Source organism: Cornus florida, unplaced genomic scaffold, assembly GCF_030987335.1.
Source record: "Cornus florida cultivar Cherokee Brave unplaced genomic scaffold, ASM3098733v1 CherokeeBrave_3.0.0_Hap2_Chr02, whole genome shotgun sequence".
Classification (NCBI taxonomy): Eukaryota; Viridiplantae; Streptophyta; class Magnoliopsida; order Cornales; family Cornaceae; genus Cornus; species Cornus florida.
Genome location: NW_026775572.1, coordinates 81660983 through 81733071, shown reverse-complemented (window position 1 = coordinate 81733071; position 72089 = coordinate 81660983). Strand labels below are relative to the sequence as shown.

The 72089-nt window shown below is 36.2% G+C and overlaps 3 protein-coding genes and 1 pseudogene across 3 annotated transcripts; 3 read left to right on the top strand and 1 right to left on the bottom strand.

Annotated features, from left to right (window-relative positions):
- Positions 1-6104: 6104 nt before the first annotated feature.
- LOC132296462 (uncharacterized) lies at positions 6105-7574 on the bottom strand. Its single transcript, XM_059794663.1, has 2 exons — positions 7037-7574; positions 6105-6775 (listed from the first exon to the last, which is right to left on the bottom strand). Exons 1-2 carry the CDS (start codon positions 7572-7574, stop codon positions 6105-6107), a joined length of 1209 nt encoding a protein of 402 aa, XP_059650646.1.
- A 14072-nt stretch (positions 7575-21646) lies between these two features.
- On the top strand, positions 21647-28808 carry LOC132295381 (small ribosomal subunit protein mS77 (rPPR2)-like). The gene is made up of 2 exons (XM_059793638.1): positions 21647-22453; positions 27561-28808. The coding sequence occupies exons 1-2, from the start codon at positions 21647-21649 to the stop codon at positions 27948-27950; spliced, it is 1197 nt and encodes a 398-aa protein (XP_059649621.1). The 3' UTR covers positions 27951-28808.
- LOC132296461 (pentatricopeptide repeat-containing protein At1g19525-like) lies at positions 28098-28616 on the top strand. The gene has a single exon (XM_059794662.1). It carries the CDS (start codon positions 28098-28100, stop codon positions 28614-28616), a length of 519 nt encoding a protein of 172 aa, XP_059650645.1.
- Positions 28809-30287: 1479 nt separating the features above from the next.
- Positions 30288-57517, top strand: LOC132296460 (pentatricopeptide repeat-containing protein At1g01970-like; annotated as a pseudogene).
- The last annotated feature ends 14572 nt before the right edge of the window (positions 57518-72089 follow it).

The window sequence follows — 72089 nt, the reverse complement described above, 5'->3', positions numbered from 1 at the left end:
TGACTTATATTGAAATTTTCTTGTCTTTTTGCAGATCATGCCTCCGCGGTACAAGAGTACAGCCAGGAGATCTTCGGGGCCACAGCGACCCCGCAGACATATACGGCCTAGGATAGAGATAGTTGCAGAGCCATCTCATACTCAGGCGGAGCCCGCACAGGCTACTCCCCCTTAGTCCCCATCCCACGAGGCTGAGGAGGGAGCTGACCACGTGCCATCTACATCCCAGGCTCCTCCAGCCTTCACACCATCACCTTCTCCTGTGCGCCATCAGGCAGATGCAGCCGCTATGCCATCACCGCAGCCACCTCTACCGGCTCAGCGCCGTGACCAGTTGCTGCCGAGATATGTAGCTATGACCATGGCTCAGGAGTCATACTTCGATACTGAGTACTTCTCCGAGTCTATCCTAACCCGGTCTGGCTATCAGGATATCATGCAGCGGGGCCTCTCAGCCATCTTTGCCCCAATCACCGGCCTTGTATACCAGCGACTGGTGCGGTTATTCTTTCAGCATCTCCGGCCCTCGCCACGATCTACCGCAGAGATGATCACTACACTGGACGGCCACGAGATTGTCATCACAGTTGACACTCTAGCCCGTGCTTGCCAGTGCCCACACCGGTGTCCACCTGAGCTTGCAGAGACATACCCGAGGCTGCATAGGCCTTCATTTTCTGACATGGCTGTCTCCTTGACAGGCCATCATGCCGGTGGTCAGACATTCGCCACCAGGACCTTCTTGCCTGATGACCTCTGGTTCATTGACACAGTTCTTTTCCAGAACATTTACATGGCGGGCCACAAGATCCAGAGGCGTCATGACTACTTGACAGCTCTTTATGCTTTTTACACGGGCTGCTGGGTATCTATCCCAGTCCTCATCTGGAGCGTGATGAGGTTACTGTATGATTCTTTCATTTCCAGGAAGGACCCTAAGCGGTCCAAGGTCCTGCCCTTCGGACACCTCATCACGCAGATCCTTCTTGACCAGCGCTACAGAGTGCCCCCAGATGAGGAGCCCCTTGCACGGTCCAGCTTCTATAGAAGGAGCGACTGGAATAAGAGCTACAATGCTCTTATTCGGAGTCTTCAGGAGCCAGCTGTAGAGGCAGCAGCTGACCTAGAGGAGGAGGAGGCAGCCCAGGCACAGCCGGCACCTCCAGCAGCAGCAGATATCGCAGCGGACGACGCACCGATCGGTCCGGCTACCGATCGCATGGACATTGACCTGGAGCGACCTGCGGAGGAGTATGTCGATGCTGCAGATGATGCTGATGCCGCTGATACCAGTGATCGAGCCGCTGCTCAGGAGCGAGTTCGGGAGTCTTCTTCAGAGGCATCTCTGCCTGAGTCTCCAGTTCCCACTCCCGGATTCGGAGCACGCTTGCAGACACTGGAGGAGGATGTAGCAGCCATGCGAGCCGACATCACTGCCCACCGAGCTGAGTTCACCTATTTCAGGGCGGATGTCATGGCTTACTTTGCCGATCTCTCCAGCCGACTCCCTGCACCTGCACCTCCAGCCACTGCAGATCTTCACGATCAGGCCTCCTGAGACTCCACTTCCAGTTGTTCTATGCTTTCATTTCTTTTATTCTGGATCTGTATTATACTGTCACTGTTACTGTATTATACTTTGCGGCCGGTCTGTCGGCTTTATTATTTTATTAATGTACCTGCACTTTATGTTCTCTATATATTGCTTTTTGATTATGGATGTCTCTTAGTATCTCATATTTGTATGTTTGACTCCATCAGGTACACCATAGTGACTTCAGTGAGAGAGTGCTGCCTAATTTTTCAGGACCACTCTTACACCTCTCTCTCTATTCTCTATTTATCCCATCTTACACTTGCATGTCCACTGTGCACTGATTATCCTATCTTGTTATCTAATGAGTTTATCCGAGTGCAAACTTTTCAGGACCATAGTTTATCCCAAGTTTGGGGGGGGCCATGTCACCCACTTTGGATACTTCTATCCCGATCATTCATGTCTAAAGCACTGATATACTCTTTCCTTTGTTCTCTTCACACATTGAGGACAATGTGCAGTTTAAGTTTGGGGGTATTGGTGTATGTTTCAGTGTTACTTTAAAATTCAAATTTTGAGCATGTCTTGTGTATTTGAGGGATATTTCTATACTTGGTCCATTTCTAGCTATGATTTTGATCTTTTGAGGACTATATTGCTTAAAATTTAAAAATTGCTTGACTTGAGAGTCCAATACTCCTTGTATGCCTTGAGGATGCCATTTAGGAGTAAATTTTTCAAAAGATTGATATCTTGCTTGCATTTGTGGTCCACATCATCCTGATTTTGTGATTGTTTTGAGATTCATTCTAGGATTCTACACTAGCACCGGCGCACGCTAGCATTCAATTGTGGGGTACATGCTTTGTTGATTATTGAATTGGTTATATCCTAATTGGGCTAGTAGTGCATTGAAATCTTTCATTCTTGATAAAGGTGGATAACAACCCCTTTTCATTGAGTAGCCGGGATTCTTGCCTCATTAAGCAGTGAACTTCTCGCGCCGAAAGGTGGGGGGCCCAAACTCTAGGTTAATAATTGAATTGAAAAAAAAAAAAAAAAAAAAAAAAAAAAAAAAAAAAAAAAAAAAAAAAGAAGAAGAAGTTGCAAAAAGCAATAAAAGTGAGGACTTCTCCCAAAAGGTGAGAAGTGAGAAATGATTAGATGGTTGTTGTCTTGATTTGTAGCCTAGTTGATTTGAGTTTGTAAGTCCGTAGGGGTGTCTTAACACCTAATGCCCTAAAGCCATCTGGTTTGGGAGTCATTGACCTAAAGCTCGCTACATGAATCTTCTAGAAAGCTTAAGAGATCAACACATTGCACAATACTTCCATCTTTGATCCTCAATAAAAAATAAAAAATAAAAATAAAAATAAAATAGAGTGAAAAGAATAAGCGCACCTAGAACAATAAAGCTTTAATAAAAGGTCCACTCTCTTATCTTGATGATCGGTACTAGATTTGTGTGCTAGTTTGAGGGTAAGGATGTAATTACTTCTCTAGTTTGCTAAGATAGTAACACACTTGATGCCGGACCTCTCACATGGATTCTAGACTTGTTTTGATTTTCATGATCATTTTCTTGATATGTGGAGGACCATGCTTGCTTGCTTGATATTGAAATTTTGGGAGATTGCTTAGAAACGGTTTAAAAATTGCATACTTGAGGTAGTTTTCTCCCAATGCTTGTTTGCAATATTGGTGCCTCTTTTGAAAAAATGAGCTTAATGTTTGTGGGTACCATTTCTGGAAACCCTCACGAGACTTTACTCGTCCATTAGGGGTAACCTAGGGGTTTAAAAGGCTTGTTGCATATGCTAAATGCAATCGTGTTCCCTACGAAAGTGGCGCTATCATTTTACTTGCTTTCCAGTTTATACTTGTTTAGTTGTTCATTTCATTCCTTTACTTCTTAGTTCATTGCTAGGGACTAGCAATATTTAAGTTTGGGGGTGTGATGAGCACTGAAAAGTGCGCATTTAAACCCGTTAAGCTTAAGCATTCTAGTACCTTTATCTATCTTACTTTGCCGTTTTAGACTTATTACGTGTTATTTATATTTTCAGGCACTAATCCCAAAATTGAGCTAACTCAGCCAAATAAGAGCTTAATTAAAGCAATCCTGAGATAAACCAAAGGAGGGAGCAAAGTGGAGAAAGAAAAGAGCAAAAAGGAATCAAAGTTGTGCAGCTGAAAAGTTCGATCGATCCAACTTAGAGTTCGATCGATCGAACATCTATGATCGATCACAGTACTTCTCGATAGATCCAACCTTGGCCTTTGCTGAAATTCCAAGTTCGATCGATCCAACATCACCTTCGATCGATCGAACCCTGTTTTGTCCTATTCAAATGATTGATCTTATCCACAGCTGTACGCCTACCAACCACTTTTGTCCTTTTCCCTATAAATATCTTCGAAATATCTCAGCTTTGTCCTTATCCGGAGGAGTCAGACCACTTCGATCGATCCAAGATGCAGTTCGATCGATCGAACCCATCTTCGATCGATCCAAGTTAAGGTTCGATCGATCGAACTTCCTCCAGCGAGAAAAAGTTAAAGTCCAGCTCATTTATTCCGTCCTTCACCCAATCATTGGAGAATATGCCTTGCATGACCACAGCTCATCATAGGGTGTATTTGACCTACCTATATAAGGAATATGATACACTTTTTGGAGAGGAGCCTAGAGTCTCTTGTCACACATTGAAAATCATCTTGGAGGCTATTCTTGGAGAGGAAGAAGGGAGGAAGCTAGAGCAACCATTGGAGGAGATCTTCATCTACAAGGAGCAGCCATGGAGTTAGCCTTTGAGTGTTGGATCATCACTACCATGAGTGGCTAGACATCTTCTTGGGGCTAGAGTTAGCCCCAAACATGCTTTCTTTACCTAATCTTGTGTAATTTTGAGGGATTTGTGTTGTAATGCATATTTTGATTCTTGAACTTATGAAGATCTTGATTATTCATTGAGTTCTATGGATTAATGCTTCTAATTGATCATTTTCTCTATCTATATGTCTATGTATGCTAGAGTAGATGCTCACCTCTAGATTTAATGTTATTGATGCATGTCTATGTGTATTAATGCCTTTAATCTTGAGATTGCCAAAATATGAAGTTCTTAATGTAATGCTCTTATTATGTCTCTAGATGGTTCATACTTATTCCTTGATGGATTATGTTTCTCTTTTAAGTAGTGTAGTGTTAGTTGGGGAAACAATTCATGCTTGTTCTTTGATGTTCCATGCTTTTGAATGCAAGAAGCATATGCTCTAATTTTGTGGTGTAAAGGAATTTTGAGCTTAATGAAGGATTAATGATTAGTTATGATATGTTGTATCTTTCACATGTGTTTAGACAATTTATTCCTCTCCCAATAGATATTTTGTACCTCTCACATGATGATTAGATAATGCATGTTTAACTAAGTCATCCTTATGGATTGCTTGGACTATGAGCTTAATGAAAGGTTCAATGACTTGAATTGTTATTTTGTTATCTTCACATGATGTTTAGACAATATATTCCTCTACCAATAGATGTATTGTGGCCTCACACATGTTGATTGAGACAATTTGCACTTGTTGAGTCACCCTTACCAATTGAATGTCTTTTACACACACAACATTGTTGCAACACATTCATTTCCCTCATTAGTCACTTGATTATGGTTTGGAATAGTATTGTTTGGTGGTGATCTCTACACCCCAAGACCTTTCCTTCTTACTTACTCTTTATCTTATTGCATTGCTTTATTATAGTTTAGCTCATTTAGTATAATCAACCAACCAACCAATTGTGTGATCACTCGACCTACTAACCCTAATTACCATAGTTCACAATTCGATACACCATCAAATCCCTTGGGACGATCCCTACTCGCCCTATCTATATTTTATATAGAGAAAGGTAGTAGTGGCTTTTTATAAATGTAAAACTTGGCCACCTCCTAAATACACACAACTCTCAAGCTTTGTTGGTTGTGGCGACTCCATCAAGGAAACCGACAACAATAGCCATCATGCATCTCTGAAAAGTGGCTGGTGCATTATAGAGTCCAAAAGGCATACGGCGATAGGCAAAAGTACCATATGGACAGGTGAAAATTGTCTTCTCCTGATCGTCAGGATGAATGGCAACTTGATTGTATCCAGAATACCTGTCCAAGAAGCAATAAAATTTCTTCCCTGCCAGTTTCTCCAATATTTGATCAATAAAGGGGAGAGGAAAATGATCCTTCCGTGTCTTGGAATTCAATTTGCAGTAATCTATGCACACTTGCCAACCTGTAGTAGTGTGTTGGGGAAGTAAAGTGCCTTCAGAATTTTTCACCACAGTGATCCCAAATTTCTTTGGAACCACTTGAATCGGGCTCACCCATTGACTGTCTGAAATTGGGTAAAAAATGCCTACATCAAGTAACTTGACTACTTCCTTTTTCACCACCTCTTTCATATTTGGATTTAACCTCCTTTGTGCTTCTCGCGAAGGTTTAGAATCTTCTTCGAAGAAAATCCAATGCATACATACTGAGGGATCAATCCCTTTGAGATCAGCCACACTTCAGCCAATAGCTTCTCGATGGTTGGCTAGTACTTCTAATAATTTCTCTTCTTGTACGTCTGATAGCTTTGCTGAAATAATTACTGGAAGAGTACAATCTGGCCCAAGAAATGCATATTTCAGATGAGAGGGTAACTGCTTTAGCTCTAGCTCTGGCGGACACTCCAAAGATGGTATAGGTGGTTTACTTGACAATTGTGGAAGTGGCTCAATAGGAATCTTCCATGGTGTAGTGTTGTGCATACTCGCTACATCAAACAGGGCATTCACCTCTTCAATACTTTTCTTAACATCAAATGACTCGGCATCAAAGTAAGATAGACATGCTTTCAGTGGATCTTTTGTCAATGCAAATGGGGTCATCTCTTCAACACATTCATCAATGGCATCGACTAGAAAACAATCATTATTATCTAAAGGGTATTGACTGGCATTGAAAATATTTAAGCGCACCTTCATATTACCAAAAGATACGTCCATGACACCTGTCCTACAATTTATGCTCGCATTTGCTGCTGCAAGGAAAGGACGACCAAGGATCACAGGAATGTGCCTCCTTGGTTCCGGAACGGGCTCGGTATCTAGCACAATAAAGTCAACTGGGAAGTAGAATTTATCTACTTTAATGATCACATCTTCAATAACACCACGAGGCTGTTTGGTTGACCTATCTGCCAATTGGAGAATAATGGAAGTAGACTTTAATTCTCCTAATCCGAGTTGCAAGTAAACTGAATAAGGAAGAAGGTTTACATTGGCACCCAAATCCAAGAGAGCTCGCTCTACTTGATGATTCCCTATTGTGCATGAAATTGTTGGAGCGCCTGGATCTTTGAATTTTGGAGCAGTGCAATGCTAGATTATGGAACTGACTTGCTCAGTTAGTAACACCTTCTTAGGAATATGACTATTTGAACGCCTCTTCTGAGTACACATATCTTTCAAAAATTTGGTGTAAGCTGAAATTTGCTGAATTGCATCAAGCAATGGGAGATTAATCTTCACCTGTTTGAACATCTCCATTATGTCCTGAAGTTTGCTTGCTTGCTTTGCTGCCTTTGATGTTTCTTGTAGTCTCTGAGGGAATGGCACAACAACATGCCTTTGTTCTGGAGATGGCTCAGTAGTTGGAGGTACTTCTTGTGCTTTTTCATTCCGCTCCTTTTTCTCTTCAAGTATTTTCTTCCACTTTTCATCCTTCTTTGCTTCCTCTTCTTCCACCTTGTTTTCAACTCTCTTACCACTTCTGAGAGTAGTAATTGCTTGCACTTGTTCATGGTGAACTTCTTGGCCAGTAACTTCATCAATTATACGCACACCTCTTGGATTAGCCACTGGTTGACTAGGAAGCTTACCATCTTCTCTTCTATTCAAGGCTTGAGCTAGTTGGCCAACTTGAGTCTCTAACTTGGCAAGGGATTGAGAATGAAACTGCACAAGTTGATTAGTTGGCTCTAACTGCTTTGCCATCATTTCCTCGAACATTGATAAGAATTGTTGAGGTTGACTGAAGGCATTTATAGGTGTGAATCCTTGAGGATTTGAAGTCTGAACTGGAGATTAAAAATTGCCTTGCACTTGAGGTACTTGAGGTGGAGGAGCTGATGTCTCTGTAGCTGAATTTCTCCATGAGAAGTTAGGATGGTTTCTCCAAGCCGGATTGTAAGTGTTTGAATACATATTATTCCCTCCGGGTGTTCCATAGGCAGCATTAACTTGCTCCCGTGAAATTCCTGAATACTGAGATGCACTTGGACAAATGGACACATGGTGAGATGGACTAGAACAGAAAGAGCACACTTCAAAGCCTTGAGCATTAGTCAAAGAAGGAGTAAAATTTGACTGTGAAGTCATCAATTGATCCAACCTCTTGGTTAATGCCTCAATTTGGCTCACTAGCCCTTGATTTATTCCTGTTTCATTCACACTTTCTGCTCTCCTCATTATGGTAGGAGGTCTTACTACTGGAGGTAAGACATGTTGTGTTGAATTATCAGATATATTTTCAAAGAGCTACTATGCTTCCTCTACACTTTTCAACATAAAATTTCCACCACAAGAGGCATCCACCATATACCTTTGTGCCTCATTGAACCCCTTATGAAAGAAGTTGACAAGCTGCCATTTTGGCATGTCATGATGAGGACACTTCCGAAGGAGATCTCTGAATCTTTCCCAAGCCTCATGAAAAGGCTCGTCAGGCCCTTGACCAAAACGAGTAATAGCATCTCGATATTGAGTGATTCTCACCATGGGGAAGTACTTATTTAAAAACTTTTGTTGCAATTCAGCCCATGTAGTGATGGTGTCGGCTGGCAATGAATTAAACCAGTCATTCGCCTTGTCCTTTAATGAAAAGGAGAAAAGGTGTAGCTTGAGCACATTATCGTCAAAACTCTGGATTTTTATTGTTCTGCACACCTCTGCAAAGTCATCCAAGTGCCGGTATGGATCCGCTTTGGTAGGCCGTAAAAAGAAGGCAGTAACTGAAGAGTACTGGCCTTAATTTCTTAGTAAGGGGCCCTCACTTGAGGATATCGAACTGCAGATGAAGAGTTGTATGCACCTGGTTCGTAGTGATTCTTTAAACAGCAAACTGCTTCTACAATTAGTAAATCATCTGCCATCTTTTCTTTCTTCAAGTTTCTGAGAGTTCTTTCAATTTCTGGGTCTAATGGAAGCTAAGGGAGTGACAAAGAACGTCTTCCAAGCATATAATGTCACCTGTAATGATTAAAAGAAAACAGTATCAAAATAAAATAAATAAAATAAAATCCTAAACTAAGATCCTAATTGAAATTAATTGTAGAATTTAATATTATCTGTCAAAAACTAAAACAAGTCCCTGGCAACGGCGCCAAAAACTTGTTGTGAGATTATGTACCACTCACAAGTACACGAATCTTTGCAGATAGGGTTTACTTGTAAAGGTGTCGTACCCAAGGGACTTGTGTAAATTAAGTTTGTCAACAGATTTCTTAAATTCCAAAATTAACTTAAAAGTAGGATAATCGAATTGTGATGATTAATTCTAAATTAACTAAGTAGAAAAATAAAATAAACTAAAGAACAATGATTAAATATGATGTAGAAAATAGAGAGAGAAAACTAGGGGTATGATTTCACCACTAACGTCGCACCACCAGTTAATTGCATCAATTTATTGGAGATATATCATATAACATGCACAGGGAATTAATCATGGCTACAAGCACATATTAATTCAGCTAGAGAATAATATAATTTAAAGCTAAGTATGGACTATCTTCAATTGGTATAAACCATCTACCTATCTACTTTACTCTAAGGTGTAGCATGGTCTATCTTTTCTAGGTATAATCCATCAAATCTCTAACATTATATTCAGAGAAATATCATTGTGTAATTATCTCATTCACAACTACAAAAAGTGAATGAGTTGTGTTCAATCACAAGATCAAAATATCTAAGACAAGATAGAAAAATATTTGTAATTGAATTAAAACTATAAAACCGATTCTTATTGAAAATTCAATTAAAAACCCTATAGATTACACAATCATGCATGATAGAAATTATTCTCCAATAATTAAATACAATCAAACTAGGGTGCTAAGCTAGGGCTACATCACAACCCTAGCAAAGCGTTTAGCAAAGCATGACTGTGGTGGAATTCTTCATAGTTGAGGAAGACATCTTCACCGCTATGGATCAATCTCTTCTTTCTTCCGAATACTTCTCCTCTCTGATCTCAACCTCGCTGCTCTCTCTCTCCTCCAATGTTGTAGAGGACCCCCTTTAAATAATAAAATATCAGCCCCATAGTTCCCTTTTTCATATAGGAGACATATATAGAAATTCTGTCGAAGAAGGACTCCCAAAATATGGGCAGACTTCTAGGCTAATTTTGACAAGGTAAACAATTGTTTTAGGGAAAGCTCGTGAAACACAAAATTGTAGCTCTTCGAATTTCCTATCAACCACCGCGTGAATTTAGCTGTTTTGACGCTTGAGGAAAGAGATACAGCCAGATTAACTAAAACGGGTTCAAGTTACCAACTTTGGCGAAAGTTTCCTTTTTGGAGAAGGAGTTTTCTTTTTCTTTTACTTTCCATTCTTATCAACTTGTGACTTCTTTTGGACTATTTTCTAAGTATAATTAGACTTGGATCTTCAACATTGCTCGGTCCCACGGAATGTCATTTTTTAAAGCTCAGAATTACTGGTCTTGACTGATTTTACAATTAAAGCCCTGAAATAAATAAAAACAATAAAACAATGTAAAATCACAAATAAAGTATTATTAAGAGAATAAAACATACGAATAAAGGACTAAAATGTATAACATTCAGCGCCTAACAATTATCAAGAAAAGAAGCACAGAAAGAACTGCAATGGATCTATATAGATGCTTCAGAATGAGTCCCATTTGTAATTAAATTTATATTATTAGTTTCAGTTATGTTATGTTATTTATTATAGGTGGATAAATTTGTCATGTGTCTCAATCTACATGCAACTTTTTGATTTGGTTCGTGTTGACGTTGATGGTCCAAAACCTGATTAAAACCATCTTATTTCATCCTGGACAGATGCACTGGTCAAGGACCGTCTTAATTACGAATTGGACATTCTAGAAGGATTTGTGAACGGAATGGCAACCTCGTATATTACATGTACAAATATTATTAATATAGACATTTATCATTTGTATTATTTTAATCTCTCTCTCAACAGATTCTATAGTTTGTATATAAAGAGGCTTTATAAGTAAAAATAAATATGGTATCCTAAAACTTGGTTCGTTTTGTACTTTCGATATATCTGTTGAATTAGTTAAATTCTTAACATGTTTACATATTTTGATGTTGCAATCTCCCTTTTGGGATACTGTGGATAATAACTCAACTCAGAATCCACGTTCAAACTTTGATGCAGACTTCAAGGTAATTAAATTTAATATATAAATATATTTATTTATTTATTTATGCAATTGACAAAAAATTATAAATTCTTGCATCAATTGTGTTTACACAAAATTCCTTGCATGGTTTTGACAGGGACATCCGTCCAGTCCACAACATAATATCTCGAATATTGATTAACATGGAAGATATCAACACAATCATCGACTCATGGAAGCATTTTATTATACAAGGGCGGAGTCGAGATTGCAAAGTAAAGAGGATTAAAGATAAATAAAAAAATAAAAAAAATTTGAAGATGAGCACAACAAATGTTGTGAAATATAAAAAAAAAAAAAAAATTTGTAAAAGTGAAATATGGTAAAGGTATACTGTGTTCAATATGGTTTTACTTCCATGTCCAAGTAACTAGATCATGAAATTAATCATTTTTTATTGAAGATCTGATCCTAGAGGATTTAGAAACCTAATTTACTAAGTTTAGATCTCAACTTAAAATCAGGTATACGAACATATTTGTTATCTACCATCAAAGTACCCATTGGATTTCGTTTTCCGGGTAAAAATAAAATACAAAATTATCTAATTGAATCTTGAACATCTATTCAACTATTAATTGATAAAAGTGCTAGACTTTGAAATAAGACCGCACATCTTCTAGATAATATGGGTTTATATCCTAATTTGAATAAAAAGTTGGATGTTTCCTCACTTTCTAACCTTACTAAATTTTTTGAATTGTAGTTTCTAATTAACATAATTTATGCTCTTGCTTAAAGGGGGAAAAAATAAAAGATAAATACAATAATAGTTCAAAGAAGAAGGATAGTAGCAGCATATAACCCAGATAAATGTATAAATAATTGGACTAATAGAAAGAGAAAGAGTAGTACTACAAATTAATTATATATGCATTGAGCTTATATAAACAGTAATATAAAAAAAAAAATTATCAATCGGACCTGGGCTATAGCCCAGGTTAGCCCATTAATAATTCACCCCTTGCTATTATATAGTTCCCTTAAAATTTAAAAGAAACAGTGACAGTGGCAAAATATATATATATATATATATATATATATATATATATATATATATATTTTCATCACATGATATTGGTGCTCCTTTGAATGAACCATGGAAGTCAATGGATAACCCCCATGATCATACACACGCCGCTGCCTAATCCACACCCCAAAACATACTAATATTCTATGGGCAAAATTAATGGTCGGTGAGGAGGCAAAAATAACCACCCATAAGGGCTTTACAAGTGTGCCTCCCAAGAGGTACATGTGTCGCTGGAAGATATCAAAATAAAGCATGGGTCAACCCATGCTAGGCACCAAAGGCCCATATACAACCACGAAGAAGAACATGGGTTGGCCCATGAGTGAGACGGCCTAAATTCCTAAAGGTGTAGGCATCAAAAAAAGAAGATTAGGGTAAGGAAGGAGGAGTATATAAATAAGGAAAGAGAGAGAGAAAATAGTGTGTTATCAATTAGAAAACTTTTCATTATTGAATAAGAGAGAATTCTTGTATGCACACCCTCCATTTATTTTGTAATGGAAGTCATTGTACTTTTCTTGCTATATATGACACCTCATATTTTTCCTACAAATGTTATGAAAATATATCAAATTTGTGAGATATAAAATTTGTAATTGACGAATTTCATTGTCAAAATAAGTCCGATAGAGTTATAATTTTTCAGTTCAAATTTCAAAATCAAGATCGGAAGCGGTATTGAAGGTTGTTCGTGATTTATAACTTGATATGCTCCGAGAAGGTGAGAATAACACTTTAAGAATGTGAGTTGGAAGGTAAGGACACTTGCATGTTTTCGAAAAAATTTGAGTGTTACAAAATTTTCTAAGTGTAAAAACCTTCTGTTTAAGTCTAGCCAACTTGAATCGGTTCAAGAGTATCTGAACAGGTTCAAGTTTCAAAATTTTGTTTTAAAAAAATCTTACTGGCCAACTTGAACCGGTTCAAATCCTGCAAATGTTTTGGTAACTTTGTTTCCTACTCTGTTTTAAGTTCCTATTTTGCATAGACTTTTACCTTAATTGTTATACACGAAATTGACTTGTTTTGTAAGTACAATTAAAGTTTCTAAAGTCTATAAAAACATATTTCCTCACTTAGGGATAGACGGTTTTTTGTATTTAAAATTTTGATTTTCTTTAAGAGCCTATTTTGTGAGATTTTTCTGAGAGCATACACACTACATTCATACAAGTGAATTAGCGTGTTGTTCAAATCCTGATCAAGTTCAAGTTATTGAAGATTGCATCTATATCAATCAGAGAAAGATATTTTTCCTTCTATAACAAATTCATATTTGAATAAGAAGATTTTTCGATCACACTTTAAAGGGATCAAGGCAATTGCAGAGTGTTGTTGATCTACCAGCAATACTTCTACAAGGCTCGAGGCATAAGTTTGAAGTTAAGAACTGTTGTATGGGAGATGGCAAAGTCAGAGGTGTTCAGCGAATTGAGTCTTGGTAGAGTGAAGAGGTGTGAACCTGAGTCAAAGTTCAGTATACTTTGTTTCATACGTAGTGGATTGTTTCATGCTTGGAACAACGCAAAAAACCTTGAGGTTTTCAAATTGGTTTCCTCGCTAATCTGGTATCACTCTAACTTTAATTGCTTATTACTTTACTATGTGATTGTTAATTAAACTAGTAAATTTATTTAAGTAAATTTGGATAAAAGAGCACGTGATTTAATCCCCGTAAAACGATTTTTAAAACTTGACTTTTCGCATCCTATTCGGCTGCACAACTCACAAAATTGACCTATTTGCTGTCCTTAAATATAGTATCAATTTTAGGACTATAGTTAATGTTGGAGCACTCTTTTGAGTTCAATGTATTGATTTTCTAGGCATCTAAACTATGCCACTGACACTTCATTATACAAACTCACAATTAAATGTTCTGAAAATGTTTTCCAAAGCATATTTTTTAGTTAGACAAATTAATTTAAAATAACAAGAAAGCGTTAGTGAACTGTATTTAAAAGATTTACCTTTTACTTCATCAAAGTATATCATACATTATCAATATTTTTGTATCACTACCAAACATGTTAACCATTTTGAAGGAGCTTAATTACCTTATAGCCTAATATAATAACACAGTTCAAATTCACCACACATGTGTGGATTTGCTGATCCGATCGTTGTTGTGTCAGCTCTTTGCTTTTGGGGCTGGATTTGCTGCAGATCTGGTGTTTTCAGCTTATTTGGAATTTTTCAGCTATGGTGTTGGATCGGCTGTGGTTCAGTTCTGTTTTTGGTTTTAGTTTTGTCGGGCTAGTGATTCTTGTGGTGTTCCCTTGTGCTGGGCTGCTTTAGGGTGCTCGTTGGTAAGGGTTCGTGGTTGTTCGTTGATCGTGCCATTTGGTGAGTAGGGAGTTCATTTGTGGGGTTGTTCTTGTGCCGCTCATTGTGCCGGAGGTCTCAGTTCTGTTTGTGTTTGGTGTTGGATTGGCTGTTGGGAGAGTGATTTTTGTGGCGATCCCTTGTGCTGGGCTGCTTTGGGGTGCTCGTTGACAAGGGTTCGTGGTTGTTGGTTGATCGTGCCCTTTGGTGAGTAGGAGGTTCATTTGTGGGGTTGTTCTTGCGCCGATCATTGTGCCGATGGTCTCCTTAGGAGGTGGTTTTTCGTGCCCTATTTGGGTTTCTCAAGGGTTTTTTGGTGCCCTAATTTTGTTGGTTGGGCTGTCGCTCTTTTGGGCTGGTGGGCTTGTCTTTTATGACTTTTTTCTTTAATAGGGTGTTGGGCTGCAATGGGTTCAGCATGTTTCTTTGGAACGCATGTGGGCTTGGGTCATGGGCACTTGGAGCCCGATCGAGGCTGTTCTCCCAGTTCGGCTCAGGTACATTCTTTCTTTGCCCATTCTAGATGTCACATGGTAGGCAGTTGCCTTCTTCTTCAACTGATCCGCCTCCTCCCGCCCAGACTGGATTTTTAGTTGGTTCCTCTATTAGAACTCCAAATATTTTAATTTGGAATTATCAAGGTTTGGGATCCCATTTGACTGTCCAGCAACTTAAACACCTTCAGGCTAGATATTCTCTGGATATTTTTGGTCTGCTGGAAACCAAAAATAATGCAAGGCGGATTCTTTTTTTTTTACAACGTTTGTTAGGTTTTTCAAAAGGTTGCTTGGTTGAACCTGTGGGGTCTGCGGGGGCCTTTCACTTTGGTGGTCTGATAATGTTCAAGTTCATGTGGTAGATAAGAATTAGTTTTCCATTACTGTTGTGGTCATCTCGCCCGATAAGGTTCCTTGGTATTTATCTCTTATTTATGCTAGTACGGTTGATTATGTTCGGGCTTCGCAGTGGGAGTATTTAGTTCACAAGACTGCCTCTTGGTCTGATCGTTGGTTATTGGTTGGTGATTTTAATGACATCCTATATGCCTTTGAAAAGCATGGGGGAAGGATTAAACAGGGGTGACAGCTTCGTGCTTTTCGTACTTTGATTGACCGGTGTGCTTTGCTGGATCTCGGGTATGTGGGTTTTCCTTTTTCTTGGTCTAATCAAAGGGATGGCCAGTCTCATATTCAAGAACGCTTAGATAGGGCTCTGGCGACTAAGGATTGGGTCTTTTTTTTTTCCATCTGCTCAAGTCTCCCATCTCACTGTTGTGGGTTCAGATCATTTTGCATTGCTTCTTCAACTTTAACCTGTGGTTTGCCCTTGGAAAAGACAGTTTTATTTTGATGGGCGCTGGACTCTGCAGGATGAATGTCAGAATGTTATTGATTTTGCTTGGTCGTCACCAATTCGGGGTTCTTGTCAGTTTCGGTGGGCTTAAAAACTTCGGTAGTGTAAAACGGATCTTATTCATTGGGCGAAGCTTAAGGATTTTAATTCCAAAGCTTGTATAAATTAGGCTACTAAGAGGCTACGGAATTTAAAGGCTCGGACCTCTGATTATTGTTATGCCGAGGCGGTGCAAGTGGAAAAATTATTAACATCGTGTTGATTGGAGGAAGAACTTTACTGGAAACATAAATCTCGGGTTTTATGGTTGCAAGAGGGGGATTGTAATACTAAGTTTTTCTATATTACTACAAAACGAAGGCATGCTTGGAACAATATATTGGGTGTGTATGATGAATGGAATCAATGGGTTAGTGTGGAGCCTGAGGTTAAATTTATTTTCTTGCGCTTTTTCCAGCGCTTATTTTAATCTTCCTGTCCTACGAATATCAAACAGTTCTTGCGACATATCCCTTGCCGGATTACGGAAGAGATGAATACAAGTCTCTTGGTGGAACCGTCGGAGGTGGAAGTGAAACGGGCTATATTTTCCAAGGCCCCAATGAAAGTCCCTGGACCTGACCGGATGACTCCACTATTTTATCATAAATACTGGGAGGTAATTAAAGTTGATGTGGTTCATGTTGTTACTAGTTTTTTTTTGCCACAGGGAATTTATTATCTAGTTTTAATCACACAATATTGTGTTAATTCCTAAAATCCAGTCTCCTACACAGGTCGGTCATTATCGGCTTATTTCTTTGTGCAATGTTTCATCCCGAATTATAGCCAAAATTATGACTAATCGTTTGAAAGGGATTCTCCAATCCCTTATCAGTGAGTCCCAGTGTGCTTTTATTGTAGGTAGACATATCACGAATAATATTTTAATTACACATAAGCTGTTGCATTTTTAAAAAAATAAGCGCAAGGGGCGTAAAGCTTTTTTGGCGCTGAAACTTGATATGAGCAAAGTGTATGATCTGATTGAATGGGGCTTTTTGTTGCATATGTTGCACCGGTAGGAGTTGAATGCTCATTGGGTTAAAATGATTTCTACTTGTATCTCTACAGTGTCGTACTCTCTTAAAATTAATGGACGTTCTGTTGGTTTTTTTTTTATCCTTCGAGGGGTTTGCGTCAAGGTGATCCTTTGTCTCCGTATCTTTTTATTATGTGTGCTGAAGCTCTTTCCATTGCTATTTTACGTGCGCAGCAAGCCCGACTGTTGTCCAGAATTCAAATTTGTCAGGGAGCTCCTTTCATTTCTCATCTTTTTTTTGCCGATGATTCAGTTGTGTTTTGTGCTGCGGTGGAGTCAGAGGTTAGGGTTTTGCAACGTATTTTGGCCGACTATGAGTCAACCTCTGGATAGCAAGTGAACTTTAGTAAATCATCTATTTTTTTCTCTAAGAATGCTTCGGGTTCAGTGCCCGTTCTCTTAGTCAGTGTTTGGGTTTGCAAATGAATGGATGGCATAATCGGTATTTGGGAGTGCCAGCTATTTTGGGGCGGTCCAAGCAGGATGTTTTTTAGTTCTTACTTTCTAAAATACAGGACCGATTGTCTTTTTGGAAATCCAAATCTTTGTTGGCGGGCGGCAGAAGTGCTTGTTAAGGCGGTGTTGAGTGCTTTGTCAACGTATGTGATGTCTTCGTTTAAGCTGCCTCGCACATTGTGCTTGGATTTGATGAAGATTATTAGTACCTTTTGGTGGTGCAATAAAGATAAAAATCATGCTATCCATTGGGTTCATTGGGACTTGTTATGCTAGGGTAAAAATCATGGTGGCCCTAGATTTCAGGACCTAGAGGCGTTTAATTTCACTCTTTTGGCGAAACATGCTTGGCATTTTCAGGTTCACCAGAAGGGATTGCTTTTTATGTTGTTTAAGGCTACGTATTTTCCTTCTACATCTTTTTTGGAAGCTCAGTTGGGCTATAATCCTTCATGGGGTTGGCGAAGTATTTGGTCTTCTCAACCCTTATTGCGTTGCAGATTAAGGTCTTTGATTGGTAATGGTCTTTCTACACGTATTTGGGATGATCATTGGGTTCTTGTGCTTCCCCAAAAGATTCCACCTCCCACTTTTGGTATTCCATATTTTTGGGTGGTGGATTTGATTGATTTTAATACCCGTACTTGGAAGGTGGATATCTTGAATAGTTTGTTTTCTCCTCTTGTGGTTCGAGAAATTCTGAAAATGCATATTAGTCGTTGGGATAAATCGGATGTTCAAATATGGGGCCCTGATAAATTGGGTTTCTTTGCAGTTCATTCGGCTTATCAGCTTGCTATTTTGATGATTAATTTTTTAGGCGTGGATGCGAGTCATGGTTCGTGGAATTCTATATGGCGTTGTCCTACTTTATCTAAGGTGCAACATTTCCTTTGGCAGTGCTGTCATCAAGCGCTGCTTACTGCGGTTTCCTTGATGGCGAGGGGTTGTGGTGAGTCATTGTTGTGTCCTCGTTGTGGTGGTCAGGAGGAGATTGTTGAGCATCTTTTATTCTTGTGCCCTCATTCTTTGCAGGTTTGGAAGTTATCACCCTTCCATTTTGATTTTTCAAATTCTCATGTTTCTTCTTTTTGGGAAGGTTGGTCTTTTTTGGTTTAGGCGGCTATAAATTCGTCTGATTCTATGGGGATTCTTGGTTTGATTTCCTTCTGTACTTGGGGTATTTAGAAAGCTCGGAACCACTTAGTGTTTGAAGGGATGCTTTGGGCACCAGATCTGCTTATGAAGCGAGCAGTAGCGGTTTTTTGGGAATTTTAGGAAGCTAGGTCTCAATGTATTGCTTTTCGTCTGGTATCGACCATGCCTTTGGTGGGTTCATGGATTGTGCCTACATCCGGACAGGTTAAGTGTAACTTCAATGCTTCATTTTGTAGGGGTTCGTCCACGGGAGGGGGTGGGGCAGTTTTTCGTGATTTACGAGGCATTGTGCTTTACGCTATTGTTTTTCGGCAGTTTCCTGTGTCTTCGGCGCTGCTACTGAGTCTCGTGCTTGTCAGTGTGCGGTGTTTTGGGCTTCGATTTTGGGTTTTAATTGTGTTTGGTTTAAATCTGATGCTAAGACTGTTGTTGAGGGGGTGCTAAATGACGCTCTGTCGCCCTCTGAAATTGCTTCTATCTATTTTGATATTAAACGAGATTTGCAGGTTTTTCGATCGGCGTCTTTAACTCATGTTCGTAGATCCGGCAATAAGGTTGCTCATGCTTTGGCTAAGCTCTCCTTACCTTCGTTCCAGGTGGATCAACTTTTATCACCGATTCCATCTTTAATTCTGCGCATTGCTCTAGAGGATGCTGAGGGTTAGTTTTGGTGGTTGGGTTGATGTTGTTTTGGGCCTTTTGGCTCGGTTGTCAGGGGAAAATAAAAAATAAAAAAATTCACCACACATACACGAGTCATTCATTATGGGATTTTAGCACATAAATACTAAAATAAGAAATAAATACTTACTTCAAGCGATTGAGAAAAATCGATGAAATGGTGAGATAAAATCGTCTACAAAAAACACTCAAAATAGAGAAATATTCAAAAAATACGATCTTCGATATCTTCGGTCTACTATGCGAGTCGCGTGTTCGATCGTCAACTGATCAATCTTCGATTTAGAACACTTTCTATGTTATGTGAGTTTTGAGACCTAGGGTTCGCGATTAGATATAGATTGTATATACGACTGAGAATTCTCAAATTTTCTTTTTGTTTTTTGATATTCCTTTCTAATTGAGTATTTCCTACGTACAAAGTGTGACCCAACAAAGTGGGGACCAAAATAGACAAATATGACGAAAGGGACCAAAAATTAGAGATTTAGCCCAAAGGAAAATAATAGACAAATGGAACCAAAATTAAATATTATGTGCACATAAGGCCAACAGAGAAATGGGACCAAAAAATAAGCCTAGTGAAGCCCAACCCATTAATACATGTATTTACGGGCAGTTTTTATAAAAACTAAAAAACTGTCGGCTTCGATAAAATTTTTAGCAATTTTGAAACGCCTTCAAAATTGTTAGAAATAGTAAACTACTGGTGAAAAACGAAAAAACTTTTTTGTGCCCACATCTAATCCACTGTGTGTAATATATAAATGACATGCGTATTATACGAATGATTTAAATGTACCCATTACACTGTGCAACGAAAAACTTGTGGACCACTATGATCTTATCTTGGCCATACCATTGGTTAGAGACTACTTGCACAAGCAGGTCTCTGTTCCTTTAACTCACCTTAATTTGTATTAAAATAAGAGTAGTGATAGGAGAACCGAAAGGTATCCCTGAAAAAACGAATGAATCTTCCGTGGCAAAGCCACGTCAGATTCTCCCCCCCCCCCCCCCCCCCAAGCTAAAAGAAATAAAAAATAATAAAAAATAAGAAAAGAAGGGAGGATGCCGGAGCCTGCGACTTCGGATTTGGATAGGAACGGCAGCCGGCGGTGGGTATTACCAATCCTCTGTGATTTGAGTTCGGTCGAGACAGATCCGGTGGGTATTGCCTGTCCTTTGTTGCTCGACGGCAGAGAATACTCTGTTCAGATGGCGACCACAGAAGGGTGTTTTGTGGCAAGCACAAACAGGGGTTGTTGTTATTGATTTGGTTTCCTTTGATGAGGCTGTCTCCACTGCAGATTTTATTTCACTCCATATGCCACTCACTCTAGCTACATCCAAGATAATGAATGATGAAACTTTTGCCAAGGTGAAGAAATTGAGGTGAAGGAGGAGGGGAAAGGTTGGGATTTGCAGGGAGATGATGGGATTTGGTTGAGGGAAACTGGGGTGGCAGATCAGATCGGTGGTGGCAGAGATCGGCTTCGACATGGAGTCGCAACGGTAGAGATCTCATCTCTGTTGTTTGCTTAACTCAGCAGTGGCAAGAAGTTGAGATCTGCGGCAGCGGCTAGAGCAGCGGCGGTGATGGCAGAGATTGGCGTCGGCTAGGCAGATGAGATCGATGGTAACGACGGCAGTGCTCGGATGCTATTGGCTATGATGGACATTGTTTGGTGCAGCGGCGGTGACAGCTATGAGATGGTGACGGGCTAGGCGGTGGCGGCTCAAATGGAGCCGGTGAACAACGTGGTTCTCCGGTGGGCGACGAGGTTTTATAGAATCTGACGTAACTTTGTCACAGAAGATTCGATCATTTTTTCGGGGTTTACTGTTCGGCCCCTTATCATTTTTGTTAAAATAATATGGCTCCTTAAATCCTTTATGACTTCATTGCCCTTACTTTTATAAAAAAATCTAAGGGCATCATATTAGATTTTTTTATTTTTATTTTTATTTTTATTTTTTATAAATGTAATATGCCCTTATATTATAATAATATGGCTCCTTAAATCTTTTATTACTTCATTGCCCTCACTTTAATTTGTATTAAAATAATATGGCTCCTTAAATCTGTTTTCTTGGTCCTTAAAAATATATAACTGAGCTTTAAAAATTAAAAATTCTAAGAGCATCATATTAGAATTCTTTGTAAAAATAATAAAAAAATTATTATATTTTATACTGGCGAAGCCGGAGGCATGTGTCCTGAGACACACACGAGCTCCTCCCTCAATAAAACTTGACGTACCATTTATGGATAAACTCAAACATATGAGATTAGATATAGTTCCTAAAATTCATTTCACTAAGCAACCAAGCTGTTAAATGCCTAAATGGTCCATCAAGTGATTAATAAGTTTCATCTTGTTAAAAAAATCAGAAGTTTCATCTTACGTGTAATTAGGGTAAAACTGGAGAGGTGTGTATTTAACCCTTAAACCCGAGGCGGCTGTATTTAAACCCTTAAACCCTCTTAAATTCACGGAGGCAGCGAGACCATGAATCCCAAGCACCTTATTTCAAGACTTGATGGAAGAATTCTCTCTCCATACTCATCTATTCACAGAAATGCATCTACTGCCTCCACCACCTCGCCATCCATTCTCTCTCTAAAGCGTCGTCGTGACTCTACTTTCCCAAAACCCACTTCACCCTTCAACAGAACCAAACTGAGCGATTTAGAAGACTACGGGAACAACGTGAAGGAGTTCTTATCGCGATTCGTCTGGATAATGCGCGGGAGACTCTCTGAACTCTATTCCGATTGCGACAAGCAGAGAGTAATTGATGGCCTGCTTCCAGTCATTGTCTCGGAATTCCAGAAGGGTGTTGACCTTGATCTTGGGCAGATGCTTGGTGTGGCGGTGACTGCTCCGTCACCATCGGACGATGATTTCAGCGAGGATTTGTGGAGAACGGCCTGTGAGGTTACCGATTTGGGCGTGGATTGCTTGAAGAAGGCTGGGAAAAAGAAGGATAGAGTAAAGGGGTTTCCTGAATCTGAAGAGGTCAAGGAGATGTGTAGATCTTCTGGTGAAGAAGAAGTAGGACTTGATATCTCAGACCCCAAATGTGCTGGAGCGGATGATAAAATGGATGAGATTGGGGAGTGTAATTGGCCTCAGGAACCTAAAACAATATCTGGGAAATGCAAATTGGTTACTTTGAGAATCCTTACATTGGAAAAGGAGGATGACCCTTCTCCATTGTTGGCTAAATGGGTAGAGCTTCTCCAGCCTAGCAGGGTCGACTGGATTACTTTGATTGATAGGTTGAAAGAACAAAATACTCAAGTATATTTCAAGGTACACAACTTTTTATTTTTTCTCCATAATATGGTAAAATTGTATCTTGAGCAGAGATTTCCATTGCTTTCTTAACATTTTGTTCTTATGTTCTCAACCTTTTTTTTTTTTTTTTTTTAAACTATTTTTCCCCAGTTTGTTGAATGATCTAATGCTAATGAAGTTGTCATATTATAATGCTCGATTTGGTTGACAAGATTCCTATCCAGATTTATAAGTTATTGGATGTTCTTATGAAGTTCAGAATGATGGCATGCTCTGTATTTATAGTTTTCCCCTTTTCCTTTCTCATTTTGCTGTTTTATGATATGTTATTGTACATATTGAGTAACGGAGCACATTTTTTCTATATGAAGTCCAAATGCAAAATGATTTGCCCTTGGTTCTATAATTTTCGTTTACTTTAAAAATATTTAATGATTTGCATTTGTATTAGAAAAGTTTTTGGATTGGATTTTGGGCTGCTCGATTTGGTTAAAAGGTTCTTTGTTTTGTGTGAAAAGTTTCTTCATTTTGATTTTGGATTTTAGAATTAAGGTGCCTATAGTTTGTGGTAATTTATAATTTATATAATTTAATTTGGGTTAAGTACAAAAAACACCCTTGTTATATATAAAATGTGCAAAAAAAGCCCTGTTTATTTTGGTGCAAAAAAACCCCTATTGTTTTTTTGGGTGCAAATTGCCCCCTAATTAGCTATTTTGACCAATTTTTTTTATTTAACTCCCAAAATGCCCTCCTAGTCCAGTGAAAGCCATCACCGGTGAACACCAGGCCAAGATTTTTTATATATATATATATCTCTCTTTTTTTTTTTTTGTGTTTAAAGTTTTTCAAACCTATTTGTGATTTTTGATTTTTGTGACGAAGGATCATAGCAATTGTGTTGGTAAAGCAGTGAGATTGATTCTAGATATGGCCCCATTAAACTGAGAATTGAAATCCATTCAATTAAAAACTCCTTTTCTCTCTCTAGATTTATGCGTCTCTGAAGCTTCGTTTATCCCAAAGACTCCCTTCGACCACTCCATAGTCAACAGATTTGCGCTAACATTCCCGTAGTTGTTTTGTATGCATCCGGATTGGTTTTTCAGTGAACTTTTACAAAAGATTGTGGACATTGATTTTGACTTGGGAGAGTAATTTGAAGATAGCTGTGTAAATAATAAATAAATAAAGCATTTACAGAATTGCAAGACAGTTGCCCGCTATGCTTGTCTTCCTTGCATCGCCGCCGTAAGGTCTCTTCTTTGCCGCCACTCATTCAATTCATTGCTTGCCGGCCGCTGTGTCAGTTCAACTCCCTGCCGAATACCATTTTCGGCAAGCACCATTTCTGGGGATGAGTGTCCCAACTCCGGCGAGTCTACGTGCATTAAAGACTAATAGAGCGTCAACGACCCAAAACGGAGAGCAGAGTTTCATCTCAAATTAAGAACCATTTCATCAACACTATGGACTCCGGTGAGGAGCTCTGAGTTGACAATGACAACCAACTATCAATAGCAAACTTCAATCCAGACCGGTGACTACCGACAGCGGCACACGCGCCTACAAGCGCCCAGATGCGCCATTGATGGAGGCTTGATTATCCATCGACCTGGGTTTTCAGATTTAGGAAAGAGATGATGGTGGGGCTATGTGATGGTGACGGAGGAGGCTATGATTTTGTGGGGCTGCGATAGTGTTCGAGAAGGCTATGATTTTGTGGGGATTGCTGTGGAAGAGGCGGTGGTTGCTTGAAGGTAAGGGATGAGGAAAGGGCAGACGACGGTGGTGGATGGGGGTGCCGACGCTTTACCACCATTATTGCTATCATCCTCCATCACAAAAATCAGAAATTAGAAATGGGTTTTCAATTGAAACACTTAGAAAAAATATAGCTTGGCCAGAAATGGTGTTCGCCGGGATGGCTTTCACCGGATTAGGAGGGCATTTTGGGATTTTAATAAATAAAAAATTGGTCAAAATGGCTAATTAGGGGGCAATTTGCACCTAAACAAATAATAGGGGGTTTCTTGCACCAAAAAAAGTAATAGGGAGTTTTATGCACCTTTTGTGTATGGTGAGAGTGTTTCCTGCACCTAACCCATTTAATTTTTATTTTTGTTCAGCTTGTGTTAATGATCTTAGGTATACAACTTGGTTGCCCGTTGTTTGGGCATAAACAAGGACATGGATTGAATGACATATAGATATGCCAACAAAATAAATATCCAAGACTATGAAAAGGTCACAACAAGGATCTATCTCAAAAACATCCTCCCCTCCTTTGGTTGAAGCCCCGACATTTTTCTACAGGTTTCTTCTGCATACTGGCATTGTGAATTTTATTTAAAATAGAGTATTTTTTTAGTTTGAAAATTTGCCCTCTGATTATTTGGACCCACACTAATGTTTCTGTATGCTATTAACTTCTTCCTTTTTATGTTCCAAATACTCTGCTTATGGAGTGTGCATGGATATTCTTCAGAAGTTGGATCTAAATTCTGTGTCTTGAAGCTTATGTTTTGAAGGGAAATGATTACTTAGTGAAGATCAATTATTGTGCTCATAAAGTTTGATACTTTGTTTTTAGTCTTGTGTAATATTGTTTAATAATAAATAGTACTAATATATTGCCTAAAACTTTATGGTTTTATTTGGAAAAAGAGAGTGTTGTTTTGCATATTATATATATATATATATATATATATATATATATATATATATTGAAGCATATTTGGAGTCTTGCTGGTGTATCTTTGCGCACTTTTTTTGAGCCAAATTCTGTATTTGAAGCCTTGTTGTGATCAAAGTACAAAGTCTTTTGGCATTTTCTTTTCATTTTTATTTTTCTAAGTTCACTTTTTAGCATTGATATAAGGCTTAATAATGTCGGTGCTTGGACAATTATCGCATCTAAGAAGCCTTTTTAACTTATATATTGGTTTGAACTGCCCTTGTATTGGAAAGTAATGAGAAAGTGAGCAGAGCAAATTTTAGAGAGTGGCCAGTTGGATAGTATTAGTTTGAGAATTAGGTACTCCCAGAGCAAATTTGCGAAGTCAATTTATCTAAATACGAATTTGACTTGTTGACCGGATATGTGGATAAGTCTTAAGACATTTAACCTACAGACAAGAAGCCTAGTTCTATACCAGCGGTGGAATGGTGTCTCAAAACGCCCCTCTCAATTTTCCTAATAAAAGATAATATAATGAAGTTATGAAGAATCCTCAAGAAAACATGATGAAATTTGTAAAACATGCAAGTTTTAATTAATAGCAAGAGTCAAACCAAGCTAAGAGACGACCAACAAAGTTCATTGGCCATTGAACTAAAACAAATTCCCTGCTTCACATCTTTGTAACTATATAAATAAGAATCACAAGTTCTGTTTTATTTCCTTTCAAAAAAAAATTACTTTTGGTTTTTATATACATCTATTCACCGATATATATATATATATATATATATATATATATATATATATATATATGCACACACACACACATATATAAAACATGTTTGTGTTTCTGTACAAATGCCCTGGAGGCACTGTAGACTGCAAGAGTACAAGATATTTCTAAAAGTACCATTTTTGTGTTCTCTCTCACTCCCTGTTACTGTGATTTCCTAGGGGTAAACACGCATTTCTTAAATGGCTGCAATTTTCAGGAAGAAGATGTCAATCTTCCTTGAAGGTGTTTGACAATTGCAGATATAAATTTTTTTCCAATTGCAATAGAATCTATATTGACCAATATGTGTGAAACTCCAAGCAAAATGATAGGGATATAGAAGTCATTCTTTCTTTGCAGTTGCTTCTTCTGACATAATTTTTTTTTCGGAACTTGGATATATATATATATACACATTTTCGTTTCTTTGTTGAGTAGACTAAGAAGTGAGAAATGCGATCAACTTATGAGTTGGAATCAACTCTATATGATTGAATTATGTTACTTTGTCTCACTTTAATAGTTTGCATGCATACTTCACTCTACATGTAGTCTCCTGGATATTGATGAGTAATCTCAATTAGGACAACGTTTTTATAATCTTATTTATCAAGTATAAAATGCAATTCATGCTCCTTTAGCGGTTTTATGCATGCTTGTGAGTGTGGGAATGTTCCTGTACATTTGGTTTCTTGGCATCTGCATTTTGAACTGAATTTCCAATTGTTTGCAATCTTATTTTTGAACTTTTTTAGATGAAAGTAATATGAATGTTGTCGCGATGTTTTGTTCATTTTCTATTTCTAATAGGGTCAAATTATGTGGTCCTGAAACCCCAAGGAGGTAGAATAGTTGGCCAAGGATGCAGCTTGAGAAAGCAAAGGTCTTGGGTCCAACTCCTCCCTTGGGAGGTTGGACCAACCTCACAGTGGTAGACTGAAATTGGCATGCAGCACTTAAGCATGTTCTGTGCTTGGAGGGGATTAGTCCCACTGAATGCTGGGGATACCCCTCAATTCTCATATGTTTTAAGAATTAAGCCTCCTTGGGTTAGGTTTTGCCATCTAAATCCTACTAGCTCTGTTTTTGAATGCTTTCTATATGTATAATCTGCTTGTCACGCATGGCCACATGGGATTAACCCTTTGGCTTGTCTTGTCTATGACAGAGGACATCGTGCATTTGTGCTGCCATTGTGGGTGCAATGATAAAGGAAATGAATTAAATTGGCGGAAAAAAATGCATATTTTTTTTGTTTTTGTTTTTGGGATGGTTTTAACATCTAGTGGGTATCATCCAACTGTTTTTTGGTGTATGAAGAATATTAAGCACTGAACTAATTAATTGTATCTGAGAGAAATTTAATATCTGTTTGTGATGTATTATAGTAACTCAATGATCTTGTCCCACTGAACCCAAGAGTTCCTCTTTTGCCTAGTTTTTTTTATACGTGTGTCTTCCTTCTTTTTTTTGGTTGTCTTTTTGCCCGTTCCTACTGCTTCAGTACAAAGTCGTAAAAATTGGATGTATTCTGTAATCCTTGTTGCAACTAATAAATTACTGAAAGCACAAATCTTTTAGTTTCTATATTAACATGATGGACATTAAATGATTTATGTTATCTTAACATGATGGACGTTAAATGATTTATGTCTATTGTCTAGGTTGCAGAACATGCCCTGGGAGAAGAGTCTTTCCAAACCAACATTTGTGATTATGCAATGCTCATTGATGCCCATGCGAAAGAGAACCACTTGGAAGATGCCGAGAGGATTCTTAAGAAAATGAAAGAAAATGCAATCATGCCTGATATTCTAACATACACCGCATTGGTTCATATGTACAGCAAGGCAGGCAATCTTGATCGTGCGAAGGAGGCGTTTGAAAAATTAAGGAGCCAAGTCTTCCAACCAGACACGAGGCTTTACAACTCGATGATCCTGGCGTATGCAAATGCTGGGCAATCCAAGTTGGGTGAGTATTTGACGGCAGAGATGGTGAATAGGGATATGAAACCAGCAAAGGAAATTTACATGGCATTGCTCAAGTCATAAGCCAAGCAGGGTGATGCCATTGGAGCCCAACGAATTTCTTACGCGCATTTTGCGGGGTTCCGAAAGAATTTGGAGTCTTGTAGGTTGCTTATTGAGGCATATGGGCAAGCTGGTGATCCAGATCAGGCAAGGAACGTATTTGACAGCATGACTGTAGTTAAACTGAGTCCTGATGACCTCTGCATTGCTAGCATGGTTGCAGCTTATGAGAAGAAGAATTTGTTGGATAAGGCCTTAAATCTTTTAATGCAGCTTGAAAAGGATGGGCGCGAGCACGGGGTTGCAACTCTAGGCGTTCTGGTGAATTGGTTGGTTAAGTTGCAACTAATTGACGAAGCTGGACAAGTATTGGGCATGATTGCTGAGAAGGGTGGCTCTCTTCCTTTCAAGTCTCTTCTAAGCCTTTGTGATATGTACTCAAGGGCTGGGACTGGGGCTGAGAAGAAGGCTCGTCAAGCCCCCGGGGGTGTTGAGGCTGAGGAGGAGGAGCTTTTGGCGCCATTGGTCTTTGAGAATATTATAAAGGGGCTTTTAGCTGGTGGGTTTGTACATGATGCTCAAAGGGTATGTAGGGTGATGGAGACCCAGGGATTTGCAGCATCACAGCCGCTTAAGGTGGCTTTGTCGGTGTCTCAATCCTTTGGCCTCAATAGACCAGTGAAATAGTTTCAGTCATTCAGGATCTCTAGGGTATGTAGTGTGGTCTAGTTTTATTTTCCTCTTCAATTCATAATTTAATGCACAAGATGTATGACATACATTTACGTAGGCCTTCTTTATCATAGCAAAAATATACACATATATCTATATTTTAAGTAGGGGTGGCAATTTAAGTCCAAACCTATTAAACCGTCCAAATCTGTTCACTAAAATTAAATTATTTGGATACCCAAATTTAAGTGAGTGGGTCAATAATGGAGAAAAAGTAAGTACCTATTCAATTCAAGTGTTGATGGTAGGTTAAGAATTGGTATCCATTTTAATCCGTTCAAACAAAATTTTATTTATTTTTTTCTCTCTTTTTCTCTCCCCTCTATTTTATCTCTTTTTATGTCATAAAAACGGAAAAAAAAAAAAAAAAATTTATACCCAACCCAAAATGGACTTTGTACTTGCTCCATTTCAAGCCCTATGCTCGATTATGAGCCAACTTAAAACGGATCCAAATCCAACTAAATTTGAATGGTTTCATAAATCTTAATATTATTTAAACAAAGTAGTATTTACCTGAAGTATAAGGAGATTGCATTACATAGAGCAGCCATTACAATTAAACCTAATCCCAACACCAAATTGTAATTCTCTTCCATCTCATGTTTGACATGGGAAGAGCAGGTCAATTTTGATGTTGATCTCCATACGGTAACAGAAAGTAAGGAGCGCAACACCCATTGGGCTCAATATGATCCCAATTATTTTTAATTTCTAAGATGATGTTCTAAGTTCTAATCTCAAGAAGAAAAAAAAAAGACGGTAAAGAATAAGTTTAAGATTATTAAGCACTTGAGAATTTTATGCAAGAATGAATGTGACAACAGGAATAAGGGTAGATGATGGTTGGCAAATGTTGTAAAACGCAAGCTCTCTAAGTACAAAATTTGATATGGAGGACCTCTGAAATTAATATTAATTAATAAATTTGTTAGTTTGACGACAATTTACAGAAAGAAAGTAGTATTGACTAAAGAATAAAAACAAACATTAGAATTTATATAAAACTGATTGTAAAAATGTGCAATTCCTATGTAGAGTTGCAAACCATTGATATATACTCCCTCCGTCCCATAACAAGTGTCAACTTGTGAGTCACGATTCCTAATACATGACACTTATTATGGGACGGAAGGAGTATGGTTTTACTTACCCAAACAACCTACACATAAATATAAAGCATGTCCGCTTCCATGTCAGATTGTGCTTGTGCCCGGTTCCCTACAATATTTAGACAATTATATCTAATTAAAAAAAAAAAAAAAAAACAATTGCTAAGACTTTTTCAAATTCCATATATTTGGGTTCAAAAACCTAGATTTTGAATTTGAAGTTCTTAGTTTTAGTCATCTACTAGTACTAATATATATTAAGGAATTAATCATACATATACATACATACATATACATGGTATATATGTTAGCTTAAATACTCTGCTGCACGCTATTTATTGGACTGGCCCAAAAAATTAATCAAGCGTGGTATCATTACTCAACAAGGATCTAAACAGAGTTTTGCTCAATTTTTTCCCATAAACAGCAGAAAACAGAAGTAATAAACCCTTAAACCCGAGGCGACTCTATTTAAACCCTTAAACCCTCTTAAATTCACGGAGGCAGCGAGACGATGAATCCCAAGCACCTTTTTACCAGAAAGACAGTCAACCTTATTTCAAGGCTTGATGGTAGAAGAATTCTCTCTCCATACTCATCTATTCACAGAAATGCATCTACTGCCTCCTGCACCTCGCCATCCGTTCTCTCACCAAAGGGTCTTCGTCGTGACTCTACTTTCCCAAACCCCACTTCACCCTTCAACAGATGCACCAAACTGAGCGATTCAGAAGACTACGGGAACAACGTGAAGTAGTTCTTATCGGGATTCGTCTGGATAATGCGCGGGAAACTCTCTGAACTCTATCCCGAATACGACAAGCAGAGAGTTATTGATGGCATGCTTCCAATCATTGTGTCGGAAATCGACAAGGGTGGTGACCTTTATCTTGAGCGGATGCTTGGTGTGGGAGTGACCGCTCCATCACCATCGCAAGGTGATTTGGATTTGTGGCGAACGGCATGTGAGGTTACCGATTTGGGCTTGGATGGCTTGAAGAAGGCTTGGGAAAAGAAGGATAGAGTAAAGGGGTTTCTTGAATCTGAAGAGGTTAAGGAGATGTGTAGATCTTCTGGTAAAGAAGAAGTAGGTCTTGATATCTCTGACCCCAAATGTGCTGAAGCCGGAGTCAATTGGACTCAGGAACCTAAAACTGTTGGGAAACGTGCTAGTTTTAAAAACTTTTCGAGGGATTTAAATTCATAGATCTTGATTCATCACATAGAGACAAGTTTTATGCAAAAAATAAAATAAAATATGATGTATTATTCAACTAAAAGATTGAATACTTACATCAAGGTTTGAGTAAACCTCAGATCTCTCCTCTAAAGTGAATGTTCTCACTTATTGTAGATCCCTTTTGCTAGATGCATTCTCCTTGGATCTCCATCTTCTTGGTAATTGTTTTGCCTTTAGGAATCACTCATATGCCTCCATGAATGACCTTGGAAAACTAGGCTTGTGGGAGCCTCCATTAGATGAGAACATAAACCCTAATTTTCTAGAGAGAGAAAATTTATTCCTTTTTCCTTCTCATAAAAATCACCCCCTAAAATATACATAGACCATGTATATTTATAGGCAACATAAAAATAAAGAAAAGGAAACAACAAATCCTTCTCCATCTCTAATTCATATGTCTCAAATCTAATATGATTCCAATATCAAGTTGGGCTATGAGTGAGAATCCATTGGGCCTATTATTTTATTGGCTACAATGAATTAATAATTGGCCCGGTCCATGGACCCAATTCAATTAATTCATAAATTAATTTCTACTCCACTAAAAGAAATTAATTGAACTCCAATTAAATAATAAATAACCTCTAAGTCAATATTGCACTTTGACCCCTCTATACATAATTAGTTATCGGATAAATATAGCCATCAATCCGACTACTTAATTAATATATTTATTTTGGTACCTTTGATTATTTTTGGCTCGATCACAATAAAACATTTGTTTGACAAAAATAATAATTTAAATAAATAAATATATAATAAATCATTTGTCTAAAAACACACGAAGGCCTTCGAATTTACTTTGTGATCAACCATAATCAATACAAAATAAATACAAGTAGCAATGATGCAAATATTGAAAATATAACCCTCTAACTATTAATTACATAACTACCCAAAGTGTCGGTCTAAGGATCCCGAAGAATCCGCCGAACAAATCAAAGTAATTATTAATTAATAAAACAGTCTATACTTTTCTCATGCTTAAGAGTCAAATGCCATGACGGTGATAGGGAGTAATTGCATACGACGGCTCTCGCAATATATCTCAACCTAACGCGGATCCAGTTCAAGTCTTAATTAATTATGAGTCCATCCATAATTACCGACTATGAACAATTTATAATTACTATTTATATATCATGCATTGATTGTCATCACATACATATATATAAATATTTCTTGTAATTACATGGACACTATCAATTTCATAGTGAATCGAAACATAATACATTGAATTCACCAATTATATAAATCATAAATATTTCAGATATGTCAGGAACATATGTCACTATAATCCAGATAGGAATTTGCTATGCCAGGGCATATAAATCCCAACAGCTCCCACTTGCCCTCATAGCCAATTCAAATTGCACCTAACTCCAATGTTATCCAGATGATGATCAAAATTATTGATCAATGACACCTTTGATAATGGATCAACAAAGTTGTGTTCCAATGCAATGTTCTAACTACAAGTGCATTTTCTTGCCGGACAATATCATGTAGAACATGATACTTCCTCTCAGTGTATCTTGTTCCTCTATGGAACCTTGGGTCATTGGTTTGGACTACTTCTGCACTATTGTCACAACATAGCTCAATAGGCAGGCTAGTATACTCCACAACCTCTAAATCAGTGAGATCAAACTAATAGGCTTCCTTTGCCGCCTTTAAGGCTGCAATATATTCCACCTACAGGTTTGAGTCAGCAGTTGAAATCTGCTTAACAATCTACCAACTGATCTCCCTTCCATTAAGTGAACATACACTAAGTCATGAACCTCATAGTATCTACTTCTGATTGAAAATCAGAACTAGCATACCTGACTAGGACCATATCATTTACATCCATAAATGAGTATGATATCATTGATTCTCCTTAGGTACTTAATGATATTTTTCACAATAGACCAGTTGTCAAGTCCAGTATTGGACTGATCTCTACTGACTATCCCTACTATGTAGCGGATGTCCTGTTTGGTATAGACCATGGCATATATGAGACTCTCATATGCCGAAACATATTGTTCCAGTCTCATTTGCTCAATCTCCTCTGCTAGTCTTGAAAAACTAGTTGCTAGAGAGAGCGATCCATATCAATAAAGCAAGAACTCATTCTTTGAGTTATGCATACCAAACCTGGTCAAAACTTTATCAATGTAGGATTATTAAGATAAGCCTATTTTCCTTTTAACCTGATCTTGCAAAAGCTTGATCCTAGGAATATAGCTTACATCTTGAAATTCCTTCATTTAAAAGTAATTGAACAACTACCTTTTAATTGATGACAAAACTTCCACGTCATTATAAATGAGTAGGATGTCATCAATATATAGACTTAAGAAAAATAATGACATTCCCTTGTACACTCATGATTTATTCACTAAGAAATCTTCTGGTATCTTTTTGTAGATTAACTTGCCTTCCATAGGAATCACCCTACTAGAAAGTTCTACAAGATCCCAGAATTTATTAGAATACATAGATTCCAACTCTGATTTCATAGTAACTCACCAAAACGATCTGTATCCACATCGGTTCACGCTTCCGTGTAGCTTACTGGGTCCAACTCATGTTTAACAGGGATGTCCATAATGGTCTCACCTAAAAACATGATTCTGTCGAATTGGATGATAATCCTCCCACTACATCAATGTACCGATGCAAGAATCTGTGTAGTAGATGCTGCTAACGCATCAATAGGGAATTCATATATTATTCTCAATCTCTATAATAAGTGTGTTCACATGTGGTACATCTGGTACTCATACCAAATTCTCTAACATTATGCTACTAGGTATGTGATTCATAATATGATTCTCCTATAGATAAACAGTGAGTGAAAACAATCAACTTTTATCTTTGAGATCATAAAATAATCCATCCTAGTGACATTTAGAGTAGCTATCAAATCTAGCATGCCTATGATCTGATTCCAACTTACTTGTCCATATCAAACGCACGTGTGCAAGACTACCCCATATGTGCATATGATTCAAACTAATATTTAGTCAAAAACACAGCTCAACGGTATCCTTGAGACAGACTAAGATGGAATGCAGTTCATAATGCGCATCGATGTCATTAACGCTAAACTCTTAAATGAAAGAGATAATGTGGCATTACTGATCATAGATCTAACCATGTTAAGTGGAATTCTGTTATTCCTATTTGACACCTAAATTAATTTAGCGTCAATTGCGGAAAACTGGTACACATCACCCTCATTGACCATATAGTCTTTGCACTATCCCAAGAAATACTCAAATACTCGATCAGATCGAAGTGTCTTGATAAGTTTACCTAATCTGAGCTCCACATCAGTCTTGACCCTCTCGGAATATACCAAAAGTATAAGACTTGTGTCGCAACAGGTAAATTTATCCAAAACGTGAGTAATCTTGATTGGATGTTCATAAGACTACACGTGTACGTGTGTACCGACTCCAATTGTTCTTTATGTCTATTTCATTTGGCTGATTAAGCCCTTAGAGTTATCTATCCTTCAAAACAAGATTCACAAGTTTGGTTTAGGCTCCTCTGCCTCACTAGGTAATAAACTTTCTTTAACCAATCTTAAATCTCATTTTGATTGATTACAACCCAAAAATAGACACCAAAAATACAATGAGTCAGGAATAACAAATTTTCTCTTAACATTCAATCTAGAAGATGCAATATTAGTTTCTACATCCTGCAAATCTTAAGAGCTTGTGATTATAGTATATTAACCATCTTTCAATACACCAGAAGCAATCACATATCTATTCAATTTTATAAAACCAGTTTTACAAAATAACGATCTAGTTTTTTTTTATAAGCCAAAAGTGAAATAAGAATGAGATTGCGTTTCACTTCTGTGCATAAAGATAGTTCTCTAATACTAATATCCTCATACTCTCTAATTTCAGATGTAATACTCCCACTGACTTAACTACAACCTTGGCATCAGGTCAAAAGATAAATATATATCCATATCATCAAGGCTTCTGGATTCCTGAAATCCTTACAATAAATTGCAAACATGTTTAGTGGCTCCAGAATCTATCCATCAGGAATTAATAGACGCAACCACATAACATGGCTCAATGATTAAATATATATTTTCCTATGCCACGTCATTGCTTAAACAGTTCGTCCTTTAGTGTTTTAGTTAGCGACAAAAGAAACAGGTTTCTTCGCCCTCAACCTACACTGCCTTATTCCCTTTAACCTTTTTAAATACCCATGTTTTGTGCTAGTCTAGTCCTATTATCATCCTTCTTCTTTGCTTTGCCCGTCCACTTGGGCCTAGAAGAAGATGGTATAGACTAGGTTAGATTGATAGGAACGCCCATACTCTTGATTATCCCTTCATCTGTTACCAATTCTATAAGAATATCAGCGAATGTAAACTCAAACTGATTCTTTATTTAATTCACTCTAACAGAGTCGAACGAGTTTGGTAACAAGGCAATAATCATGTTAACTTGAAACTTACCACCCAAGTCAGCCCTATTGATCTTCAGCTAATTTTAAATAATAAACAATCATTTTCCAAAATTCGATTTCATACTGGAGTTCCTTAGGCTATCTTGATGCTATTCAAGTCTGATATAGTACTTCAGCATACTCTCTATCTAATCTCACCAAAACATCTTATTGATATTTAACATGATGCTTAAAGAAAATAAAATAATGTAAATGTTAGCTTTGGAGCGTATTCGAGGTAAACTCTAGAATATTGCACCAAGTCATCTCATTTGCGTTATTTCACTTATTCAAAGCATTAATGTTCTCTTGGGTATCTTAAAGTAAAAGGATTAGGTTTAGGAGTAGTAAATACATTTGTACCTTTACGTTGTGAATAAAATATCTAAGCTCATGTTCCAGTCATTATAAATAAGGTCCAATATCATAGAATATGTAAGCAAGCACATAAACTAGATTAGACATAATTTATCTGAATATAAATGCATTCATACAACATGCAAGGTGAATTATTAATTCTGTCATGCATATTTAAAATTAAAATGAGTTTGTTAACCACATAATATAATAAATCTCAATCGAACAAGAGATCATTATCATTATTGGTGAACAATCCCTTTTAATTAATGCGGGTCCCTCAACTCTGTAGCATAATAAATCAACCAATCAATATGTCAATAACTTATCCTGTTGGAGGAGTTCATTATTACTATTGTTGAGATTCATTTACTATTAGGTGAGCACTTCCATTAAAATAATAATATGTGGGTCCCTTAACCACTGCATGAAAAATCGAATAACCAATACGCCAATAACTTATTCGGTTGGCGAAGTTCATTATTGCTATTGGCGGGCAAATCCCATCATTTCCATATCTCTTAAGACAATGCCTTGTCTATCATATGAAATGATTCCCGATTTAATTTAGCCTTTCTAAAATCACCTAGTATAGACCACTTCGTTGGGAAGCTAACACTATTGATTTTAGATTGAGTGTATAACGTTATTAAAACTCTAACGAAAAATTAAACATTAAATATGTTGTCATTATAATCTAGACTCTTTAAATCATGCGTAGGGCCTTATTTTTAAAGATCTAATTATAATGAACATTTAATATTTGTATTTTCATGAGACAACCATTCTTGTAATATTAAGACTCTTCAAATCATGCGTGGGGCCTTATTTTTGAAGATCTAATTACAATGGTGTTAATAACAAAGGCCATGGGGCAATGTATAAAAATCCCCGCTCCCACTCAATTTTTAATCATTCATAATTAGGGTTTTCATTTTATTCATTTACATGATATAATGCATGCAAAACGTCTTGATTTTAATCCAATTAAATTTAGAAAATATTTGGACTTTAAACGATTCACTAATATTTAATTTGAAGCACACTTTAAAAATAATTTACAAAAACAATTTTTCGTTTCCCAATAAGTGCTCTCAAATTAATTAGTAATCTAATCCAATTAATTTTCATAATTTAATTAATATAAATCAAGCCATTTAAATAAATATCATGGATCCAATGCATGAACAATAATAATTAGCAATTAATTATTTCATGCATCACATACAACAATAAATGACAGATAAAGCAAATTAAATGGCCAATGGATTCAGCTTTTAACATTTAAAAACTATTCTTGCTGTACGGGCATCCTTCAACTGTCTGTAAACACCCATAGGAAGCTTGTACGCGTCAGGAGAAGCCAAACGCCGCTTGAAACGAGCCCGGAGGACCTCACACGCGCTGGCACGCGCCTAGGGCAAGCTGCACGTGCTCCCACGCGCTCCCACGCGCCGGCACGCGCCTGGGGCGCGTGGAATGCACACTCACGCGCTCCCACGCGCCTGGGGCGCGTGGGACGCGCCTCCACGCGCCTTCACGCGCGTGGAGGTGAAGCTCCCTTGGCTGGCGCGTGCAATGCACGCGCCAGCATGTGCACTCTCCTGGCGCGTGTGGAACACGCGCCAGGCTCACCATCTTGACGCCACACCTGATCCGGGCCACCTCCGACGCCCCTTCTCGCCGCCGGCGAAGCTCCGGCCACCGGAAAAACGCCGAAAAAATTCCAAAAAATCCAAAAAAAATGCCAGAAAATTAAATTAAGCCTCAAAAAATTCCAGAAAAATTCCAAAAAATTCGGAAAAATTCCAGAAAATTACTGAAGCATAATTTAATCCTTTTGGACCTTCTTGAAGCTTCATAGCATCCTTTGACGAAGATTACATGGCTTTAAAAATATTTACAATTTGAAATACAATGGAAAAAATTAAATTACATCATTGAACTTTCAAACGGCTAAATCAAAGCCTTAATTACATTCATCCAAAGATAAAATTACATTCATTTAACCTATAAGCTTCATCCATGGCCCATCCATACATCATCATTCATTCACAATTATTCATACATCATTATGTATCAATATATATCAACATATTAAATCATACATCAACATACATCAATAAAAATATATATGAATATAATTTTGGATCCATGAATGATGATTTTCATAAAATCATGATCTCTAGTAATGAATCAAACCTGGCTCTGATACCACTGTTGGGAAACGTGCTAGTTTTAAAAACTTTTCGAGGGATTTAAATTCATAGATCTTGATTCATCACATAGAGACAAGTTTTATGCAAAAAATAAAATAAAATATGATGTATTATTCAACTAAAAGATTGAATACTTACATCAAGGTTTGAGTAAACCTCAGATCTCTCCTCTAAAGTGAATGTTCTCACTTATTGTAGATCCCTTTTGCTAGATGCATTCTCCTTGGATCTCCATCTTCTTGGTAATTGTTTTGCCTTTAGGAATCACTCATATGCCTCCATGAATGACCTTGGAAAACTAGGCTTGTGGGAGCCTCCATTAGATGAGAACATAAACCCTAATTTTCTAGAGAGAGAAAATTTATTCCTTTTTCCTTCTCATAAAAATCACCCCCTAAAATATACATAGACCATGTATATTTATAGGCAACATAAAAATAAAGAAAAGGAAACAACAAATCCTTCTCCATCTCTAATTCATATGTCTCAAATCTAATATGATTCCAATATCAAGTTGGGCTATGAGTGAGAATCCATTGGGCCTATTATTTTATTGGCTACAATGAATTAATAATTGGCCCGGTCCATGGACCCAATTCAATTAATTCATAAATTAATTTCTACTCCACTAAAAGAAATTAATTGAACTCCAATTAAATAATAAATAACCTCTAAGTCAATATTGCACTTTGACCCCTCTATACATAATTAGTTATCGGATAAATATAGCCATCAATCCGACTACTTAATTAATATATTTATTTTGGTACCTTTGATTATTTCTGGCTCGATCACAATAAAACATTTGTTTGACAAAAATAATAATTTAAATAAATAAATATATAATAAATCATTTGTCTAAAAACACACGAAGGCCTTCGAATTTACTTTGTGATCAACCATAATCAATACAAAATAAATACAAGTAGCAATGATGCAAATATTGAAAATATAACCCTCTAACTATTAATTACATAACTACCCAAAGTGTCGGTCTAAGGATCCCGAAGAATCCGCCGAACAAATCAAAGTAATTATTAATTAATAAAACAGTCTATACTTTTCTCATGCTTAAGAGTCAAATGCCATGACGGTGATAGGGAGTAATTGCATACGACGGCTCTCGCAATATATCTCAACCTAACGCGGATCCAGTTCAAGTCTTAATTAATTATGAGTCCATCCATAATTACCGACTATGAACAATTTATAATTACTATTTATATATCATGCATTGATTGTCATCACATACATATATATAAATATTTCTTGTAATTACATGGACACTATCAATTTCATAGTGAATCGAAACATAATACATTGAATTCACCAATTATATAAATCATAAATATTTCAGATATGTCAGGAACATATGTCACTATAATCCAGATAGGAATTTGCTATGCCAGGGCATATAAATCCCAACAAAAACAATATCTGGGAAATGCAAATTGGTTACTTTGAGAATCATTGGAAAAGGAGGATGACCCTTCTCCATTGTTGGCTAAATGGGTAGAGCTTCTCCAGCCTAGCAGGGTCGACTGGATTACTTTGATTGATAGGTTGATAGAACAAAATACTCAAGTATATTTCAAGGTACACAACTTTTTATTTTTTCTCCATAATATGGTAAAATTGTATCTTGAGCAGAACTTGTGATATGATTTCCATTTCTTTCTTTACATTTTGTTCTTATGTTCTCAACTTTTGTTTTGTTTTTTTGTTTTTTTTTATAACTATTTTTCCCCAGTTTGTTGAATGTTCTAATGCTAATGAAGTTGTCATATTATAATGCTCGATTTGGTTGATAAGATTCCTATCCAGATTTATAAGTTATTGGATGTTCTTATGAAGTTCAGAAGGATGGCATGCTCTGTATTTATATTTTTCCCCTTTTCCTTTCTCATTTTGCTGTTTTAAGATATGTTATTGTACATATTTATAATTTTCGTTTACTTTAAAAATATTTTATGATTTGCATTTGTATTAGAAAAGTTTTTGGATTGGATTTTGGGCTGCTCGATTTGGTTAAAAGGTTCTTTGTTATGTGTGAAAAGTTTCTGCATTTTGATTTTGGATTTTAGAATTAAGGTGCCTATAGTTTGTGGTAATTTATAATTTATATAATTTAATTTTTATTTTTGTTCAGCTTGTGTTAATGATCTTAGGTATACAACTTTATTGCCCGTTGTATGGGCATAAACAAGGACATGAATTTAATGACATATAGATATGTCAACAAAATAAATATACAAGACTATGAAAAGGTCACAACAAGGATCTATCTCAAAAACATAATAACCCCCCTCTCCTCCTTTGGTTGAAGTCCCCGACATTTTTCTACAGGTTTCTTCTGCATACGGGCATTGTGAATTTTATTTAAAACAGAGTATTTTTTTAGTTTGAAAAATTGCCCTCTGATTAGTTGGACCCACACAAATGTTTCTGTATGCTATTAACTTCTTCCTTTTTATGTTCCAAATACTGCTTATGGAGTGTGCATGAATATTCCTCGGAAGTTGGATCTAAATTCTGTGTCTTGAAGCTTATGTTTTGAAGGGAAATGATTACTTAGTGAAGATCAATTATTGTGCTGATAAAGTTTGGTACTTTGTTTTTAGTCTTGTGTAATATTGTTTAATAATAAATAGTACTAACATATTGCCTAAAGCATTATGAACTTTATGGTTTTATTTGGTTTTATGTTTTGCATATATATATATATTGAAGCATATTTGGAGTCTTGCTGGTGTATCTTTGGGCACTTTTTTTGAGCCAAATTCTGTATTGAAGCCTTGTTGTGATCAAAGTACAAAGACTTTGGCCTTTTCTTTTCATTTTTTTGTTTTCGCTAAGTTCACTTTTTAGTAGTGATATAAGGCTTAATAATGTTGGTGCTTGGACAATTATGGCATCTAGGAAGCCTTTTTAACTTATATATCGGTTTTGAACTGCCCTTGTATTGTAAAGTAATGAGAAAGTGAGCAGAGCAAATTTTATAGAGTGGCCAATTGGATAGTATTAGTTTGAGAATTAGGTACTCCCAGAGCAAATTTGTGAAGTCAATTTCTGTGAGTATAGATCTAAATACGAATTTGACTTGTTCACCGGATATGTGGATAAGTCTTGAGACATTTAACCTTGAAACCACAAACAAGAAGCCTAGTTCTATTCCAGTGGTGAAATGGTGTCTCAAAACACACCTCTGAGTTTTCCTAAATCCTCAAGAAAACATGATGAAATAGCAAGAGTCGAACCAAACTAAGAGATAACCAACAAAGTGCATTGGCCATTGAACTAAACCAAATTCCCTGCTTCACATCTTTGAAACTATATAAATAGGAATCACAAGTTCTTTTTCATTTCCTTTAAAAAAAAATTACTTTTGGTTGTTATATACATCTATTCACCGAGATATATATATATATTGTTATATACATCTATTCACCGAGATATATATATATATATATATATATATATATGCACACGCACACACACATATGTAAAACATGTTTGTGTTTCTGTACAAATACCCTGGAGGCACTGTAGACTGCAAGAGTACAAGATATTTCTAAAATTACCCTTTTTGTGTTCTCTCTCACTCCCTGTGATTCTAGGGGTAAACATGTATTTCTTAGACGGCTGCAATTTTCAGGAAGAAGTTGTCAATCTTCCTTGAAGGTGTTCGACAATTGCATATATAAATTTTTTTCCAATTGCAATAGAATTTATATTGACCAATATGTGTGAAACTCCAAGCAAAATGATAGGGATATAGAAGTCATTCTTTCTTTGCAGTTGTTTCTTCTTGTTGGGATTTATATGTCCTGGCATAGCAAATGTTTCTGAAATATTTATGTTTTATACAATTGGTGAATTCAATGTATTATATTTCGATTCATTATAGAATTGATAGTGTCCATTTGATTACAAGAGATATTTATATATATGTATGTGATGGCAATCAATGCATGATATATAAATAGTAATCATAAATTGTTCATAGTCAGTAATTATGGATGGACTCATAATTAATTAAGACTTGAACTGAATCCGCGTTAGGTTGAGATATATTGCGAGAGCCGTCGTATGCAATTGCTCCCTATCACCGTCATGGCATTTGACTCTTAAACATGAGAAAAGTATAAACTCTTTTATTAATTAATAATTACTTTGATTTGTTCGGCGGATTCTTCGGGATCCTTAGACCGACACTTTGGGTAGTTATGTAATTAATAGTTAGAGAGTTATATTTTCAATATTTGCATCATTGCTACTTGTATTTATTTTGTATTGATTATGGTTGATCACAAAATAAATTCGAAGGCCTTCGTGTGTTTTTAGACAAAATGATTTATTATATATTTATTTATTTAAATTATTATTTTTGTCAAACAAATGTTTTATTGTGATCGAGCCAGAAATAATCAAAGGTACCAAAATAAATATATTAATTAAGTAGTCGGATTGATGGCTTTATTTATCCGATAACTAATTATGCATAGAGGGGTCAAAGTGTAATATTGACTTAGAGGTTATTTATTATTTAATTGGAGGTCAATTAATTTCTTTTAGTGGAGTAGAAATTAATTTATGAATTAATTGAATTGGGTCCATAGACCGGGCCAATTATTAATTCATTGTAGCCAATAAAATAATAGGCCCAATGGATTCTCACTCATAGCCCAACTTGATATTGAAATCATATTAGATTTGAGACATGTAAATTAGAGATTGAGAAGGATTCGTTGTTTCCTTTTCTTTACCTTTATGTTGCCTATAAATATACATGATTTATGTATATTTTGATGGTGATTTTTAGTAGAAGGAAAGAGAAATATATATTCTCTCTCTAGAAAATTAGGGTTTATGTTCTCATCTAATGGAGGCTCCCACAAGCCTAGTTTTCCAAGGTCATTCATGGAGGCTTATAAGTGATTCCTAAAGGCAAAATAATTACCAAGAAGATGAAAATCCAAGGAGAAGGCATTTTGCTAAGGGCTCTACAATAAGTGAGAACATTCACTTTAGAGGAAAGATTTAAAGGTTTACTCAGACCTTTGATGTAAGTATTCAATCCATTAATTGAATGATACATCATATTTTTATTTTTGCATAAAACTTGTCTCTATGTGATGAATCAAGATCTATGAATCAAAATCCCTCGAAAAGTTTTTAAAACTTGCACGTTTCCTAGCAGTGGTATCAGAGCCATGGTTTGATTCATTACTAGAGATCATGATTTTATGAAAATCATCATTCATGGATCCAAAATTATATTCATATGTATTTTTATTGATGTATGTTGATGTATGATTTAATATGTTGATATATATTGATACATGATGATGTATGAATAATTGTGAATGAATGATAATGTATGGTTGGGCCATGGATGAAGCTTATAGGTTAAATTAATGTAATTTTATCTTTGGATGAATGTAATTAAAGCTTTGATTTAGCTGTTTGAAAGTTCAATGATGTAATTTAATTTTTTCCATTGTATTTCAAATTGTAAATTTATTTAAAGCCATGTAATATTCATCAAAGGGTGCTATAAAGCTTCAAGAAGGTCCAAAAGGGTTAAATTAGGCTTTAGGAATTTTCTGGAATTTTTCCGGAATTTTTCAGAATTTTTCTTGAATTTTTTTTTGGCTTAATTTATATTTTCTGGAATTTTCGGCGTTTTTCCGGTGACCGAAAAATTGCCGGCGGCGAGGTATTGGCCGGAGATAGAAGGACTAATGATCACATGCTTCGCGGAACATAATTATATGGTGCAACTGGAATCTGAGCTTTTGGATGATGGGAAGTTATCCCATGTGGCGCAAGGAAGTGCACCTAGCGCGTGTAGAACACGCGCCAGGAGGTGGACATGGGCTGGCGCGTGGATCTCACGCGCCAGCCAAGGGAAATTGTTCCCACGCGCGTGGGGGCACGTGGGGGCGTGTGGGCGCGTCCCAGGGCGTGGGGGCGCGTGCCTTTACCTGGTGCATGCCCCAGGCACGTGTGAGCGCGTGTGGGCCCTCCGGGCGCATTCCAAGTGCTGTTTTGCCTCCGTAAGCGCGTACCAGCTCCCTACAGGTGTTTACAAGCTGTTGGAGGACGCCTGTACAATACTGAGAGTAATTAAATGTTAAAAGCTAAATCCAATGGCCATTTAAATTGCTTCTATCTGTTATTTATTTATTTATCTGATGCATGGAATAATTAATTATTTATTATTATTGTTCATACATTGGATCCATGATATTTATTTAAATGGCTTGATTTATATTAATTAAGTTATGAAAATTAATTGGATTTGATTACTAATTAATTTGAGGGCACCGATTGGGAAACGCAAAATTATTTTTGTAAATTATTTTTAAAGTGTGCGTCAAATTAAATATTAGTGAATCGTTTAAAGTTCAAATATTTTTTAAATTTAATTGGATTAAAATCAAGACGTTTTGCATGCATTATATCATGTAAATGAATAAAATGAAAACCCTAATTATGAATGATTAAAAAATTGAGTGGGAGCGGGGATTTTTATACATTGCCCCATGACCTTCGTTATTAACACCATTGTAATTAGATCTTCAAAAATAAAGCCCCACGCATGATTTGAAGAGTCTTAATATTACAAGAATGGTTATCTCATGAAAATAATAATATTAAATGTTCATTGTAATTAGATATTTAAAAATAAGGCCTTACGCATGATTTAAAGAGTCTAGACTATAATGACAAGATATTTAATATTTTATTTTTCATTAAAGTTTTAATGACGTTATACACTCAATCTAAAATCAATAGTGTTAGCTCCCCAACAGAGTGGTCTACACTAGGTGATTTTAGAAAGGCTAAACATAATCGGGAATCATTTCATATAGATTGACAAGGCATTGTCTTAAGAAATATGGAGATGATGGGATTTGCCCTCCAATAGCAATAATGAACTTCGCCAACCGAATAAGTTATTGGTGTATTGGTTATCCGATTTTTCATGCAGTGGTTAAGGGACCCACATACTATTTTAATGGAAGTATCCGCCTAATAGTAAATAAATCTCAACAACAGTAATAATGAACTCCTCCAACAGGATAAGTTATTGACATATTGATTGGTTGATTTATTATGCTACAGAGTTGAGGGACCCGCATTAATTAAAAGGAATTGTTCACCAATAATGATAATGATCTCTTGTTCGATTGAGATTTATTATATTATGTGGTTAATAAACTTATTTTAATTTTAAATATGTATGACAGTATTAATAATTCACCTTGTAAATTGTATGATTGCATTTATATTCAGATTATTTATGTCTTATCCATTTTATCTGCTTGCTTACATATGTAATGTTTTTGGACCTCATTTATAATGACTGGAAAAGGAACTTAGATATTTTATTCACAACATGGTGGTACAAAATGTATTTATTACTCCTAAACCTAATCATTTTACTTTAAGATACCCAAGAGAACATTAATGCTTTGAATAAGTGAAATAAGGCAAATGATATGACTTGGTGCAATATTCTAGAGTTTACCTCTAATACGCTCCAAAGCTAACATTTACATTATTTTATTTTCTTCAAGCATCATGTTAAATGTCAATAAGATGTTTTGGTGAGATTAGATAGAGAGTATGCCAAAGTACTATGTCAGACTTGAACACCATCAAGATAGCCTAAGGAACTCCAGTATGAAATTGTATTTTGAAAATGGTTGTTTAGTATTTAAAAATTGAACTGGAGGTCAATAGGGCTGACTTGAATGGTAAGTTTTAAATTGACATGATTATTGCCTTGGTACCAAAGTGGTTCGGTTTTTCCAGAGTGAACTAAATAAGGAATTAGTTTGAGTTCACACTCGCTGATATTCTTATAGAATTAGTAACAGATATAGGAATAATCAAAAGTATAGGCGATCCTATTAATCTAACCTAGTTTATACCATCTTCTTCTAGGCCCAAGTGGAAGGGCAAAGTAAAGAAGAAGGATGATAATAGGACTAGGCTAGCACAAAACATGGGTATTCAAAAAGGTTAAAGGAAATAAGGCAGTGTATGTTGAGGGCGAAGAAAACTGTTTCTTTTGTCGCTAACTAAGATACTAAAGGACGAACTGTCTAAGCAATGACGTGGTATAGGAAAATGTATATTTAATCATTGAGCCATGTTATATGGTTGTATCTATTAATTCCTGATGGATAGATTCTGAAGCCACTAAACATGTTTGCAATTGTTGCAAGGATTTCAGGTATCTAGAAGCCTCGATAATATGGATATATATTTATACTTAACCTGATGTCAAGGTTGTAGCTAAGTCAGTGGGAGTATTACATCTGAAATTAGAGAGTATGAGGATATTAGTATTAGAGAATTATCTTTATGCACAGAAGTTAGACGCAATCTAGTTCATGTTTCACTTGTGGTTTATAAAACTGTATTTTTATTTTGTAAAACTGGTTTTATAAAATTGAATAGATATGCAATTGCTTCTGGTGCATTGAAAGATGGTTAATATACTATAATCACAAGCTTTTAAGATTTGCAGGATGTAGAAACTAATGTTGCATCTTCTAGATTGAAGGTTAAGAGAAAATTTGTTATTCCTGACTCATTGTATTTTTAATGTCTATTTTTGGGTTGTTATCAATCAAAATGAGATTCAAAGATTGGTCAAAGAAGGTTTACTACCTAGTGAGGTAGAGGAGTCTAAACCAAACTTGTGAATCCTGTTTTGAAGGATAGATAACTCTAAGGGCTTAATCAGCCAAATGAAATAGACATAAAGGACAATTGGAGTCGGTACACATAGACACGTGTGGTCTTATGAACATCCAAGCAAGATTACTCACGTTTTGGATAAATTTGTCTGATGCGACACGAGTCTTAAACTTTTGGTACATTTTGAAAGTGTCAAGACTGATGTGGAGCACAGATTAGGTAAACTTATCAAAACAATCCAATCTGATCGTGGAGATGAGTATTTCTTGGGACAGTGCAAAGACTATATGGTCAATGAGGGTGTAGTGTACCAGGTTTTCCGCAATTGACGCTAAATGGATTTAGGTGTCAAATAGGAATAATAGAATTCCGCTTAACATGGTTAGATCTATGATCTGTTATGCTATATTATCTCTTTCATTTAAGAGTTTAGCGTTAATGACATCGATGCGTATTATGAACTGCATTCCATCTTAGTCTGTGTCAAGGATACCGTTGAGCTGTGTTTTTGACTAAATCTTAGTTTGAATCACATGCACATATGGGGTAGTCTTGCACATGTGTGCTTGATATGGACAAGTAAGTTGGAAACAGATCATACGCATGATAGATTTGATAGCTACTCTAAAAGTCACTAGGACAGATTATTTTATGATCTCAAGATAAAAGTTGATTGTTTTCACTCACTGTTTATTTATAGGAGAATCATATTATGAATCACATACCTAGTAGCATAATGTTAGAGAATTTGGTATGAGTACTAGATGTACCACATGTGAACACACTTATTATAGAGATTGAGAATAATATATGAATTCCCTATTGATCCGTTAGCATCATCTAGTACACAGATTCTTGCATCGGTACATTGATGTAGTGGGAGGATTATCATCCAATCCGACAGAATCATGTTTTTAGGTGAGACCATTATGGACATCCCTGTTAAACATGAGTTGGACCCAGTAAGCTACACGGAAGCGTGAACCGATATGGATACAGATCGTTTTGGTGAGTTACTATGAAATCAGAGTTGGAATCTATGTATTCTAATAAATTCTGGGATCTTGTAGAACTTTCTAGTAGGGTGATTCCTATGGAAGGCAAGTTAATCTACAAAAAGATACCAGAATATTTCTTAATGAATAAATCATGAGTGTATAAGGGAATGCCATTATTTTTTTTTTAATTCTATATATTGATGACATCCTACTCATTTATAATGACGTGGAATTTTTGTCATCAATAAAAAGGTAGTTGTTCAATTACTTTTAAATGAAGGATTTTCAAGATGTAAGTTATACTCCTAGGATCAAGCTTTTACAAGATTAGGTTAAAAGGAAAATAGGCTTATCTTAATAATCCTACATTGATAAAGTTTTGACCAGGTTTGGTATGCATAACTCAAAGAATGAGTTCTTACTTTATTGATATGGATTGCTCTCTCTAGTAAGTAGTTTTCCAAGACTAGCAGAGGAGATTGAGCAAATGAGACTGGAACTATATGCTCTCTCTAGTATGGGAGTCTCATATATGCCATGGTCTATACCGAACAGGACATCCGCTACATTGTAGGGATAGTCAGATGATACCAGTCCAATCTTGGACTTGATAACTGGTCTGTTGTGAAAAATATCATTAAATACCTAAGGAGAACCAATGATATCATACTCATTTATGGATGTGATGATATGGTCCTAGTTAGGTATGCTAGTTCTGATTTTTAATCAGAAGTAGATACTATGAGGTTCATGACTTAGTGTATGTTCACTTAATGAAAGGGAAATCAGTTGGTAGATTGTTAAGCAGATTTCAACTGCTGACTCAAACCTGCAGGTGGAATATATTGCAGCCTTAAAGGCGGCAAAGGAAGCCTATTGGTTTGATCTCACTGATTTAGAGGTTGTGGAGTATACTAGCCTGCCTATTGAGCTATGTTGTTACAATAGTGCAGAAGTAGTCCAAACCAATGACCTAAGGTTCTATAGAGGAACAAGATACACTGAGAGGAAGTATCATGTTCTACATGATATTGTCCGGCAAGAAAATGTACTTGTAGCTAGAACATTGCATTGGAACACAACTTTGTTGATCCATTATCAAAGGTGTCATTGATCAATAATTTTGATCATCATCTGGATAACATTGGAGTTAGGTGCAATTTGAATTGGCTATGAGGGCAAGTGGGAACTGTTGGGATTTATATACCCTGGCATAGCAAATTCTTGTTTGGATTAAGTGACATATGTTCCTGACATTTCTGAAATATTTATGTTTTATACAATTGGTGAATTCAATGTATTATATTTTGATTCATTATAGAATTGATAGTGTCCATTTGATTACAAGAGATATTTATATATATCTATGTGATGGCAATCAATGCATGATATATAAATAGTAATCATAAATTGTTCATAGTCAGTAATTATGGATGGACTCATAATTAATTAAGACTTGAACTGGATCTGCGTTAGGTTGAGATATATTGCGAGAACCGTCGTATGCAATTGCTCCCTATCACCGTCATGGCATTTGACTCTTAAACATGAGAAAAGTATAAACTCTTTTATTAATTAATAATTACTTTGATTTGTTCGGCGGATTCTTCGGGATCCTTAGACCGACACTTTGGGTAGTTATGTAATTAATAGTTAGAGGGTTATATTTTCAATATTTGCATCATTGCTACTTGTATTTATTTTGTATTGATTATGGTTGATCACAAAGTAAATTCGAAGGCCTTCGTATGTTTTTAGACAAAATGATTTATTATATATTTATTTATTTAAATTATTATTTTTGTCAAACAAATGTTTTTTGTGATCGAGCCAGAAATAATCAAAGGTACCAAAATAAATATATTAATTAAGTAGTCGGATTGATGGCTTTATTTATCCGATAACTAATTATGCATAAAGGGGTCAAAGTGTAATATTGACTTAGAGGTTATTTATTATTTAATTGGTGTAACACCCCCAACATTTTCCACGCATAAGTTGATCAGGCTTATACACGAAAAACGAGGGATATCAAAAACAATTGGCAATATACAAGCATGGAATACAAAATGATGATAATAAAAGAATTTAGACAGGAAATGAACCCTAAATAATACAACATCCATCCATCCTTTATTTAATACCGTACTTCATTACAACTTGGAAATCCTATGTCAAGGATCCCTAAATATAACCCTGAGAGTTCAACGTCAAAAATAAAAACTGAAACTGAAGTATTACATAAAACTTCTACCCTGCACTGGATCGTAAGAGTAGATGAGTTCGGATGATGGTCCCACACTGCTAACCTCAGCCTTGAAACGGATACTGACCGTATCCTGAAATAACAACAATGGTGGGTCAACCCCACGAGCAAGTCCTCTCTACTATGACCCAAATCAGAGAATCAAATAAATTAATCATTATGAATCGGATGAGTACTATATCTGTATACATCCTACGGGAACTATCCGATGTATAACATGACCTCAACCAGAATAGACGGTGATCACTTAGACTCACACTAGGTGGTTAAGTGTCGCCTTTCCCTACCCGGGAAATCAGCTATTATACATGGTGCACGGTACTGACAACACAGACTATAACGAACTACACAGTGATAACACCTCGCAAAGTACTGATAAATATACTGAGCATATAAATTAGGCAACACATGCCAACAATATTAAGAAATATACCGAGTATGTCAATTAGGCAACACATGCCAATAATATTAATAAATATACCGAGTATGTCAATTAGGCAACACATGCCAATAATATTAAACCACATACCCCGACAGCCACACATCTGTCTATCGCAACGAATGCATAAGGTATAAATGAGTCTAAACTTATTAGTCAGCTCACATGGTTCTATATGGCAACACATCCATATAATATAAATGCGACATAATAAACAGTCCATTTATTCCCTGAAATGCACACAGCATAATAATCATGGTTTATATACGATTAACAGTATAAATATTCCATAATATATAATGGGTTATTTATATGAATAAAACCAAGCACTAATTAATTTAACATTAATGGTTATTACAGTTTAATAAAATAATACCATTAATAGTCGTTAAATCAATTACATATGTTTACTAGCGATTCGCACTTTAACTGATACAATTAATATTTAGAAATATTAATCGGACAATTATAATAATTAACGAGAAATAAAATAATAATATAATGTCCCGTTAATTCCAAAAATGCCAACCCGAGGCTCCAAAATGTATAGTGAAGGTCCTGGTAATGACAAAACAGTCCCTAGGGGTATTCTGGACTTTTCCAACAGCCGCAGAGGCCCTTCACGCGCCCCCACGCGCCTCCCAGAGCTCCCCACACACGCCGCCAAGCTTTCCCACTCTCCCACGCGCCTCCACGTGCGTCTGGCGTCAGCCACGCGCCCGCACGCGCTCCCACGCGCGTCTGGAGCGTTCCACGCGCGCGTTGATGGCTTCCTGCTTACGTGGCGTCCTCCGGTTGGTTGGCTGCATCAGCTTTCCTACATGCGCGCCACACCGGATCAATCCACCTACATCTCCTCCATCCAATGCTCACGGATCCGGGTGTACCGCGGTAACATGGACCGCGGTGCACCGGATCAATCGCTGCTATTTAATGGTCCAGATGCGCGCGCATACCCTCCTATGGTGCGCCGCATCACACCGGATCACTCCGGTCGTCTCCCCCATTGCCGGCGACCGGAAAACTCGCCGGAAGGTCGCCGGAAATTGCAGAAAATGCCCGGAAAAATCTAGAAAATTCTAGAAAAATCCCTAAAGTCTTATTTAATTATTTTCAGCTATATTTTAATTACATAGGCTAAATAAATAAATAACTAACCACTTTAATAATTAAAACACATTATTTTAATAAACTAAAAATAATTTATTGAAACTTCTAGCATGGTTTCTAGTCTCAAAAAAAAAACCCGAAATAAATTAAATGAATAATTTATGGATTCAAAGGGGAAAAGTAGATAATAACTTGCCTTTTTGGATTTAAAATAAATCCGCCGGTCTGCGCGTAGTCGGGTAAAATTGCCTACACCGGTCCAAGCTTCTTTCTCTTTTCCTTTCACTCTTATAAAATAGCTCACTAGAATTTATACTTTGCTTCTAACTCCCTTTCTTTTCTTCTAAGGTAAGTTAGCTAATTTATATACAAAATATATAATATAAATATTACAAATATCTAATTTTTTCATCTACTAACCATCCTCCCAACCATAAGGCTTCAATCCCACCCATAACCATTGATGCAATCCTATCCTAATCTCTAATTTCATCATGACATTGGTTTAATACTATTATTATTATTATAACTATTATTATTATTATTACTAATATTATTATTAATAAACTTTTATAATTATTATTATTATATTATTATTATTATTATATTATTAAACTAATATAATTATTATTATTACAAAATAATACATTATATCCTCATAATACTATATAACACAAATATAATACTTTAATTAACTAATATTGCTTAATTAAACATAATCAACAAATAAAATTAATTATAATAATACATGCACAATTAAATGAATAAATTTACTATTTTAACATACACAATTAATTTACATGTACCATTAAATGAACTTAATATAACAATGCAGTATGCACAATAATAGGTAAAGGAATCCACACATAATTGAATTTAAATAACTAAACTCTTTAATAAATTACGGGGTATTACAATTGGAGTTCAATTAATTTCTTTTAGTGGAGTAGAAATTAATTTATGAATTAATTGAATTGGGTCCATGGACCGGGCCAATTATTAATTCATTGTAGCCAATAAAATAATAGGCCCAATGGATTCTCACTCATAGCCCAACTTGATATTGGAATCATATTAGATTTGAGACATGTAAATTAGAGATTGAGAAGGATTCGTTGTTTCCTTTTCTTTACCTTTATGTTGCCTATAAATATACATGGTTTATGTATATTTTAATGGTGATTTTTAGTAGAAGGAAAAAGAAATATATATTCTCTCTCTAAAAAATTAGGGTTTATGTTCTCATCTAATGGAGGCTCCCACAAGCCTAGTTTTCCAAGGTCATTCATGGAGGCTTATAAGTGATTCCTAAAGGCAAAATAATTACCAAGAAGATGGAAATCCAAGGAGAAGGCATTTTGCTAAGGGCTCTACAATAAGTGAGAACAGTCACTTTAGAGGAAAGATTTAAAGGTTTACTCAGACCTTTGATGTAAGTATTCAATCCATTAATTGAATGATACATCATATTTTTATTTTTGCATAAAACTTGTCTCTATGTGATGAATCAAGATCTATGAATCAAAATCCCTCGAAAAGTTTTTAAAACTTGCACGTTTCCTAACACTTCTGACATAATTTTTTTTCGGAACTTGGATATATATATATATATATATATATATATATATATATACTTTCTTTTCTTTTTTGAGTAGGCTAAGAAGTGAGAAATGTGATCAACTTATGAGTTGGAATCAACTATATATGATTGAATTATGTTACTCTGTCTCACTTTAATAGTGCATGCATACTTCACTCTACATGTAGTCTCCTGGTTATTGATGAGTAATTTCAATTAGGATAATGGTTTTATAATCTTATTTATCAAGTACAAAATGCAATTCATGCTCCTTTCGCGGTTTTATGCATGCTTGTGAGTGTGGGAATGTTCCTCTACTTTTGGTTTCTTGGCATCTGCATTTTGAACTGAATTTCCAATTGTTTGCAATCTTATTTTTTAACTTTTTTAGATGAAAGTAATATGAATGTTGTCGTGATGTTCATTTTCTGTTTCTAATAGGGTTGGCCAAGGATGCAGCTTGAGAAAGCAAAGGTCTTGGGTCCAACTCCTCCCTTGGGAGGTTGGACCAACCTCACAGCGGTAGACTGAAATTGGCATGCAGCACTTAAACATGTTCTGTGCTTGGAGGGGATTAGTTCCACTGAATGCTGGGGATACCCCTCAATTCTCATGTAAAATTTTTGTTTGAGTTAGTATGTTTTAAGCCTCCTTGTGTTATGTCTTGCCATCTAAATCCTACTAGCTCTGTTTTTGAATGCTTTTCTATATGTATAATCTGCTTGTCACACATGGCCACATGGGATTAACCCGTTGGCTTGTCTTGTCTATGACAGAGGACATCGTGCATTTGCGCTGCCATTGTGGGTCTAATGATAAAGGAAATGAATTAAAATGGTGGAAAAAAACGCATATTTTTTTGTTTTTGTTTTTAGGATGGTTGTAACATCTTGGGGGTATCATCCAACTGTTTTTTGGTGTAAGAAGAATATTAAGCACTGAACTAATTAATTGTATCTGAGAGAAATTTAATATCTGTTTGTGATGTATTATAGTAACTCAATGATCTGGTCCTACTGAACCCAAGAGTTCCTCTTTTGCCTAGTTTTTTTATTTTATTTTATACGTGTCTTCCTTCTTTTTTTTTGGTTGTCTTTTTGCCCGTTCCTACTGCTTCAGTACAAAGTCGTAAAAATTGGATGTATCCTTGTCATGCACATAGATGCATGTCTACATAGAATCTAGTTCTATTGAATTTTTTCTGTAATCCTTGTTGCAACGAATAAATTACTGAAAGCACAAATCTTTTAGTTTCTATCTTAACATGATGGACATTAAATGATTTATGTTATCTTAACATGATGGACATTAAATGATTTATGTCTATTGTCTAGGTGTTGGAAATAGTGGCCTAGTTACACACACAACACTATACTATTTGGAAGAGAATAGAAATGGAGGAAAATACTTTTTATTTCACTTGATATTATTTGACTAGAGTACATGAATATATAGGCCTCACATATGTTGTGTAACCATTACATTTAAATGTCCATAACTCTCCTATCTCCCACTAACATAATCTTCAATATGCATAACTCCCACTAACATAGTATTTGTTAGGCTTAACTCTCATGACTCTTTATTTTACATAACCTTAACTCCCACTAAGACAATTTACTACCCACTAACATGCTAAATTAAACACATGCATTATGGATACAAAAATACTTGAAAATACTAAATACTAAAATCAAGTTTATTTTCAACACCCCCCTTGAAACTTGATTTTGTAACTTGAAAAACCTTCTTATTAATCTTGGGGGCTTGATCAAAAGTTTGATAGTTGATCTTCAATTCCACCTCCTTCAATAGCTTCAATCTTCTTGGCCATTTCCATTGATGTGTAGGGCTTGTGAAACTTCTTCAAATGCTTGTTTGATGTCTTCACATAATCATATATCATCCTCTTTATACAAGTACACCATCGATCTTTTTTCTTCTTAAATTTTTTATGGATCTTCAACTTCACATATACTTCTTCTTTAGAGTCAAAAAATAATTCCATATTCACCCAACCTGTATCAATTACAAAATTCTCCAAACTATTTTTTAAAAAATAATATGAGAATTTCTTATCATCCTGGGCTTCAATCTCATACTTCTTTGGAACAACTTTCTTTAAGAGAAGTTCATCATTCTCCACAAAATAAGCATTATTTGATGAATATGAAGAAATAATAATTTCATCAAATAAGTCAAATATAACTTCTTTCAAGGTGGAATTTGTAACCATACATGAAGATGTTAATTCACCAACTTGAACTTTTGCCTCTTCTTTGACACTTCCTTCTTCTAAATCTTCTATTTTCACTTCATCCTCCTTCACTTTTTCAATCTCTTCTTTAACACCTTTTCTTACCTCTTCCTTATTCACCATTTCAAATTCTCCTTCAACTTTTGAATCTCCAAAATCTTCAAGACTTTCATAATCATCTTTCGTAAACTCATCATTCTCAAAGCATTGTACCCAATACTCCATGGGTAGTGATTCACCTCTATGATTGGAAACGATGGTCTCGAACATCTTCCAAATACAACTTGGAGTTTTGGACTCTCCAAAATACTCCCAAATTTCTTGATGTATTGCCTTTTGCAACACTACCAATGCCTTATCTTCTTTCTTTTCATGAAGCTTGTTGGACATGCCATTCTTTGGCTCTTCTCCAACAACATCCCACAAATCGCATGCTTTGAGGTATGAAGTCATGATGATTCTCATTCTCTTGTAATTAGAGAACATCATCTTTTCACTAAGAAAATACATTTTCTCCCCTTCATCATCATCAAGGAGAAACATGTTTTTCTCAAATGTTGAACCTTCTAGGATCAACTTCGTCTGGCCTTCAGGATCGTCTAGGCTCTGATATGAAACCTAGCTCTAATACCACTTTGTTGGCTTTTGCTCTGATACCACTTTGTTGGAAATAGTGGCCTAGTTACACACACAACACTATACTATTTGGAAGAGAATAGAAATGGAGGAAAATACTTTTTATTTCACTTGATATTATTTGACTAGAGTACATGAATATATAGGCCTCACATATGTTGTGTAACCATTACATTTAAATGTCCATAACTCTCCTATCTCCCACTAACATAATCTTCAATATGCATAACTCCCACTAACATAGTATTTGTTAGGCTTAACTCTCATGACTCTTTATTTTACATAACCTTAACTCCCACTAAGACAATTTACTACCCACTAACATGCTAAATTAAACACATGCATTATGGATACAAAAATACTTGAAAATACTAAATACTAAAATCAAGTTTATTTTCAACACTAGGTTGCAGAACATGCCCTGGGAGAAGAGTCTTTTCAAACCAACATTTGTGATTATGCAATGCTCATTGATGCCCATGCGAAAGAGAACCACTCGGAAGATGCAGAGAGGATTCTTAAGAAAATGAAAGAAAATGCAATTGTGCCTGATATTCTAACATACACCGCATTGGTTCACATGTACAGCAAGGCAGGCAATCTTGATCGTGCGAAGGAGGCGTTTGAAAACTTGAGGAGCGGAGGCTTCCAACCAGACACGAGGCTTTACAACTCGATGATCCTGGCGTATGCAAATGCTGGGCAATCCAAGTTGGGTGAGTATTTGACGGCAGAGATGGTGACTAGGGATATGAAACCCGCAAAGGAAATTTACATGGCATTGCTTAAGTCATACGCCAAGCAGGGTGATGCCATTAGAGCCAACAAATTTCTTACACTATGCATTTTGCGGGGTTCCGAAAGAATTTGGAGTCTTGTACATTGCTTACTGAGGCATATGGGCAAGCCGGTGATCCAGATCAGGCAAGGAACGTATTTGACAGCATGACTGTAGTTAAATTGAGGCCTGATGACCTCTGCATTGCTAGCATGGTTGCAGCTTATGAGAAGAAGAATTTGTTGGATAAGGCCTTAAATCTTTTAATGCAGCTTGAAAAGGATGGGCGCGAGCATGGGGTTGCAACTCTAGGCGTTCTGGTGAATTGGTTGGTTAAGTTGCAACTAATTGACGAAGCTGGACAAGTTTTGGGCATGATTGCTGAGAATGGTGGCTCTCTTCCTTTCAAGTCTCTTCTAAGCCTTTGTGATATGTACTGAAGGGCTGGGACTGGGGCTGAGAAGAAGGCTCGTCAAGCCCCCGGGGGTGTTGAGGCCAAGGAGGAGGAGCTTTTGGCGCCACAGGTCTTTGAGAATATTATAAAGGGGCTTTTTGCTGGTGGGTTTGTACATGATGCTCAAAGGGTATGTAGGGTGATGGAGACCCAGGGATTTGCAGCATCACAGCCGCTTAAGGTGGCTTTGTTGGTGTCTCAATCCTTAATGAAATAGTTTCAGTCATTCAGGAACTCTAGGGTATGTAGTGTGGTCTAGTTTTATTTTCCTCTTCAATTCATAATTTAATGCACAAGATGTTTGACATACATTTACGTACGCCTTCTTTATCATAGCAAAAATATACATATATATCTATATTTTAAGTAGGGGTGGCAATTTAAGTCCAAACCTATTTAACCATTCAAGTCTGCTCACTGAAATTAAATTATTTGGGTACCCAAATTTAAGTGAGTGGGTCAATAATGAGTAAAAAATAAGTACCTATTCAATTTAAGGGTTAATGGTGAGTTAAGAATTGATACCCATCTTAACCCGTTGAAACAAAATTTTATTTTTTTTCTCTCTCTCTCTCTTCCCTCTGTTTTCTCTCTTTTTCTGTCATAAAAAGGGAAAAAAATTATACCCAACCCAAAATGGACTTTGTACCTGCTCCATTTCAAGCCCTATGCTCGATTATGAGCCTACTTAAAACGAATCCAAGTCCAACCAAATTTCAATGGTCTCATAAATCATAATATTATTTTAACAAATTAGTATTTACTTGAAGTATCAAGGAGATTGCATTACACAGAGTGGCCATTACAGCTAGATCTAATCTCAACACCAAATTGTGATTCTCTTTCATCTCATGTTTGATATGGGAGAGCAGGTCAAATTTGATCGACCCAATGTTGATCTCCATGCGGTGACAGAAAGTGAGGAGCACAACAAGCTTAATATGATCTCAATTATTTTTAATTTCCCAGCTGATATTCTAAGTTATAAGCTCTCTACCTGCCAAAAATTAAATAATAATAATAATAATAATAATAATATAAGAAAAAGAAAGACGGTAAAGAATAATGTTAACCCCAAGACTAATTTTGATGATCACAAAACATTAATTGTGTTTTAAGAACTAACATTTGCCTTGAGAACATATAACAGGTTAGTCATTGGAAGTCTAAAAGTGAAGTGGAAAACTAAAGCCAAGCGAAATACATTTAAATCTATGGCGCTCACCAAACCTATCTACCCCATTTGAATTGCCGGTCTTGATTTCTTTTTCGTGTTTCATCTTTGGAGTTTGGAAGTGAATAGAATGTATCTCACTTGGCTTTAGTTTTGTAATGACCCGGTCATTTTCCTTCCTTTCCTTTTATCAGATTTTCACGGATATTTTTTTTTTTCATTGTTCTTTTCCTTTCTGAGTTCAGTTTTTCATCACTTAGTGTCGTCTCGAGTGCTCTGGAATGATTTCCGAGGCTCTTTTCTTTGGATTGACAACTTCCTTTAAGGATCGAGTCATTTCCACATTTTTCGTTTTTCGATACTATTCACTTTTCGTCATTTTCCCTATTTCGTCATTTTCCCTATTTTGTCTTTTCCCCGTTTGTCACTTTTTGGCACAACCTCATTTTTCGTGCTCGGAGTTGGTTTTCAACTTCACGTACCTTCATCCTAAGTGGTTTCCACGAAATACGTATCTTTAATTTTATAAGAAAGTACTCTGGTTGCTCCCGGTGTCCATAGGGGCATGGATGCATAGTTATTCAGAATCTTTTTCTTTTCTTAGGGTGTTTTTCGTAAATATCTTTTGAAGATATTTTATTTTAGGGGTTTTTAAGAAAATATTTTTTGAAGATATTTTTATTATGGGCCATTACTGCAGTTTTCACTTTTTGAAGGGGCCATTGTGCAATTAGCGAAAGTTATTGCAAAAATACCTCGTCTGAAGCCTGGATTCTTGTACGAGATTCATTTTCACATTTTGTCGAATCGTGTACTCTTAGAATTCCGTTCTGGTCATTTCTCTCCAGTTTTAGAGTTTCTGACCTCAGTTGCCGCCAAACTTGTTTGGGGCATATCTCTCTACTCGGGACTCAGTTTTCGACGCTGTTTCTTCCGTTCAAGTTTTCTCATTTTGAATCTTTTTCGTTCACAGAGTTTTTCTGTTTAGGGTTTTACTATAAATAGGGGGTTATAAAATTGAAAAGTCACTTTCTCCTCTCTTTATGCATGACCTGAAGCTTCCATGGCAGCCCAAGGGGGGCTGCCACCATTCTTCTCTCATTTAAACCTCATTCCCTTTGTTTTAAAGTCATAGTGCCTTCGCGTTTTGTGTTTGTCTTGACTACGCGCTTCTTTCCCCCTTATTAGAACCCGTTTTTGGCCAAATTTTGAGTTCGGGTTTGAGGTCAAGTTAGGATTTTGGTAGGTCCTCTTTGGAGTTTAATATTCACGGCGTTGTCCCCGACAAAACCCCAAAATATTGTCGGATTCGGAGCCGTTTCATTTTGGTGGCTTTTGAGATTTTCATCTCAAATTGAGGTAGGGGATGTTTTAGGATTTTATATGTGTTGTATGGAGTGTTTTCCATGATTATACAACTTGTATGCATGCTTTTGTTTAAGTCCTAGAATTTAATTCTCATGATGATGTATAACTTAGAATTAAATTGTGGTATGCTAGAAAGTTTGGATTTGATATGTTTGTTAACATATATTAAATTGAAATTATTTGAATAAGAATTGCACTTTTTATTTAATATATATATTTTTTTTGTGAAAGATTAATTCCCATGGTCATACCTTGCATGAAATGAACTTGTAATATACTTTTAAATTAAGTCTTATCATATTCCTTAACATACTTTAATTTAAGAGCATTTGGATATGAAACGACCTAGTCATTTACCTTCCTTTCCTTTTTCCTAAAATTTTACGGATAAATTTTTTCCGTTTAATTTTCTTTTCTGAGTTCTGTTTCTTGTCACATAGTGTCTTCTCGAGTGCTTGAAAATGGTTTCTGAGACTCTTTCGTGTGGATTGACAACTTTCTTTAAGAATCGAGTCATTTTCGCATTTTCACTTTTCGGATACTATGCACTATTTCGTCCTTTTCTCTATTCTGTCTTATCTCCGTTTGTTAGTTTTTGGCACAGCCTCACTTTTCATGGTCGGAGTTAGCTTTTGACTTCACGTGTCTTTATCTTCAGTGGTTTCCTCGAAATACGTATCTTTACTTTTGCAAGAAAGTACTCTGGTTGGTCCTGGTGTCCATAAGGACATGGATGCACAATTCTTTAGAATCTTTTTCATTTCTTGGGGTGTTTTCATAAATATCTTTTGAAGATATATTATTTTAGGGGCATCTAAGAAATATCTTTTGGAAGATATTTTCATTCTGGAGCAGTTTCGCAGTTAACCCTTTTTGTAGGGGCCATTGTGTAATTAACAAAAGTTATTGCAAAATGTTTTGTTAGAACTTGAATCCTCGTACGGGATTCATTTTTACATTTCGTCGAGTCATGGACTCTTGGGATTTCCTTCTGGTCATTTTTCTCCAGTTTCAGAGTTTTTGGATCCGGTTACCACCGAACTTGTTCAGGGCATATCTCTCTGCTCGGAACTCGGTTTTCGACGCTGCTTCTTCTATTGTTCATATTTTCTCATTTTGAATCTTTTTCGTTCATAGAGTTTTTTCATTTGAGCGCGTTTGCTCAAAATCCACTTTTTCGGACCTGGCGGGGCCCGTTCGGTGCACTTTTTGAGATTTCTATAAAAGGGGGATGAGATATTTCATTTTTCATCTTTCCCACTCTCCTTGCACGACCTGAAGCAGCCATGGATGTCCATGGAGCTGCCACCTTCTCTGTCCTCCTTTGCTCTACTTTTCCTAAGTAAAAAGTTTTCGGCCTTCATGTTTTTTGTTTCCCTCGACGTGTTCTACCATTCCCCCTTACTAGAATTCATTTCTGACAATTTCTTGAGTTTAGGTTTGAAGTCAAGTTGTGATTTTCATGGGGCTTCATTCGGATTCATGTAGATCGTGTTGTCCCTGACAAAACCCTTCAGTTTCGGCGGATTCAGAACACTTTTCTTCCGGTGGGGATTTGAGGTTTTCATCTCAATTTAAGGTGGGGGGTGTTATAATTTACTTTTTTGCTATATTGTATGCTTGTGATGCTTATACAACTTGATTAAATGCTTGAATCACAAAATCTAGAGATTTTATTATTTATTTTTCTTATGAAGGATTTAATTTTTCCGGCAGTCCATAGCTTTGTTTAAACATATGGTATGATAGAATATTACCCTTTGACATGTTCATTGACATATATTAAATCTAGATTATTTGGACAAGTATTGACATTTATATTTAATATTTATTTTGAATAAAATATTAAATCATATGGCCTTAAATCAATATGTGTTAGCATATTATATTAGGCCTTGGCATGCTCTTCAACATAGGTGAATTTGAGAGAAATTGGAAGTGTTTTGAAATCTAGTAATATTTAATTTATTAGATTAATTAATTTTCTCCAAGTGTACTATTGATCCCGTTGGATTTTCGACTTGGTATTCTTGATGTGCATGCCATATAGTTTCACATATATTCAATATAGAATATTTGATTAGGTTTTGAAACCTTACATTTAATTAATTTCTTTGTTTGAGATTTAATCCTCATGATGATATACAACTTGGAATTAAAATATGGCATGCTAGTAATTTAGGCATTGGTATACTTGTTAACATATATTAAATTGGAATCATTTGAATGAGAATTGCAACTTTTATTTAATATTTATCTTTGGTGAAAGTTAAATTTACATAGATGTAACTTGCATGAAATAAGCTTGTAATGTGATATTACAATAGGCATTGACATGTTCCCTAACATATATTAATTTGAGAACATTTAGATGAGTTTGAAAATCTAGAGATTTTAATTAAAAGGATTAATTAAAATCTATTTAATGGTTCCCTTGGCTTAATTAAGTTTTTAACTTGATATTGGTAATGACCATGACTTGTTTACTAGCATATAGTAATTTGGGACCATTTGAAGTTGCTTTAGAACCTTAGGATTTAAATTATCATGATTTAATTAAAATTCTACTTTATTATTCCAACAACCTAATTGAGTTTTAGAATGGATATAGGTGATGACCATGCTATGTCCTTTAATATGTATTAATTTGAGGTTATTTGGAATTGAATTGGAATCTAGAGAATTTAATTGTGTTTATTTAATTAAATTCTATCTAATTGCTCCATGGAATTTAATTGCGTCTTGGAAGTTGTTTCTATATTTAAATCATAGACTTGGAGTTGTTGTATATCCACTTTGTTATATTTGAGCAATTGATACCATTATTGTTATATTTAAATTCATGAGTTTATGTTTTCAATGTTGAAAGATATTGTTATAGCGTGTAACGAATCGCACACTGAAGATTCGACATTTGTCATGCCATAGTAGTTGTAGACTTAATACATGTATTGTATGTGTTTCTAAATTTGGTTGTGCTTAGTAGATAGTTGATATCTTGTATATACATGTTAATATATACGTTGTTGCACAACTTGTTGATTTTGGAAACTTGGGAATGTCGTTGTTTGGCTATGGCTAGGACTTGGTTCTAGTACGGGGGATTGTCCCTCTATACAGTCTAGTGCGCACATAGGGAGGTTACCCGTAGGCTAGTAACCCTAAAGTAACTATGGTGTCGATCTGATCCGGCGTGACGTCCAAGTATCCACTTTGTTTGATTTTGCATTTCATTTCAAGTTGATAACTAGATGATATCGTAACTTCTTGTTCCTTATATGATTTCACATTTTGAGTTTCAAGATGTTTACTTTAAGAAATCATGCTTTATGCATTTATTGGAGGTTCCAATGTTGGTTAATGGCATTGATATTGTGATTTGTGTTTTGATATTCTAATGTAGCTTATGAATGATCCTATAGATTCAATTGGAATATAGACTTTAAGTGGCATGACCCACTTCTGTTGTTTTCGTGCATTAGATTTCAAGTCGATGGCTTTGAGGATTTGTATTTTGTTGCCTTATATAACATGCTTTTATGTTGTTCAATTAAATTGATAATGTGATTCATGTTAACTATAAACTTGTCGTATTCCTTGGATTATCCCAACCTTGATTCATTTCATATACGTAGATGTATCATGATTCTTGTTGCTTATACTCTATGGTAGCTTAGGATGATCCCTGAGTCTAATCTTTGACATAGACGTTAGGTGGCATGATCCCTTTTGAACTATATCATGTTAGTCCTAAAAATCTTTAAAGAAATCGAGTCGATGCATGCTCATTCTCTACGAGTAAACTTGTTTACTCACCCCAAAGTTACTGGGGGATTTGATCAGATACGAAGACTTGGTTCGTGATGCTTGTCATTTATTGGGATGTCTTCCAGCTTTTCAGTTTCCTTTTCATGCAAATGTTAGCATGAAAATGCCATTGTTATAGCCTTATGTATAAAACTTGTATTCATTGATTCCATATATGTAAAGTGTACATAAGTACACTCCTTTTAATTGTGTTCAACATGTATAAGATGTGGCCAGAGGCCAATGACATGTAACTTGTATTCTATGTACTTTTATTCTCAAAGTTATTATGAAAACATTGAAAAACCACAAGTCTTTGCCTCATAACTTTTGCATCGGGCGTGGGAATTCCATTCTTTCTTTTTCATAGGGTTTCTGTGATTATGTATGAGGTGTGGCCAAAGGCCAAACACCATTTCATTCTAGGTCTTGCATTGTAGTATCATTTATAACATTTTTAGGCATTTTTGGCCATTGAGAGGTCATATTTTGCATTTTTGACATTTTGAGGCCGAAGACCATCGGAACGCGTCTTAAATGTCTTTTTATGTTTGCGTGCATGTCCATATTTCACAAAACTTTTAAGTTTCAACTTTTGACCTATTTTTGGGTGACTTTTAGGAATTTTTATGAAAAATTCCTCCACGGGGTGTCATTTTGAGTTCCCTCTTATTTTAGAATGTTTTGAATGCTTCAATGATGTTCAGAGATGTTTTCAAACTTATCCGGATCAGGTATAAAGCTTAGAAAGCCTTAGAAATGGACCTAGTATCACACACACACATTGCAACAGCTTTTCTGAGCTGCAGCAGATGTGTCAGTCGGCTGATGGAGCATCATCAGTCGGCTGACAAGCCTCGACCCAATTCTAGTATCCAAAAACCACGTTTCGCCCGGCTGATCATTGGGGTTCGGTTGATCGAAGGTTGAGGTTCGGCTGGCTCGTCCTTGCCGTCGTTCGACCGATCCTCCCTAGAGCCTTCAGTTTTTAGTTTCCTTGGATAATTTTGTCATTCCAACTTTGGGAGATCATATCTTGTTTGTTTTTAATCTAAATTGGGTCATTCTTGATTCTAAGTTCAAGATCTTGAAGTTAGCTTTCCAATGGTATCAACCACTCATCAAAACTCCACCTATAGTGAGAGTTATTCTAGTTTTAGTGAGATATGTTTGTGATAACTCCAACGGAAAAGGCCACTTTGTTTTAATTCATATCTTTTCCGTTCAGACTCGGAATCAGGTGATTCTTAAGTCTAACCTTGTTCATTTTTCATTGTCTTTCCAATGGTGTGCTCGATAGCACCCATTTCATTTTAGAAATGACCATTTTGCCCTTTGGTTTATTCTTGTCCATTCGTGAACCGTTGCTTCAGCACTTGTTTTCTTTGAGTTCCATGGCTTCATGGAGAGTCATCTTGATGCTTTAGGGATGACGTACATCTCTTGAGGCCATTTTGCTTCTTCTGCTTCCGCATTTTTGGATCCGGTTCGGGTCATCACAGAAGACACTAGGTTGAAAAATCCAGGGTCGTTACAGGATAAGTATAAAAATCTAGAGATTTTAATTAAAATGATTAATTAAAATCCATTTAATGGTTCCATTGGCCTAATTAAGTTTTTAACTTGATATTTGTGATGACTAGGGCTTGTATACTAGTATATGTTAATTTGGGATCATTTGATGTTGTTTTAGAATTTAAGGATTTAATTATCATATTTTAATTAAATTCTATCCTGTTGATCCAATGACCTAAGTAAGCTTTTGATTTGATTCATGTAATACATAAGTTATGTTGTTTAACATGTGTTAATTAGGGTTCATTTGATTAAGATATGAAACTTAGAGAAATTAATTAGGTTACACAATTAATTTCCGTTTCTATTGCATTATTGATTAAATTATGTGTTTAACATTGATATTATGTTTGAAGCATGATTTTAGACTTGTAATGGACTTATGCGATTATGTTTCAATATTGAATTATATTGTTATAGCGTGTAACGAATCACACACTAAAGATTCGACATGTGATGTTATTATAGCGCGTAACGAATCGCGCTATGAAGATTCGACATTGTCATCCTATAGTAGTTATGGATTTAGGGCATGTATTGTGTGGTTTCAACCTACTTGTGCATGGAATGTAGTTTCGTGCTGATATATATATATATTTCGTATATAAGTTGTTAACTTATTTATTTTGGAGTCTTGGGACATTGTTACTATAATATGGCTAGAGTTTGGCTCTAGTGCGGGAGGTATGAGTTCTCCCCATTGAGATAGTGCGCACTAGGGTGGTCTTCCCAGTGGGTTAATGCCCGGAATAACCAATTTGTTCTTGGTTTAGTCCGAGACGTGATGTCCAAGTCTTCCAATATTTGTTTTCGCATTCAATTCCAAGTTAACAACCAATTTTTAATTATAACTTGTGGTTTTGGTTATTGGCGATTTAATGTTGTTAAGTACATTCAGGCATTATGATTTCTAATGAATCATTGTAGGTTTTGATGTGGTTAAGTACATTCATGTTTCATAATTTTTAATGAATCATTATAAATTTTGATGTTGTTAAGCACATTTATGCTATATTGTTCAAATGTGATTTAGGAATGATCTTATAGATTCACTTGGAATATAGACGTTAGGTGGCATGACCCACTTTAGTCGTTTACACATTTTTAGATTTCAAGTTGATTACTTTAAGGATCTATGTCTTGACGTGTGGTACTAGAAACTCCAATTTATGCTAAATGGTTATATTTAGTTGTTTACACATTTTAGATTTCAAGTTGATGACTTTGAGAATCTATATTTTGTCGATTTGTATAGCATGCTTCTATGTTGTTTGAATTGGATAAATGAAGTGTTTTATGCTAGAAATGATCTTAGGCAGCTTAGGATGCTCCCTAAGTCTCACCTTTGACATAGACGCTAGGTGGAATGAACCACGATGTTTAAATCATGCAAATATGTAAAACATTAGGTCGATTCATGCTTATTTCCTACGAGTAGCTTTATGATACTCACCCCAAAGTTACTGGGGCATATTTTAGGTACAGGAATCAAGGTCGAGATTCTCATCATGCTTGGATGATTTGCAGACTTGAAGGTTCCATTCTTGTAAAGGTTGGCTTGAAATGCCATTTGTAGCCTTATTTGTCAAGTGTGTATATTTGATTCTAAACTTGTAATGTGTGCCTAAGCACACTTTTTGATTCTCATTCCATGTATATAATTTGTGACCAATGGCCAAACTTTATTTGAAATCCATGAATATTCATGAATGTTGAATTTTGCCTTTATTGAGGAAAAATATGAAAACTAGGGTTTTGATATGTCATTCTCGCACCGGCGTGTGCATTTTGTGTGAAATTCATCCTTTAACATTCATTTGCCATATGTGAGGTGTGGCCAAGGGCCAAACACCATTTAGTTTTCATTTTTGCATTTTAGTTCACATAGTGCATTTTTGGGCTGAAATAGTAAAAACCGAGCCTTTAAGAAACCGGCACCTCCAGTAGGTCTCATTTATCTTGTATGAAGTGTGGCCAAGGGCCAAACGGTCATTTGAAATTATTTCCTAATTTTGGTTTCCATATTTTCCATTTCAAGTTCATTTTCCCCTTTTTGGCCGTCGGGGGGTCGGATTTTGACTCGGCCATTTCTGGGAGTCACGGACCATTCACACATGCTCAAAATCATGATTTACGTTTGCGTGTATAATCGTTTTCAAGAAAAACCCTTTCCTTTGTGATTTGAGCCTCCTATGGACTCATTTTAAAATTTTCTTGCATAATCTGATTTTAGGGCATTCTGGGGTTTTCCTTCAGAAAATAAATTTCAGTTTTTCCATGGTCACTTAGAAAACGTGATTTTAGGGGGGGTTTCTTTTTCGTGTTTTTTCAGAAAATGTCATCTTGGTACTAGAAATCCATCGCAAAGTTCAGCTTTCAGTTTTGCAATGTAGCAGCTTTTTCACCCTCACTACCAGATTTCATGGAGGGGCATTCTGGGCATTTTACAGTGCATTTTATTTGTTTCCATCCATGATGTGGAGTAGAAAATTTGATTTTGGGAGGGGTTTCTTCTTTGTGTTTTTCTAGAAAAATTCGTTTGGTAGCCCGTTTTCAATCTCAGATCCTGAAGGAGCTTTTTACCCTCTTGGTCTAGACTGATCTAGGGGCATTTTGGGATTTTTCTTTGAAAAATAAATTCCGGTCTTGACAAGTTCACATAGAAAACGTGATTTTAGGGGGGGGGGGGGGTTTCTTCACAACATTTTTCCAGAAAATGTCGTCTCGGACCCGAAAACCCCGCGTCAAATCTGTTTTCCTGTGCGCGTCTGCACTATTTGAAAAAGTCTGTTGTAAGGGCATTTTGGGGATTTCACGTCAAAAATAAAATTTTCTTTTGACATGGTCAACTTAGAAAAATTATTTTGAGAGGGGTTTCTTCTTCGTATTTTTCCAGAAAACGTTGTTTAGTGCCTCAAAACGGCACACAGATATCAACATTGTGCCCAGGTTACTATTCACAGCCGCGGCGATGTTAAAACTTTGTTTTGACTTTTCTCTTCCATCCGGACTCCGAATCAAGTAATTCTTGAGTCTAACTTGATTAATTTTTTGCTGTCTTCCCAGTGGTGTGCTCAGTAGTACCAGATTTTATATTTTTAGAAATGACCATTTTGCCCTTGGGGCTAATTTTGTCTGATTTTCTTGTAATTCGCTTCTGCTACTTTCTTTTGAGTTTCGTGACTTCACGGGAAGTCATGGATGTGTCTCGAGAATAATTTAAATTCTAGGGACGTCATTTCCATGTAAAATGACTATTTTGCCCCTAGGGGCTTATTTGTCATATTTTTTATCATTTGCTTCCGCGTCAGTTCTCATTGAGTTCCATGACCTCATGGAAGGTCATCAAAGTGTCTTAGAGGTGTGTTGTGCCTTGGGAGACCGTTGTCTTGTGTAATGACCCGGTTATTTTCGTTCCTTTCTTTTTCTCAGATTTTCACGGATATTTTTTTTCCGTTGATCTTTTCTTTTCTGAGTTCGGTTTCTCACCACTTAATGTTATCTTGAGTGCTCAGGGATGGTTTCTGATACTCTTTTCTTTGGATTGACAACTTCCTTTGAGGATCGAGTCATTTTCACGTTTTCACTTTTGTGACACTATTCACCTTTCGTCTTTTAGTTGTTTTTTTCGTTTTTCCTTGCATAACCTCACATTTTGTGCTCGGATTTGATTCCGACTTTGCATACATCCATTATATTTCATTTCCATGATATCTACATTTTCACTTTTGTAGAAAACCATGTTAAATGCTTACTTCTCTTGTAACGGGGTTAAAAACAAGACTTTTTGTAATTATCCATAACTTGAGGGGTTTTTGGGTAATTAAGTAAAGTAATTATTTTTCATATTAGGGACCATTTAGCAATTTAATTTGGAAGATATTTTCAAAAAGGACTTCTTTGCAATTTCTGAAAATGTGACAAGTGTCGCTTTCCTAAGGTGCCATTTGTTGATTTTGTAGTGAAGCCACTTGGAGGCTTGATCCTTTGACACATAGAGGGTGGAGATTCAACCATTTGTTGGCCTAGGATTGGAACACATGTTAGCATGGATGGTTGACAAGTGTAGGCTCAATATTTGATCTTGGAAGCTCACTTAGATTCATTACAAGTGTAGGCTTCACAATTAGTCTTGGAAGTGTGTGTGTGTGTGAGAAGTAGTGCAAGAGCACCTAGTGAGTGGAGATCCCCACCACTTTTACTTAAGGTTTTCTAATACATTTTAATTGATTCACCACCTTTCTTCCAAGAACCTTAAGAAATCTCCATTGAAGCTAAGCTTGAATTAAAGCTTTGAGCTTCATTTTGATAACCTTCTACTCACCTTAGAACCTTGAACTTGGAATACAATAATACCCTCCCACTCTCCTCTATATAAAACCTAGCTTGGTTTTCCATTTTGAGCTTGTTGTATAGGATTGTAGAGATTCTATTCTCTATTGAGGTAGGGGGTGTTATAGTTTATCATTCAAGTGATTTAATTGTTTTTATAGTGATATCCATGTTGTATGCATGTCTTGTATGGAAATAAGAAATAAATAAATTAATTGATTTAAATTCTACTTAATTGTACCATGCTTGAATTCCATTTTTAACTTGATATATGGCATGTCTATGAGTTATTACTTGTCATATGTTTAATTGGAATCATTTGGACAACTCTTGAAATCTAGAGAAATTGCTTAATTAGTTTAATTAATTTCTATCTTATTGTTTTAATGATTTAGTCATTCAATTCATGGATCTTGTTGTGTTTTATCACATATCATGACTAGTTGCTCTACTTGTTGATTTTGGAAACTTGGGATATTATCAAGAACATGACTTGGCTAGGACTTGGTTCTAGTACGGGAGATAGAGAGCTCCCTACATTATAGTGCGCACTAGGGGAAAGGTACCCATGGGTTAATAGCCCTAAAGTGATCTCAAGAGTTCGGTTTTAATCCGGGCAATATCCAAGTATCCACTTTGGTTTGATTTCGCGTTTAAATTCCAAGTTGTTAACTTTGTGAATTTGCATCTCATTATGCTATGTTAAAAGTTTTAATGTCACTTTAATAGCATAGATTAAATGGTATTGAATTGTAAATCTTGTGTAAAGATAAACCTATGCATTCCCTACGAGTAAACTTGTTTACTCACCCCGAAGTTACCGGGTGTTTTTCAGGTAAAGAAGCAACATTGTGGGATGCACAACAATCATAGACTTGCTAGACTTCTTGGAGTATTTGCTATGTTAGAATATGCACATGTTAGCATATCTTGTTCCATTTTGCTTAGTATGACAAAATATGTATTTGTTGTCTAAACTATGTAATGTACACTTAAGTGTACCTTTTGATACTTATTTTGTATGTGTAATATGTGGCCAAGAGCCAATTTACATTTATATTCACCTTTATGCATTATTCATGGAAAATTGCTTTTAAAGGGGACAAATGAAAAACCTAAGGTTTTTAAGTATCATTTTTGCATTGGGAGGTATTTTTAGGTCATGATATTTCATTTGAGGTCCATTTACTTTATTCGAGGTGTGGCCAAGGGCCAAACACCTTTCCAAATTTTGCATATGCTCTTAGTCTCCATATTTTATGTTTTTAGACAAAATCTTATGAAATGGAGGTTTGGAGGGTCACTTTTTGTGTTGAGTGTCTACGGAGGTCGTGAACCATTGGCGCATGTCTAAATAGATGAAATACGTTTGCGTGCATGCTCACTTGGGCACAATTCACATCATTTCATGAAATGAACTTCCTTTGGACACTTTTTAACATTTTAATTGTAAATCTGATGTGAGGGCATTTTAGGGATTTTACGTTGACAAATAAATTCCGGTCTTGACATGGACACATAGAAAATGTGGTTTTAGGGGGGGGGGGGGTTTCTTCATGGACTTTTTCAAGAAAACATCATCTTGGTCACGGAAATCCTATTTCAAACTCATTTTCTACACTTTTTTTTACTGTTTCTGCTATTTTCTACAATCTGGGTGGGTTGAACCAGTTCAGGGTGGGCTGAACTGGTTCAAGATGAAGCTTTGGGTCCAGCATGGGTGTATTGTCCATGTTGAACTGGTTCAAGTAGGCTGAACCGGTTCAAGTCTTCCAGAACCTGTTTGCGGGTTCAGCTTTGGCCTTCCAACTTCAATCTAACATAACTTCTTTGTTTCAACTTTGAATTGGTCCATTATTGAGTCTAAACTGACCGCGTCGAAATAAGCTTTCCAATGGTACCAATTAAAGCCTCAGATTCCATTTGTACCTCAAGATGTTAAAGTTTAAGTGAGGTAGAGTTGGATTCGGTTTGAACTGGAAGGGGGTCTTTCTTTCCTTGACTTCAAGTCTTAATATCTTCTTCTTCCGGACTCTGAATCAAGTCGTTCTTGAGTCCATCCTCGTTACTTTTTCGTTGTATTTGCAATGGTGTGTACGGTGGCACCCATTTCAGTCTTAAAAGATCATTTTGCCCCTAGGTTCATTTTTGCCAGTTTTTGAGACATCACTTCCGCATTGTTTTCTATGGATTCCGTGACCTCATTGAGGGTCACATTGGTGTCTTATAGACATATTGTATCTCTAGAGACCATTGTTCACCTTTTGTTTCCGCATTTCGGATTCGTTAACGGGTTATCTTTTGGTCATCACTAACGCACCGGGTTTACAAAACTCGGGTCGTTACATCTTGTTTCTTGCTTCTGCATTTTGGATTCGTTATTGGATCTACGTTTGGCTCATCACAGGACGTGCTAGCCTAAAAACCGGGGCCGTCACAAGTTTTCCATTTCACTTTTAGACTTCTAATGACTAACCTGTTATATGTTCTCAAGGCAAATGTTAGTTCTTAAAACACAATTAATGTTTTGTGA

Coding starts and splice junctions, on each gene's coding strand:
- LOC132296462 (XM_059794663.1), bottom strand. CDS start 7,574: ATGGCAAAGCAGTTAGAGCCAACTAATCAACTTGTGCAGTTTCATTCT. Junction 6,776..7,036: donor CAAATTTTTGAAAGATATGT/GTACTCAGAAGA, acceptor TCCAATTGGCAG/ATAGGTCAACCAAACAGCCT.
- LOC132295381 (XM_059793638.1), top strand. CDS start 21,647: ATGAATCCCAAGCACCTTATTTCAAGACTTGATGGAAGAATTCTCTCT. Junction 22,454..27,560: donor ATACTCAAGTATATTTCAAG/GTACACAACTTT, acceptor TCTATTGTCTAG/GTTGCAGAACATGCCCTGGG.
- LOC132296461 (XM_059794662.1), top strand. CDS start 28,098: ATGACTGTAGTTAAACTGAGTCCTGATGACCTCTGCATTGCTAGCATG.